This window comes from Rhipicephalus sanguineus, chromosome 2 (assembly GCF_013339695.2).
Source record: "Rhipicephalus sanguineus isolate Rsan-2018 chromosome 2, BIME_Rsan_1.4, whole genome shotgun sequence".
NCBI classification, from domain to species: Eukaryota; Metazoa; Arthropoda; class Arachnida; order Ixodida; family Ixodidae; genus Rhipicephalus; species Rhipicephalus sanguineus.
In genome coordinates this window covers 207,420,765-207,492,853 of record NC_051177.1, presented here as the reverse complement: position 1 = coordinate 207,492,853, position 72,089 = coordinate 207,420,765, and the positions used below count along the sequence as shown (strand labels likewise).

The following is a 72,089-nucleotide window of genomic DNA, read 5'->3' as shown; positions in this document are numbered from 1 at the left end:
ACTCGCCCTCTAAAGTTGCTGTCAGTAGTGATAACGCTTAGAAAGGTTCATGAATAACCACGGATCATATATCGCATATTTGCATTGCCCAATTCCGTTCATAACTTCCTCGGGAAAAGTGCAAGCTCCGCCACGGTGGTCTAGTGGTTATGGCGCTCGACTGCTGACCCGAAGGTCGCGGGATAGAATTCCTTACGCGGCGGCTGCATTTTCGATGGAGGCGAAAATGTTTGAGGCCCGTGTACTTAGGTTTAGGTGCACATTAAAGAACCCCAGGGGGGTCGAAATTGTCGGAGCCTTCCACTACGGCGTCTCTCACAATCGCATCGTGGTTTTTGGACGTTAAACCCCAGATATTACTATTATTAGAAGTGCAAGCCCAAATCATTGCATTCAACCAACCCCCGTTGCTCAACACTTGTTCATGCCTACAGCCCCCGTGCAGCATCGATGATCTGTTTGTGGCATGTTTGAGGGCACTAATGTCGCGACGAGTAAGCGCGTAGACACGACGAGGTACTTTTTTCAAATTTCGCGCAATGCCATTGCAGCCTTCGGAAATAAAAGTACAGTCTATTATCACGGAAAATTATTTGGTCGTTACCTACAGCTTCTCCAACTCTACAAGTGTACAACTTCTCCCTTGATGATTTTCTGTTTGAAATAATACTTTAAAGGTTGACAAATTAACCACTCGTAATTCATTATCCAAATTCAATCACAATAACGCTCTTGGATGGTCAGAAAGACAGCAAGCAATATGAAATTGGTCGCATGCTCGTAACGCGCACGCGCATTCTTTTAAAGCTTGGCCCGAGTTAACTGGAAGACCAGATCTTTATGTATGTAACAAAGCAGGCAAAGATAAAATCCACATCTAATGCGTATGTTAGGACATGTGTTAAGCCATGCTTTCCTGAACCGATTATCAATATTATGCGCAACAAATTCGGTGCGTGCAATTGTCTCTATTGTCGTAGGCGCATATATTGCAATATTCATGCACCGCACCAGTCACAACTTTAATACGACGATGCGTCAATATTTGTACGCTACACCGTCCTCATTACAAGCCCAGGTGGAAACAGCAGTGCACTTATATTCACACTATGAGGCATCGACCAAGTGATGCCACAAAGGTCAAGGTGATCTTGGAATTCGTTATTGCAGCGCAGAAAAAGAGAAAGACACAGGGAAACCAGAACACATTATAGCATTATAGAGGTTTGGTATCTTGAAGCTGTATTCCAGAAGGCTCACAAAATGTTGACTAGGAAGGAAGAGGTGCGCACATCTTTTGCGTGAATGAAAATTTGTATTCCATAAGTACACAGATCATTTCACGACGACTGCGGTTAAGAGCTCGAAACTCAATTTGCCTTGTTCTGCAGGTCTATTCAATTGCGATAACGACCTCATTCTGTCGTCGCCAGGCGACCTTTATGGTGAAGCTTGTGCCTGTCATGGTCAGGCGCCAGCTTCACCATGGCGTGTAGGATAAAGCAAAACGAAAAAAAAAAAGAAAAGAAAACTGCACACAAACTCACCAATGCTTTTCGAACTTATATAAATGCAGGACCGTGTACCAGGAAACGTCGTGTAGTGTCACTCACATAAAGTGTTTTTGGCGGTGTGCTCCAAGAAGTCAACGAGGAGCGAGGCTCTGAGCACAGATGTTGCGGGCTAGAGATGCCAGATTTCGGCAACGTCAGGTAAAAGCACGCGACATGTCGGCTCGGGCGCCGAGATCTGTCATACACCGTATTCACGGTTTCTGCATGTCGCGTTTGTCCGCGCATCACCTGTGAGGCCGAATTACGCAACACCTGCAAACGCTGGTATAGATCTGGGATGTCCAACTCTCGGCGTTTCAGATTAGCGCGCTGTTCTCTGCGTTGACGGCATGTGTCGCAACGCCAGCCGACGCCGGAGAAACCGTGATGTGTGTCGGCCTTTCTTCCGCATCCTGACACCGAAGCGAGGCGTGCATTTGATCAGTATCCCTCGAGTTGACCCTTCGCCGCACTAACCGCTTCCGAACGCCCGGCACGTTGTCCGCGCTGCACACCAGTGCTCGTGTGTACGTTCACCCTCGCTTAGTATTGCGTGCGCCGGAGCCGCTGTCTGTAGTTCTTTCTCTCCCCAGCGCAGCGCTCGCAAGGGAATTGCTCAACATTATCCCAACACTGAAGCTCCGAGGGCGACACGTAGAATGCTACCGCGCATTGAAAACAGGTCAGCAGAAATGGAAAACAGCCAACACTTTTTTTACAGCCAGAAAGCGAATAGATGTACGAAGTACCATACGCAAACTAAGGAAGGATGAATGCCATTAAGCAAAAGGATTTATATATAAGTTGTAATGAATGTTAGGATCAATTTTGTATCTTTGAAACAATTAAGTGTCACGGTTTACTGCGTTTACAGCATCGTCTGGCAAGAAATTCGACAATTAGAAGCAAGGAAGGTTGGTAAGTAACCGAGAGTGTTAGAACACGGCAATGTAGTTTACGCTTTATTACAGACGAATCAAAGGAAAAACATGAAAGAAAAATTTACCTAGGGTTGGCTGCACAGATAATAGCGCGACTTTGTGGGTAACAGTGCTGTTTTTGTGTATCGGCCAATGGAAGGCTAAGCGTTGCTTTGATTTCAGCGATACTGGAACGGGGCCAGATTTTTTTTAATCGGGCGGGTTTTGTATTGTATGAACAACACGCTTTTGCTGTAGTTGTTGTTAAGTACTATTGAGTCGCGGATGAGTACTGCTGACACCATAAAAACTCACAGGGTCCCTTATGCAATCACCTAAAATGACTCTAAGGCAAAAGCTACATTCCTCTTTCACAGCGAATGCTGTCTTGAAATCACAAGAACGGCTGATTTTGGTGGCGTAGTTGCCCGCCGCTGCCGGTGTCCGTAACCGCTATCCCGCAAAATAAGGAAAATATCAAAGATGAAGCGGGATATGAACCCAGGCCCCCTGCGTGGCAGTTAAATATTCTACCACAGAGCCACACCGACGCTTGAAATACTTCCGCAAAAAGACCCTATACAAGCGTCATGTCAGGCAAGGAATCGAGTTAACAGATGTAGAAAAGCGTGGCATAAGAGAAGAATAACAACCAGGCGTCACACATTGCGAATAGCGTAACGAGTGGGTGGTTTGAAGCTTCCCACACATTACAAATGGAAGCCATAATTCTTCATCGTCTTCAGCCACGGCATCAACAAAGTGCACATAATGCCTTACAAATGTGCAGCGGGTAGGTCGCTTCTCTGCAGAATAATGAAAACGGCAGAGTGGGTACTTCCATACTTCGCAAAATTATGATGGTTTATGGCGTAGTGGGTACCTTGCGAGTGTTCTTGTGGTAGTCGCCCCAAGAGAGCTTACAACGGACTCTTGAAAGGCCGCACTTCCGGTTTCCACTGTGCTTATGGTGCATGTGCGGTGCTGGCCTGGCGTTTTTTTTTTTTTTTTCTGAGTCGATGCATTGATCCTCCCCCTCCCGCCTCCTAAAGCTTTCTGAACCTAACGTGGTTTGAACTGCCTCCAGGATCGAAGGCATTATAAGGTTTCTGAACCTGGCATGGTTTTGCAAAGCGTCGGTGATCGACCTGCCTTTGACCAAGCGTCGATGTCCCACGACGACGTCATCACGTGGCGTCATGATGAGGTCAAAGGGTGACGTTATTTATGGCATCATGTTCCACTGAGTTTTTTTATTGAAATAAAAAATAAATGAAGGAGTTGTTGCCACCATCGCTTGGTGACGGCTGCCCCTTTCCACTTGGTTGTTGTGATACGAAAATAGGAAACATATATATACACACACACACACACACACACACATATTATATATATATATATATATATATATATATATATATATATATATATATTATATATATATATATATATATATATATATATATATATATATATATATATATATATATATATATATATATATATATATATATATATATAACAGTGAAACCTCCGTGATTCCCGGCCGCGACCCATTGGCCTCAATGTAATGGAGTACGGTTGTTGCGAACGAATTTTCAACCAGCGACGTTTGATACGAACGTTCGCTACCACCCAGCCCAGGTTTGAAGAGGTGCTGTCCGCGCTGTCGCGGAAGACGCGCCAAGCACGTGCGAGCGCGGGAACGCAAGGGTGGGCATGTGCGCCAAACCGCCAAATCGTCAGAATCACGGTGTAAGAAAAACACTTTTCTTACGGTCAGCATCAACCTTCAGAGACGCGTCACGGCCTCCGAGTGTCGCGGGTCACAACGCACCTGATTCATTATTTAAATGCGCGTGTACTGACCGTATACTTACGAGTGCTGGTATGATTGCCGACATCCAAAAACTTGACTGACAATCATTCAGCATTCGTCCTGACGTTGCCGCAGCAGTGACAAACAATAAATGGAAATGTACGCCAGCTTTCTATATATATATATATATATATGTACACAGTCCTACATTAGGTAGGTTAAAAAAAACGCTCGTTTGAACAGAGCCCACATGCAGTCGTGCTACACTTTCAATATAGACCGCCGAATAATCATCGCAAATATTGGTCATGTGGTTTGGTACGGCGACTGCGACGCATTCACTTGAGTATTCTTTGACTTTTAACCGAGTTTTTTTTTTAAACAGCGGAGCAGTTAAGCTTTTTGTTGAGCCGTGTGGTGTCACCAAAACACGATCATCACCATGAACCGGCACGCGCTCTCTTCGTCCTCTTCATCTTCTGTTTCACTGCCAGAACACGTGCGCCGATTTGTCCGGCGTAGGATGCAATAATACTGATGGGCAAGAGAATGAGTTCAGAGAGAGAGAAAAGAAAGAGATATAAAAAAAGAGAAAGAAGAAAATAGAGAGAAAGAAAGGGAGGAAACAAAGAAAAAGATAAAAAGACAGAGAGAGAAAGAGATAGAAAGAAACAGACACAAAAAAGAGGTAGAGAGAAACAGAGAGCAAGACAGAAAGCGAAAGAAACCGAGTAAGAAAGAGAGAAACAATAGAAATAAAACAGTTATAAATGAGCGAGAAATTAGCGAGAAAGAGAAAGAAAGAAATAGACAGAGAAAGAAAGAAGGAAATAAAAAAATACAGACAGTAAGAGATAGAAAAAAACAGACAGAAATAGGAAAAGAGCGAGAAAGAGTAGAAGAAAGAAAGCGACAAATAAAGAAAAAACAATGCAGGCCGCCCAGCTTCCGCTCTTCTTTCATTCAGGCTTGGCGCCACTTGTGCGAAGCTGCCTTAATTTGAATTTTTTGCTTCATTCGCGGTGGACGCCGACGCCGGTCTCGAGAAGTATCGTCAGGTCTCGTCAAATCTCGATGGCGCCGATTGCCGACGGTCAATTTCGCGTTTTATGAGACATCTAAGGCTTAAACACTAACACCACTTAACAAATTTATGTAAGCTCGCCCAGGCGTTTCCTGTAGCCTGTAGATACGAACTAAGAAGCTCGTGGCACGGGCGAACTCGTTTTTAACACGAAAGTGTTTTATGCCGGGTTCCACCAAGACTTCAGTGACGTATTTCCGTCACGGAAATGACATCGAAAAAATATACACGATCAGATGGCAAAGAAAAACGTTCCGTCAACGGGCATCGACCCACGCCCGCTCGGTCCGCAACAACAGGTGCCGGGCACGCTATCACTGCGCCACGGTCACAGACTCTGGAGGCCTTTACAAACGCGCCTTTTATATCTACCACTCTCCCGGTCGGCGCGGTGGTGTTGCCCTCTGGGCGCGGTAAATTCGTCATTACTGTTGCCTTCGCGATTAGCACCTGCAACGCGGTTACACGTCCCTCCATTCGGCGCGTTTTCAATAGAAGTTAATTTTGTCAATACCTTAACACACCGCAAGGTGGCGACTTAGCCAGCGGCCGTTCCTTAGCCAAGCGTCGTTAAAAGCCTCGTAAAAGCTTCGGCCTCGCTCATAGCTCTGCGACGCGCGCCTGCCTCACCTGGCTGTAACACGGCATTCCCCGCTCACGCCTCGCTCCTAGAATAATCGTGGCCGGCTACCGGGGCGGCACGACACGCTTTGCGTTTCCCTCTAGTCCCGGCCGTGGTGTTCGATCACATTTTAACATGCTGCGGGATGGCGGCCAAAGTTCTGCGTCCAATATCGACGCTCTTCTGGCTATTCCACCACTCGTTCTCTGATTACGCTGTCACCGTTACTACTGCAGCTACTACCCGGGTTTGTTTAATCATTTAGCAGGGACGTTAGTCGTCGCGGATGGAGAATGTACCACCAATTATCAAAATGGGCACATCCACGTTAATGTGCTATAGCTGCCAGACATCATATACCTTGTGCTAACTCTCTTATATCAATGCACAGTAAACTTCAGTTACTTCTGTAAGGGCACGCTTTACTTTCGTGTTATTCCGATTCCTATGACGGAGGGAATCAACCATGTTTTTTTTACGCTCCTGTTTAGAGTAAACTACAGCGCTGTATGCTAAAATTTGTAATGTTCTAGTTATCTTGATCAAAGTGGCAACTGCTTAGTGCGAATGCTTGCATTCAGTATTTGCGATATTGCCGGTATCATATGCATAATAATAATAATAATAATAATAATAATAATATAATAATAATAATAATAATAATAATAATAATAATAATAATATAATAATAATAATAATAATAATAATATCATCAATCAATGATTTATTTAACGTGCCCAGGAACAACCGTAAGGTCTTTTGTGCTGGCGCACCGCAAAAAAAACAATAAAAATAAACAATCCAATACAGACAGTTTTCAGAAATAAAAAGAGCAAAAACACGTAGACAAAGAGAAATGAACACAAAAGGGGAGGAGTAAAATAATACAACACGAGAATATTGACGGGGCATAATAAAAATTAGATTGCAATATATACAACTATGTGGACAGACTGAGAATGGAAGACTTTGTACATTGTGCCACACTATATGTGAAAACAGTGCAAAGCTCGGATAAAAACAATGATCGTGGGCTATGAAAACGTCAAGATCAAGAAAATTAACATTATAGAGACTTTGTATTCTGTGAACGGTAGGAGTGTTGGAAGAAGCAGGCGGGTACATGAAACGGTCTGTTCTCTCTGGTTAACTTACGCGGAATTCGAAAATTTACACAATTGAGAAGTACAGGGCAGGATATGATACCGTGGACTAGCTTGTAAAGAAATAAGAGATCAGAGCGATTTCGTCGGCAGTGAAGTGATGGCAGTGATAATAATTCAGCACGTACTTGAACGAGATCCAGAGTCATTTTTAGCAAGGCGATGGTTATATATGCTGAGGAATTTTTTCTGGACTCGTTCAATGGTGTTACCGCTGGATTGTGCATGCCATTCCATATCACGGACGCATACTCAAGTTGTGGAGACATATTGCCGTGTACAATTTGTGTAGGGCCATGGGAGACCTGAATTCTCGAGATATTCTACAAACACATCCGAGAGAACGAAGGCCCAGCATAGCAGCACGCTTAACGTGAGAAGAAAAGTTTAACGCGCTGTCAACAACAACACCAAGATCACTGATTTCATAAACCTTGCATAACGGCACAGAATTGACAGAGTATTGAAATGACACGCTAGATGTCTTGCGAGTGATAGACATGAATTTTGTCTTTGAGGTATTTAGAGAAAGGTTATTGCCGTTGCACCATTAATAATAATAATAATAATAATAATAATAATAATAATAATAATAATATCAATCATTTATTTAAACGTGCCCAGGAACAACCGTAGGTCTTTGTGCAGGCGCACGCAAAAAAAAACAATAAAAATAAACTATACAATACAAGTCTCAGAAATAAAAAGAGCAAATACACGTAGACAAAGAGAAATGAACACAAAAGGGGAGGAGTAAAAATAAGACAACACGAGAAATATTGAAGGGGAATGAAAAATTAGATTGCATATATACAACTGCATACAGCGGAAAGACGGAGAAGGGGAAGACTTTGTACATTGTGCCATACTATGTCAAAACAGTACAAAGCTCGGTATAAAAACAATGATTGTGGACTATGAAAAATGTCAAGATCAAGAAAATTAACATTATAGAGACTTTGTATTCTGTGAACGGTAGAGTGTTGGAAGATAGCAGGCGGGTACATGAAACGGTCTGTTCTCTCTGGTTAACTTACGCGGAATTCGAAAATTAACACAATTGAGAAGTACAGGGCAGGGATATGATACCGTGGACTAGCTTGTAAAGAAACAAGAGATCAGAACGATTTCGTCGGCAGTGAAGTGATGGCAATGATAATAATTCAGCAGTATTTGAACGAGATTTTTTAGCAAAGCGATGGTTATATATGCTAAGGAATTTTTTCTGGACTCGTTCAATGGTGTTACCGCTGGATTGAGCAATGCCATTCCATATCACGGACGCATACTCCAGTTGAGGAAGACATAGCGCGGTGTACAATTTTCGGAAGGGCATAGGAGAACGGAATTCTCTAGACAATCTGCAAACACAGCCTAGGTGCGAAGACCCCGCAAAGCAAGACGCTTAGCGTGAGCTGAAAGTTTAACGTGCTATCAACAACAACACCAAGAGCACTGATCTCATAAACCTTGCATAAGGACACAGAATTGACAGAGTATTGAAATGACACGCTAGATGTTTTGCGAGTGATAGACATGAATTTTGTCTTCGAGGCATTCAGAGAAAGGTTATTAGCGTTGCACCATTCGGAAAAAGAGCGCAAATCTGACTGCAGCAAGCGACAGTCGTTAACTGAATGAATTTCCTTAAAAATCTTGATGTCATCGGCATACAAGAGGAAAGAAGAATTACGAATGGCAAAAGAAACATCATTAACGTAATTAAAAATAGGAGTGGGCCTAATACTGACCCTTGAGGGACCCCACTAGTCACTTTATACAAAGAAGACGTTTGGCCATTTACCGCTACATAACAATATCTATTGAGCAGATAGCTCTGCAGGAGATTCACAACCGACAAGTCAACATCAAATTGCGCAAGTTTAACCATAAGCAGTGTGTGGCTGACTACGTCAAAAGCCTTGCTCAGGTCACAGTAGAGTACGTCAACCTGTCCTCTCTGAGAAATAGGTGTGGAGATCTGCGTCATGAAACTAGCAAGATTTGTGGTAGTTGAGCGGCCAGAGCGAGAAAACCATGTTGATTAGGAATCAATGAGCTTTTAACACTAAAAGACAATATTTTGTGAAGAGCCAGCTCGAAGATCTTTGATGTGGCACATAGTAGAGAAATCGGGCGATAATTAGAAACATCTGTTTTAGAGCCCGACTTAAATACTGGGAAAACACGAGCAGTTTTCCACATGCTAGGAAATGTGGAAGTGGTCCAGGCAGTTATTAAATATCGTAGTCAGTACTGGGACAAATATACTACTATAAGCTTTTAGTATGGCGGAGGGGATGCCATCTGGGCCACATGATAAGGATGGTTTTAAGCACTTAATGCATTCGCAGATAAGATTTTCATCCAGCGACAAAGCACTGGGTGAGCGAACTGCCTTAGGCTGTCTGATATCAGTGCTAGAGTCTGAGGCCTTATAAACGGATGAGAAATGTGCGGCAAAACAGTCAGCGACGGCATGCACTTCTACCCCATTTGAGTCTAGTAGTCTGAAAGACTCTCCGCTTTTGCTGGACCGTTTACGTACATACTTCCAAAACTCAGCTGGTCCTGTCAGAAGCGCTTTTTTCTAAGAATTCAATATACGAACTATGATCCCGTTTATATAGGCGTTTAGCGAGAGTTCGAAAAAGCTGAACTCTTCCTTCCACTCGCTCGATGGAGAACATTTAGATTTTCCTGTGTGCGCGATCTTTATGCTTCAGTGCACTGATAAGTTCAGATGAGAACCAGTGGGGATATTTACGTTGTTTATGTGTGTATTGGGGAATAAAATTACGCATGCTGCTCAGTACAAGCTCCGCAAACTGATCAACCTGGTCATCAACATTCGGTTTGTCAGTAACCTGTGACCAGTCAACGGTGGACAAGTGATGATAGAGGCCCGTGTAATCACCTCGCTTGAACGCAAATCTTGGAGATTTGTTTACGTAACTGCTGTAGCTCGTCGTTTCGGCTGATGCAGATAATCTTACGTTAAGTGGTGGGTGGAATTTGTCCGGACGTACAAGAGAGATGTTGGAGCGGGAAACTTCAAGGGGTTGATCGTTTGACACACACAGGTCTAAGACGTTGCCACTGGAATTGACGACTGAATTATGTTGCACTAGGGAATTAAACGCCAGAAAGTCCAAGAGCAGGCTGCACTTTTTCTCTGTGAAATGATGTAATGAGAAAAGGTAAGCGTGCTCCAGTCAATTCCAGGTGCATTGAAATCCCCAAGAACAATAATTCTGTGCCCACTATGAGAAGATATCACAAGTTCAATAGAAGACATGACATCGTGAAACGAGGCAGGGGAAATGCTGGGCGGTAAATAGAAGCATCCAATCAACAATTTTTCACGGCGCTCAAGGTTGATTTCTAGCCAGATCGATTCTTCGATAGTTTCTAGGTCTTTCCGTCTAACGGATTTCAGTGAATTGTCAATGGCAATCAGCACGCCACCGCCTTTCTGTTTGGTTTCACTGAAATCTCGGTCACGGCGGAAGGTGGTGTAGGTCGGGGGAAAAAAAGTCCGATGAGGGAATTTCAGTGCCGAGCCAGGTTTCAGAGATAGCAATAATAGGAAAAGCAGACGAAAGAACATTAGAGAAAACTCGAGTGTCTTGGTACGCAGACCCCGAGCATTTTGGTAGAATATGTCTACGTCACACGGCACTTTGGATTCCAGCCACTATCTCAGAGGGATGAAGCATGTCATCGCGCAGCTCCCCACGAAATGGCTTGAAGAGGCATCCGAGGGGCCACATCGAAGGGTCATTCAGGCGTTGTAGTGTTTCCTCGTCAACTTCAATATAGAATGAAGAATATGACTGGAACTTTGTTTGAAGTCGCCGGCAGGAGATGGGAGACAGATCCAATGAAGCAATATGTTTCTTAATGTCAGCAGTAGTGGTGTCCGGGCCTCAGCTTCGTAACAAAAAATGGCCTTTGGCCATTGTGGCCTTTGTGGCCGTTGAGCTACAGATATAGTGGATGTTTTCATAACTCCAAACGAGGCGGGTTTCTTCTTTCTTTCACCCTCAGTCACCGCTGCAGAAGAGGCTGTCACAGGCATCACACTGACACGCTCCGACGTGTCTACGTCAGCTGGCGGCGAAGTCGAAGATGAAAGAATTTTCGAGAGGGGTTGTTCGGAGAACGCAGGTTGCTTGGAGGTCACAGACGGGTCAACGGTCACATGCACTGGGGGTTTGGAGGTCACAGACGGGTCAACGGTCACATGCACTGGGGGTTTCACAGGTGCCTTCACTGCCACGGCGGCCGTGCGGCGCGTCAGCTCCTCACGCAGGAAGCGGACCTCTGCACGAAGGGAGGCGACCACGCGAGCTTGTTGTTCAACACCGCGGGAATGATCCTTACGGAGCCGCTCGTTGTCTTCGCGTAGTTGGGATACCTCATCGCTGAGGAACGAGATTCCCTCCAATGCGTCGAGGAGGAGGCGGCGCAGCCCGGCGAGTTCGTCACCCGGAGGGGTACACGTGGAGAGGGAACCGGTTTGAGAACTGCAATGCTCACCGCTGCACCCCGACGAGCTGCTTTCGCTAGGCTTACCAGAAGCACGGCTCAGATCACATAAATTGCAGCAAAATGAGCGCGATCCAGACTTCAGGAGTTGCAGCTCTTCATCAGGCCAGGTTACACATTTCGCATGAACGCGTTTAGAGCAACTTTCACAGCGGAAAAACTGCTGCTTACCGAAAAACGGGCAGGAGCATAGCAAGCATGCATCCCGACTGGGAGCCATGGTGCGGGACTAATAATAATAATAATAATAATTAGGCAGATCCCACACGTTGTGGAAATCGGTTTCATGCGAAGCAATCAGCGAGTACTTCTAAGCTGTATTTTATGGCTATGAGCCAAGCGTTACGAGATGGTTCGACGTGTTTTTGTTACTGTAGTAGTTGTGTGCACATCGAGGGCTTACCAGGCATGTTGACAACACTGGCGTTTAAAGAGTAACTTATGGCGCGACATAACGTGAGCCCTCACGTTAGAGTACATAGTCAGTATTATCTTAACTAAGTGCACTTTCTGGTGCAGTCATGCGAATATCATGCGTAACTTTCGTTAATGTATTCCTCCGGGGTCGAGCAATGCTTCAATATAGCTTGCTGAATCATAGTAATACAAATGTAATGTTTTTTAGACTGCTAAAATGTAATGTTTATTAGACTGCTTTTATATATAAAAGCGGAGCCAGCACTGAAACCACAGACGTTAACCTGACATGACGCCTGTATCGTAGGACTAGATATGCAGTGTTTATTGCTTTTTCTTATAAAATTAGATAGCCAGAACCACAACCACATTTGACGTTGCACCGACATTACACCTACATAGGCTATTTTTTCCAAGCCAGTTTATAGACATGGCGTGAGACTGTGGTAGAATACCTGGTTGCCACGCAGAATGCTTGGTTCGATTCCTGCTGGGATCCTAATTCTTACTCTATCGATTCGTCGGGTCAACGCTGCCGATGTCGGTTTTTCTTAACGCTCTCGCATTTAAATTGCCAATGTCTGTGTATATCTGTCAATCACCTGTGGCGCATACCCGCACACAGAGCGGCCCGTGGTAAACGGTACGTACCACACGTGTCGGGAGGAAGCGTTGATGATGTACCGAGAGGATTTTGAAGTTTGCGAAGCATTTCGCAGCGAATCTATCGCACTTTGAGCGTTTTTATCTATCTCTATCTATCGATCTATCTATCTATCTATCTATCTATCTATCTAGCTATCTATCTATCTATCTATCTATCTAGCTATCTATCTATCTATCTATCTATCTCTCTATCTATCTATCTATCTATCTATCTATCTATCTATCTATCTATCTATCTATCTATCTATCTATCTATCTATCGAGTTGTACGCTAGAGGATTTTGAAGTTTGCGAAGCATTTCGCAGCGAATCTATCGCACTTTGAGCGTGTTTTCTACTATCACTATCTATCTATCTATCTATCCTATCTATCTATCTAGCTACTACTATCTATCTATCTATCTATCTATCTATCTATCTATCTATCTATCTATCTATCTATCTATCTATCTAGCTATCTATCTATCTATCTTTTTTCCTAGCACGTGTGCGCATACCCGTTTGCCACGGGCCGCGGTGTACGGGTATGCGCCACAGGTGATTGACAGTTTACATCTACCCAGAAATGGCGACAACAGACATTGACAATTTAAACGACGGAGCGTTAAGAAAAACCAACATCATCAGCGTTGCCCCGACGAATGGAAAGAATAAAAATTAGGATCCCAGCAGGAATCGAACACAAGAATTCTGCGTGGCAATCAAAACTATGCAAGCGCAATCAAGCGCTATGCAAGCGCAATCAAACTATGGAAGCGCAATGTCGGTGCACCGTCAATTGAGGATGTGGTGCTGGCTATCTAATTTTACAATAAAGCGACAAACATTACATATGTACTCCTACGATGTAGGCGTCATATCAGATTAAGGTTTGTGTTCCAGTGTTGGCTCCGCTCTTATAGCAGTGTAATAAACATTAATTTGCATTCCTATGATCTAGCAAGCTATATTAGAGCAATGCTCAACCCCAGAGGAGAACATTATCGAAAGTTACATATGATATTCACATCATCGCACCGTAAAGTGGACATGGTCCGCCAGAACGGCGCGATGTCCTCTTCATTTCTTACAAGGCTGGGCAATGGCCTTATGCTGACTGAGGATGATGAAAGATTGATTGACAGCGGCTTTGTAGACTGGGCTATGTAGATCACATACACCCAGGCAGTCTACGAATACGACAAGCGCCATCCACTGATGCTGGTCTACGTAGCACTATCCAAGTCTACCAGCCTCAACGTCCTAAACCTCACCAACGCGAAGGGTGACTTGAGGTTCCGACATGTCGCCGACTGTATAGACAGACAATTTGTCGACGAAATAACCGAGGCATCCACGATTTCTAACTGCTTTACTATACCTCATACTTCACTACACATGCACACCTCGTCACCGCGATCACGAACGGATCCGATAACAAGTCATGACGAGCTGCTGGTGCTCACTGATCACGGTGATGGTGAGCTCGTTTAAGAACTGTCAAGAACTTCTTCCACACATGCACACGCGTTCTTGAAACGTGCGTGCGTTCTCCATCATAACGTACAAGTATAAGCATCTCATATCAGCTTGCCGCTTCTGGTGTTGGTAATACCCACGTTGCCGTTGGCAGCGTTACCCAACTGTAAACAACTGGTTTATAGCACATATGCTGCTCTTCAACATATATGTGTGTGTAGAAAATTTATACAAATGGTTAGCGTCATTTCGTGATCGTTCGCTCAGCAAAAAAACTACGCCACAGTCACCTTCCCGCCGCATGCTTTGCATAACATCGACTCCCACGGAACGTGGGATCTATTTTATTTATTTATTTATTTTTATTTGTAAAGTACTGCTAGCCTAAGAAGGCTGTGCGCAGGAGTGGGCATATAAAGATGAATACATACAAATACATACAAAAAGAATACATACATACTACGCAAAGAACAAGAAAGCGATAGCGGCATTCTACACACTGAGTACCTTTTTACAGCAATAATATCAACACTTAATTCGATAATCACAATACTAAATAACTGCACTGTAACCATTATATTCGAAATACTACTAACCCCTAGTGCACATGGCATGAAACAATATGCGCATTTTGCCGCATGTAAGGTAACCGATACTGAATTTATGTATCGTGAAAAGAAGCAAAAAAACAGAAAAAATAAAATACAGATAGAAATACACAAGCGGACATTGACAGAAGAAATCAGTAGATTCAAATATTTAAACAGTCGACAAATGAGCCTTACGTGTCAGAGTGAAATCTGCCGTGGTCGTGTGTTCCACGACATCGGCTGGGAGCTGATTCCATTCCCTTACCGCTCGTGGGAAAAATGTGTTCTGAAATACCTTTGTTCGGCAGTTATAGTCCCATTAGTTTTTTTTAGTGATGAGAGCGTGTAATTCGCTTATTTACAGGATGAATGAACTGGTCCTTTTCTATTCCTATTTTGTTGTGAAAAATCTTGTATAGGTACACGAGTCTTTCTGTGTGACGCCGGAATTTCAGGGGTTCCAGATCAGCCCTTTCCACTAGCATACTTGCCGATGTGTGCCAGCTGTACAAAATAAAAATAAAGCGTACCGATTTTCTTTGGACGCTTTCGTAAGTGGGCAATGTCTGTCCTCGTGTGTGGGTCCCATACTACTGATGCGTATTCGATGATTGGTCGGAGAAACGTTTTATAAGCTAATAGCTTAATATTTTGAGGAGCTTGGCGCAAAGTTCGCCTTAAGTATCCTAGTTTATTCATTGCTTTTTTCTTTATGTAGAACACGTGCTAGTTCCACCGAAGATCGGATGTGAGTATGACACCTAGATATTTAAAAGATTTTACTTCTGACAACACGTTTCCATTTAAGCAGTAGCTAAGCTGTAGTGGTGAATGCTTTCCAGTTATCCTCATAAGAACTGTCTTTTGGGGGTTAATTTTCATCTGCCAGGTTTCGCACCATTTTTCAACGTGTTGAAGAGCTTCTTTTAGTTGGACGTGGTCGTGAAGGTTGTCAATTCGGTGATAAATTACGCAGTCGTCTGCGAATAGTTTAATTTTGACAGACACTGCATTAACTATATCATTTATAAATATTAGGAAAAATAACGGCCCCAACACCGACCCTTGTGGAACGCCCGACCCGACAGCTGCAGGAGTTGAGCAAACATTATCAATTGATACACATTGCTGCCTGTGGTACAAGTAGGCCTCTATCCATGACACTAATGCAGTATTTTTAGTATTGTCCTAACCTTTAATAACAGTTTTGAATGCGAAACACAGTCAAACGCTTTTTGGAAGTCCAAGAAAATCACGTCTATTTGAGAGTGAGCATCAATAGCAGCAGCAAAATCATGGACCGTTTCGAGGAGTGCCGTCACTGTTGATTTGCCTTTGCGAAAACCATGTTGCCTATTATCAATTAGGTTGTTCTTTTCAAGAAATGACGATATATGCGTGAAAATTATGTGTTCCAGTATCTTCGAACAAGAACACAGTAGGGAGATTGGCCTATAACAAGTTACTTGGCGCGAGTCGCCACCTTTTGGTATCAGAATAATTTTACTGTACTTCCATTCTGCTGGCAATTGAGTTTTGATAGCGATTTGTTAAATATTAAACATAAGTACATGGAGCACCAGTTCAGCATACCTGACTAAAAAAGTGTTGGGTATGCCGTCAATTCCAGGAGGTTTCTTTGTGTCCAGTTTTAACAACAGTGAGAGCACACCTTCATCGCATACAAAAATGTCACTTATAGACGGGGGCATCTGTTACAGGAATGAAATACGGGTCGCTACCATCATCCAGTACAAATACGGAGCAGAAAAAGCGGTTAAATGTCAGTGCTAGCTGTGTTTTATCCGACACGCTATCACCGTTTACAGAGAGATTTAACTGCGGTTTTTGCCTCGAGGAAAAATGCCTCCAAAATTTATCCGGAGCTGTGTGAAGGAAGTTTTTCAATGTCACGTTGAAGTAGTAGTCTTTAGGTTCAGCGATACTGTCCCTAAGTGCCAAACGTATGGCGCACAATTTCGATGCATTCGCAGGAGAGGGGCGTTGTCGTTTTTCTTATCCTTTTCGCTTTGCGTTTGAGGCGAACAACTTCCTCAGTAAGCCACGGTTTGGAAATTTTTACGCGTTTTCTTTTAATAGGTACAAACTCTGTGATACACTTAAGAACGAGATTTTTGAAAAATAGCCATAACTCATCGATACTGCAATCACTTGATCGACAGATAGAAAGAAAATTCGAGAACGAGTCGTCCATTGCATCCAAAATGCCCACGTCTTTCGCACGTGAGAAAACCGGGACCACTCGCACTTCGTTTTGGTTTTTAGGCACATTGCCCAGATTCAGCGTCAATGCTATCATATTTCATCCGATATTCATCTAGGTCCGATATTTCATCTAGAACGTTAACTGCGGGTTCTTTACTAAATAGGCTTCTGCCAACGAGAAAAAGGTCCAGAATAGATTTCGCTGTATTGCTGACACGAGTTGGTACTTTGACTAACTGAGAAAGGTTGTGAAAGAAGACTAGGTCAGTTAGCTGCTCTGCATTAGTGCTAAGAGGTTCCGGAATTTCATTGCTCCAATCAATGGATGGCAAATTGAAATCACCAGCTATGAAGAAATTATTGATGTTGATGACGTTGTCACATAAAAATTGGTTTAGTTTCTCGAAGAATGCACTGTTGTCATTTGGGGGGCGGTAAAATCCGCCAACGACCAAACTGCATTCGTTAAGGCATATTTTAGCGATGACACATTCAACACCAGCTATAGGGGGAAGTTGGCTTATATGTAACGTATCTTGATACAGAATGGCAACTCCTCCCCCTCGGGAGCTTCTATCATTACGAAAGATGCCGTAGCCAGGTGGGACAATTTCAGAGTCGGATATGTCATTGTGCAACCAAGTCTCCGTAATTACGACTATCTGAGGTTTATACGAGAGAGTAACAATTTCCAGCGCATCACTTTTATTAACAATACTTCGAGCATTAAACTGGAGACAAAGGAACGGTTTTTTGACGGCGCTAGTCACTGTACGTTCCTAGGATTCTTGTGCTGAACAATAACTCCCATTTTTTGGCTGTCATCCCATTCAAAAGATTGTTTTCGATTTTAATTTTATCATGAATCATCTTCACTTTTTTGCCAGACTTTCTGATGTCAATTGTGCTCTCCACAGGTTTCTTCTTTTCTGTCTAGTGCTCGCGGAATAATCCTCTGCTATAGAAGTTCGCTGCCCTTTTAACTTATAGCCATTCTTCGAAACACTAATCTTTTCGCGGTAATCGAATAGCTTTAGAATTACAGGCCGAGGTTTGCGACTATGACTATGGCCTATCCTGTGAATCCTTTCGATAGATGTTATTTTTATGCCTAGTACCTCTTCGAAAATACCTTTCACAACACTTTGCTCAAGGTGTGCTTGTGTTTCATTCTGCTTTTCTGGAATGCCGAACACTAGAAGGTTGTTTCTTGACCTGAGGTCCTCAAGGTCGACTACCTTTTTTCCATGTCCTTCACTTTTTTGTCAAGTAGCTGGGTTACTGAGCAGACCTCCTTAATCAGAGACGTTGTCGAGTCAACAATCTTAAATTGCTGTTCAATTTCACCGAGCCTTTTCTGTATCTTATAAGGGTACTTGCTTGGGCCAGTTGGTATATATTCATTGTTACTTATTGCGCACCACTTTCAGGACGAAGACTGAACCACACGAACACAAGCGCAAAAATCGCCTTTTGTCCTGCTAGAACCTCAGTGAGCAATTCCTCGGTGGTAGGACCTGGGTTTGTTTCTATATCACCGCAAAGAATCAGCAAAGCATTTGCGAAATCCTGCACAAACATAGCTACAGCACTGAAACACTCTGGTTATGTCAGCTGGATAAAACAGCGGTTGCTGGATTTACAAGAAGACGCAGTGTTACAGACCTGCATGTAGAACAGGAACGGATTAGGTGCCATGTTGGCCGCTGGCCAGCTGACACACCCACTGAAGGAAGCGGAGCGACGGGGCACATTTAACGCCGGGTCCGATGACGTAGACCACGCCGCACGTGACTTGATCACATGTTCAGTACAGTTTAGCCTGAACCGTACGCTACCGCAGCATGTAGCCGTCGTTTCATCGGTGATGTTCGTTGTTGCCTGAGATGCGCTGCTTTGGTCGCTCCAGCAAAAAGTGGAATCTGCATGTAGAACAGGAACGGATTAGGTGCCATGCTGACCGCTGGCCAGCTGACACACCCACTCCCATCTGCCTAATTTTTCATGTTATGGCCTGACAGTCCTATTCGTCAAATACTTTTGCCCTCCCATGCCAATCTGCCAATCTTGGCTAAGTTAAGGACGCGATCAGAAGAGCACTCAGACATAGGCGGCTAGAGAGATAGATAGATAGATAGATAGATAGATAGATAGATAGATAGATAGATAGATAGATAGATAGATAGATAGTACGTAGATAGAAATGCTCAAAGTGCCTTGGGTTCCTAACAAATGCTTCGCATTTCGTAATAATAATAATAACATATTGGGGTTTAACGTCACAAAACCACGATATGATTATGAGGTACGCTTAGTGGAGGGCTCCGGAAATTTTCACCACATGAGGTGATTTAACGTGTACCTAAATGAAGTACACGGGCCTCAGGCATTTTCGCCTCTATCGAAAATGGGGCTGCCGCGACGTCGATGAGACCATGAAGTTGCGCAAAAGAGCGCGAGGTCGGAGGTTCAGTTGATGCATTAGTGGCTACCTTTACATCGGTGCTTACTATGTGCGCGCTAATTCCCCTGTCACACGAGAAACTTTAATGTTTCTTGTACCTAATAATATTTTTCATTTAATGTGTTTAATCTGCTGCCAACAGGGGCATCTAATGTCATTAAACGAAAATGACTGGTGCAAAGGAACAAGATTGCTGAAGTCATTCGAATGTGTTTCTGTCGCGAATGAGTACTCTCGCCGAAGAGAGGCCACGAACAAATATGTGTGAAATAAATAATTCGTAACAATTTATACGTTTTCAAGTGTATTGTTTTATTTTTGCCTAACAATTCAACTTATTCGTTCTGAAAAGCTTGAGTATCCTCGTTCCCAGCGACAATATCCAAGTGCTGCCTGCCTACTACCGATGGTGTCTACGCCGTCTGACAGACGTTTGCAGTAGACGATTTTTATTAGGATTTGATATAGGTGATATTATATAGCTGATAGTGAGTGGTTATCAGCGAACATTGGCCGAATAGACAGTGAGGACTTATTTTGGGATGAGAATAAAAGTATAGCTTTAGTGAGATTAATAGTACATCTATTAGTTTTGCACCATCCTAATAAACAGAGGGTACCACTAATAATAAGAAGGTACGACTAATAACCGAAGGTACCACTACTAAACAGAAGGTAGAACTTTCGCAGAGCGCGTGGCTTTTTTCATATCTTGGCCTGAGTCAGCTTGGACATCTGACATATATATATATATATATATATATATATATATATATATATATATATATATATATATATATATATATATATATATATATTATATATATATATATATGATCAAGTCAAAGAGAAGGAAATTACGTTTATTCGACATTTCTTTTTATTTTTCATGAGTAGAGTTGTCGGGTACATTCGTTAAATGTATATATGTTCGCTTAGAGAGAGGTGCGCGGAAAGTGTTCCTTTACAATAAAAAGAAAGTGTCCGACAACAACATGCCACTTGCAACAAGAGGTGGGGCAAGTGCTTGTTCAGTAGCAAGAAAAACGGCAAACAGCATGCAGCAAAAAGACAGTACTACTATGCACTAACAAGGCGGGGGGGAGGGAGGGAGGGAGGGAGTGCTTCTAAAGTATCAAGAGAAGCTACAGACAACAGCAGGAAACACACACAAACGCACACACACGCACACACACACATATGCGCACACACACACACATGCGCACACACACACGCACACACATACATAGAGTCACGAGCGTTTCAAAAATCATACGCTAACCTGCAGCAAAGGTGTGGAATTTCACAGATCCTAGGGGGTGTGGAAGCACCTGTGTACAACAAAGTAGCAGATGAACACGTGGGTATAACGAGAGGCCCTTCTTTTTTCTTTCCTTTTCTTCCAAAAATTTCCGTTGAGGAGGCCTCCCTTCGGAGCAAAGGACAGAATAACCTTCCGCGAAAGGCTTGGGTGGATCATGCGTCTGGCACCTGCACTGAGCAGAGTCGTACACTTAGGTGACGTCTTAGCTATGTTGAACACGTCCCGCGCCTAAAGCCCCTTTTCGTAGAGGCATATGTCGCCCGCTTGGTGACGCAAATGAAAAGAAATCATCATGCGGGTCAAAAATACGCGTACACATTGATATTCTGCACGCAAAGCTGCACACCAAAGCAATTATGTTGGTCGAAGAAGATCATAAACGCTGTTCACAGTGCGTCTCACCAAACCATGTTAAGGAAATGCACAAATAACAATACATTAGAGACGCAATAACAAAACAACGTATGTTAAGGGAATGCAGGAATAACAATACTACGAAACCATAAGAAAGAAAAGACAGCAGGAAATTGTGCGTTTATGGTGGCGTACTAGATGGTGACTTCTGCTCGCATTCAAATAAGAATGTAAACTAAAGTTAGTCGTTGAGAGAGAGAGAAAGAACAATTTTATGAAAATGCCTACAGAGATTATGAGGCTGCCTCCACGCAGGTTAGTCGTTAAAGAAAAAAGAATGAAGTTTGGGGGGGGAGGGGGCACACTCAGTCCTGAAATCTGTTTTTTCCCTTTTTTTCTTGCTATTTGCGGGTATGCACGTGAGCCTACCTATGCTCTCACTGATCCCTTTAGAGAGCGTGCCGAACTTGTCTATTGAAAATGATTCACAAGGTTCTCTGTCGTAGTGGATGCAGAAGCCTGATTATGGAATGGTGACCCTGAACTTGTCAGTAGGGTGGCCAATAGTGTTTACGTGATTGGAGAGGGGCAACACTGGCATGGATTTCAAATGTGAATTGTGGTAGTTGAAAGTAGCCTGAAATGCGTTCCTGTTTGTTTGTCCCTTATGTTGTGCATGGCAAATAGTACATTCAAGAAGATAAACAGCGTTTGAAGTGCCGCATTGGCAATTTCCCTGTATTTTTAATGACAATGAAGACCCGGTGCTGTTGGCTGCTTTAGTAGTGCTCGTCATTAGACAAAGCTTGCCTCGGGGCCTTGCCGCAGGGTGACCACTCTTCAAAATTGATCGAGTGAAACTTTGAGGATGTGCCCATATCTCTGAGATTGGTGACTCGCCTATAGATCACACACTAAGGTTCGGGAATAATCAGTCGCATTTTATCGCGCTGGAATATATAGCAGAGTATGATGTTTCCGGTGGATGTGATTTACGTTAGGGGTTGACGCTGAGGATTTCAGGATAAGGTTCGTTGGTGATGAAGCACGAAAAGCACTCGCGAATTATGCTAGTATAAGTGACCTCTTTCGAGTGGTGTAGTAGGGGTCGACCGTCTCGTGCGAGAGCGACTGCATTGAACATTTCCCGAAGACGGATACAAGTCTATAGATACCATGAAATAACATGGACTGACACTGGTTTAATACTGACGCTGTTCGCCCCATAATCCCTTCCCCACCTAATCCTAAACTACGGCCGAGAGCCGTCCTCTTCCTTGAAGGAAAAGTTTCATTCATTCATTCATTCATTCATTCATTCATTCATTCATTCATTCATTCATTCATTCATTCATTCATTCATTCATTCTGGGACTGCTGGTTTCTGGCTGAGCTCACGAAGATTAAGATTGTCTGCTTTTTGAATTGTATCGTTGATTACAGAGGGAGGATAGCGTCGACGTATTAAGTCGTGAACAACTTCGTAACCAGGGCAACTGAATGAGGCGAGCTTCTGTAGGCGCAATTTATATTTTCCTCCGTACCTCTCACGCGTGGTGTCTGCGATACTCGAAGCACGCCTCGTGAGGATTTACCAGTGCCTGCGTCACTCGCGCAAACGACCCGTTAGCCGCCACCGCTATTCTTTTCTTTGTCCTCTTTGTCTATTTCCAACAGGAGGCAAACACTGACGAGTACACCGCCTACAGATACGGACACGCACTCTGCCTGGCACGTACAAGAGGCTGCAGCGCGCCGCTGTCCGCGGTGGACTTCAGCCCCGGCTTCGAGATAGCGGAACACAGCGTGGGTAAGGGTCGCCGCTTCCTTGCCATAAACTCTGCTCGAGACTACGCGTGAGAAGGAAGCCCTCTTTGATGCCGTCTTTCTCTCTCACCTCTCTCCCTATGCTTACGCACGGTACCCTCCTCGCCGGACACCGCATTTCGCTGTCGGCGATAACGGCCTAGTCAGTTCAAACGGAAAGCATTCTGAGCGTTGGGGCTTGCTCACCTGGGGACTGGCGTCGCACGGGCCACCGCCCCTGCGTAATCTACATTCCTCGCCCAACTCCGCTCTCCGTAAAGACAAGCTGGGGTCTCTGCATCTGTACTGTGGTGTGGAATTTGAGCTTCGAGTGAGTGCGTCTGGCGAATTGAGCAGCCATGGATGAAGGAGTGGCGTGTGTCAAGTACATTCTCATCACTTGCAATTTACTCGTCTGGGTAAGTTCGTTGGACGGCTTGAAGTTCAAATACAGTAGATGACCGTTGTTCGACAGGCCATGTTAGGCTTAAGCTATTGTTGACAATCTTGTGTTGCCTTTTCTGTGACGGCGGCATTAGATCGTCTCCCGTTACGCGTATAGTGAAGAACCGAGCCTTCACTATATAAGGGTCAGTGAATAATGGAAATGGCCCCATATTCCGATGTTCCGAAAAACAATGTTATAAAGACGCGCTGTTTACTTACCGCTTTAAGTGAGTCGTTCGATCAAGCAGGTATACTAGATGTAAGAGTTATTCCGCTAACTCAAGGATATTATGCGTATCACAACAACAGAACCCGCTTGCTGCGGCGCACACTAGAGGTTAAGTACGAACCAATAAACATCAATATGCGGACAAATAAACATTACAGTGGAGCACACCGAAGTCGCCTCAGTACCTAGCACTTTGTGATCGTTACATTTAGAAAGGTAAAACGGTGTCTTTAAGTCGGTATCCTTGTTTATGCCTACCTTGTTATATATGTTTGCATCTGTTTCTGATTGCGGGTATACGTTTTCGTTGTTGAATTCCTGAGTGAGCGAAGCTGACCTTGGACGCTTTCGCGTAAACAGTTGCAATTTTCGAGCGAATAATATAGTTTAAAGGGACAAAAATCATTTATGCTGCAAATTTGTCTTTCCTGGACTATGAATTTAAGGATGTCTTTATTCCTACAAGATCTGCGCGCATGTTCAGGACGCAAGCAGAAGCACTCCGTGAGAATTACTGCAAATTTGTTGACAAAACAGTGATGTTTTCTTTTCTGTGAGCGTGGATGATGAGATCTCATTTTTTGTTTACTGTCACTTTGAGAAATGGCTTCACTATCCCTTTCAGTCACGAATTATGATGCACTGTCTGCAAATGCATCAAATTTCCATGGCATGATTTCAAGGCGCTCAGTATTACATTTCAAGAAATAAAATGAAGAAATGTGTTGTTTTGTGTGAGTTACAGTAAATAATGCTAATTAGCGTGTAATTAAATATCTAATTAATCTGCAATCAGTCAGCTTCAATCTCTGCATAAAAGGAATCAACTGTTAGGCCCAAAATGCATGCACAGTTTGTTTTTTGGTTGTATGCTTTTCGAGCGAAGAAAAAAAAATACTCTTGACGTCGGTCGTGGAACGTCGCACGTCGAACGATCGTCGAACATGGTAGTGTCTCTAGCAAAGTGATCATCTGCAGCAATGTACAGCATAATGAAGTTAAAGAAGCGCTAGTTGTCCTCTCAGGAAGCCTGCACGAATGTGCACACTAAGTTTCAGGTCATTTGAAGAAACACGCGGTGCGTGATGCGACTTCGAAGTTGATGTGTACAATTGTACACACCGTGACTGAAAGGGCTATGTGCGACGAAGTTATAAGCCAGCCCATGCAATTCTACAATAATTAGGGCAATATAATATTGCTAAAACCCGGCACACATGTGCAGGTGTTCTAGTTATATTAGTTATCCAGCTAAAATCGTTGTTTTGCTTAGAGATTTAGGCGAGATAGAAATTTGAGGTTTATTAAATTGCTATTCTGGTTCCTGCAGCGAGGGTGCACAGATGCAAATTTCTGACCCTGGAGTAACTGCAGAAGTAACGGGCGTTATCTTTTTTTTCGGCAACGGTAACGGTAACGCCTTACCTTTTTTTGTGGGTAATGTAGGACAGTAACGCGTTTCTTTTTTGTTAGCGTAACGAGTAAGGTATTTAGTTACATTTTCTTGGTAACGCATACAAAACTGGGCGTACTGCAAAGTGCTGAAGTTCTTGATGCAGAATCTTGCTTGCAGCCATTCCTGATGGAATGCATAGCATGAATATATTGTGAATATATTCAGCAATTCTGGCAAGTTTACCAACCGCAGTAGAATATCGCGAAATATCATGAGGCGCTGCTGCTGTGACACTATCTTTTAAAGTACGCGCCTCACCTTCCTAGCCCTCTATTCGAAGTCCAATATGAAGCATTAGTGCCTCTAGCATACTGTTAAGACTCCACAGCCTATCACTTATGAAGTCATCAGACCTCACTTTTGATTTCGGTATTTTGATTGCGTAAATATTTTCTACGTGTAATAAAACAATTTACATAGACAGCGGATACGAATTCTCTGTTTCGTAAGCCATCCTCCAGCCTGTGGAAATCCGCAGAACTGGTTTTGCATATATATTTATGAAATATTTACAGCGAATTATTTCCGGCGTGTTTACAGATCGCTTACATTTACACTACATGCACCATTAGCAACTCACTATCATTGTCTTAGCGCTGTTTTGCCACATCTGCCTTTGCAGCAGTAAGCATCGTTAGTAATAATCATCACATTTTTCTTTTAAAAAGAGCACACTTATGGGTTTAAAGAAATGAAATCAAAACATTGATCCTGATATTCCGGAGATGCAGACATTTCTCGCAGTCCTGTCTCTGTATATCACAGTGCTTATAAAGTTACTACGCACATTGTACATCCCCAAATAGGCACTTTTACAAGTGGGTTTAGATACGAGTATATTTAAAAAGTTCACTGGGGATGCAATACACACATTTATGCATGTATTTATTTACACTTTTATTCATTTACTTATCTCGTGCATACTGATGGCGTTCAGCGAGCCCTTTGGGTGAAGAGTGGGTCCGCACGAATTGGTGCGCTCAACAGCGATACGGTTATCCATACGATGTAATTAACGGAACATTGAATAATGAAGAAAACCACGATATGTGTATGAGGGACGCCGTAGTGGAGGACTCTGCAAATTTTCACCATGTGGTGTTCTTTAACGCACAGCACACGCTCCTCTGGCCTTTCGCCTCTCTCGAAATGCCACCGCCGCGACTTTCAGATCAGCAGGAAAGAGCGAGCAATACGTCTGCAACATTTCTGTATACAGCGTGTTGTCGCTCTTTATGCCAAAGCCCAATACTGCGTAAAACGAAAGCTACGCTTGATATCGCGGCTGGTTCAGCAAAGCGAAAAGGTTAAAAAAAATAAAAAAAAAAAACCACGCGGAAGGAAACGCACGTCAGGTTCAAGAAAAGCGCAGTTTGACGAGCGATGAGCCGCTATCCAATATCAGGCTGTCAGTGTCTGTTAGCACAGTGTAATTCCTATCAGTGGCGAGGCACAGCAGCCGGTCTGTGCAACAACGTTTAACGCTATATGGTGGATACCAAACGGTCGACGAATTGCTACATGCCACATGGTTTTTAGATGCGAAGCATCTTATAGCGGAGCTCAAACATCATTTCTTTAGTCGCGGAGGCGATCGGCTGCCGCGCGCTTCGGTCGTCTGGGCGGGGCCTCTCCTGACTTCTTAAGTTGTATCCGAGTATAGTGCACCACCATTTTTTGTACGCATGGGCCTCTATAGAGGCTTTCATACCTCGTATACATTTACTTTGATGAAGTGCTGGCTCCTGGCAGCGCTTGTAGACAGGACCCGAATGCAATGGAGGGGCGTAACCATATGTTTTTCCGTGTTGTGCCGGACTGTCCTCAATGCCGCTGCACAACTTTACAGCATTACTGAACAGCACTACACTATCTAGCAGCTGAACGAACCTGATCTTAATAAAGCAGCAAGCCCGAAATCTGTGGTATTTACGGTTTTATTTCGCCAGTTTTATCAGAACAGTATCCACGTGTAAAGCCCCGAAAGATGACTTGAAAGCTACGAACGACAGGAAATTGAGCCAGTTAGCAGTGATTCTTTATAAAAAAAAAACAAGGCGTGCAAACACGGACACAAGAGGTTTTGTGATACTTGACTGCAGTAGTATACTGTTTGCTCATGTTATGCGGGAAGATGTATGTACATCGGCCAAACTGGCCCTTGCATAAATACAAGGTTGACGGAGCACAAGAGAGCATTAGCTAATAATGCTTACTCACACATAAGGCGGCATTGTTCGGAGTGTGGCTGCTCTCCGCTGTTCTCTGAGACTGAAATACATTCCAGTCACAGAGATCAGGTGACCAGGGAAGTGATCGAGGCCTTCCACATCGCAAAAAGAAAAAGATTACTGCATTAGCCAAGCATCGATAACTTTGAGCGATTGCGAAGTGTGCTTTTTAGAAAATATGATGTAGCCTGAACGTCATTGTAGCACGTGGTACACCGTCTTGTTGTATATTAACCATGTTTTTCTGCGAAATAAACTAGTTGAGAATGCAGCGGTGTCCCTATCGTTCCTTTTGTGCCTGTCGTCGTGCGCTGCTTCATATGTAATCAGCAACTAGACGAGCGAAAAAATAATTTGGTGCGTTATAGGAACTGCCAAGTGTGTTATAGAAACGCATGCTCGCAGTCGTTCGCAAGCTTGGCGCGATGTATCATGATATAACGTATTTTCTGAGAGGCTCGCATAAATAGTGGTGTTAATACAGCAATTTTCCATACAGGCAGATTTCCCCATGAGTCACGATTGCATGTGATATAAGGCCTACTCATCCAATTGAATTGTTGACAGTAGTATTATTTTTGTTTCGAACAACAAAGTGGTAGATTTTGCACGTTAACAACCTCATCAGCCACGATGGCATAGTGACTGGCGTCCTGCCCATGCCGTTTAACTCTATCGCCAAATTTACAGCGAAATGAAAAAAAAAAACCACGCATCTCCACGAAGTGAATCATGAGGAGTGGGCGAAACTCTGGGTATCGTATGGGTGAGTAACCGTACGTTACCCGAGCGTTGCCCCATACAATGTAAATTGAGTGACATAAAGAGAAGACGACGAAGCTAGGTCCTAAGGTCCATAATGACTACATTGAAGTCGCCGACTAGTATAAAGGGTTTGTGCTTGTAGGGGTTTTATATTGTTGTGTCACAATTATGATTGATGTTTCTCTATTGTAAACCTTTTTTTTTATTCACATACACAGATATATGTTTCGACTATAGCAACGGTTTTCTATATACCGTGACAGCGGGCAGTGAGAGTGAGTCGACGACAAAGCTAGGTCCTAAGGTCCATAATGTGTGCGTTGAAGTCGCCGACTCGTATAAAGGGTTTGTGCTTGTAGGTGTTGCTTTGTCACAATTATGATTGATATTAGTGTATTGTGAAACCTGATGTTTCGATTTTACACGGTGCTGTGCCGTGCGCACGGACGCCATGGGACAAGCCTCGGCCTAAACGTGCTTCGCCCCTAAAAGAAGTGATATTCGTAATAAAGCTTCTGTTGTTCCCGGGTTCGTTCCCGGACAAGGACGAATTTTTCGGCAACTAAGCATTTATTTCTGAGAAATCCATACGGATTTCCTTGTGACTTCGTGCTACAAACGGGTGGTTGTCTATTTTATCTTTCTTAACCCTTCCGCCACCTTGCGGGATTGCGCAGAAGTTATTTGCAAGAAAGCTTTTAATAATGAACACTAAATAATAATATTTTCTATAAGCACAAACATAAATAACAGCACGATATTTTCTCTCATGCTTGGTCTTCAAGCCACAGGTAAGTTGCAAATAAATTATTAACTTCTAATAACTTTAGTGACCCTGCATATATTTTATGTCGCGTAGATAATACCCAATAAATTTATTTTGAAACATTTCAGTCAAATATCCAGCTGGAACATTAAACTTTGAAGCAGTTTTTCCTTGAAGCTGCAGACCGAAATTAATTCGTAGAGTTTCCATAATAACAGTAAAACTTGAAGTAGTGAAATCTGGTTGAAGATGAACAAAGCAGCTTCATCTCGCCGCGGATCTCTGTTTTTGTTAAATTCACAAAAGAGCACGAGCTGTGTGTCAGCATTATAAAAGAATGCCCGTGCGCCTGCCCAGACCTGCCCAGACCGTGCGCCTGCCCAGGCGTAGTATTACAATCACCTATACACTTCCTGTTTTTTTTATCATGCGTTAGTGACTACTTAGAATCTACGATAATATTGGCGTCCGAATATTACCGGACCAGAAGACGTACGGTGTGAATTTCAGCTTGATGAATTGTTCCATCTGAAATCGAGCACCGAGCAAGGTGCTCAAACGTCCCTGATCAAAATGTATCGCGGCATGCTATGAAGTATTGGTCATCCCTTGCATCTGCTCAGAAGTGAAGCAAGGTGTGACGCGGCGAACTGGTCCTCTGAGTCAACGTAATTCAGGTTATGAAAGCGACATGGAGTGCTGCAACACTGCTTCCTACGTGTATACCACACCTTGGAATAGAATACAGTCCCCAGAGCTCTATGCATCGTGCTATTTCGGCGTATTATTTGCCTTATTGCAGGCAATCGCAATGAGCACAGTCGATAAGTTCGTGTCTCTTCTCGCTTTTGATTTAGGTGAAAAAAATTGGGGTTCTTCGGCAGGACGCCGCATTAAGCCCCGAGCGTTCCCCTACTTTTTCACACGGAAGCCGAGTATGAGACATTTAGTGCGTACGACCGCCACGTGCAGGGTTGCCACTGACTTTCGACTAAATGTCGCCAAACGACGAGCAAAAAGTCGCCAAAAGTCGCCATTTTTTCACAGATTTCGCCAAAAAAGTCGCCATTCTATAGATATGTGCGGCATACCTATAGTAATAAAAATTTCCTCTCACGTACAGCCCCATAGAATACAGTACCATCCTAGACCCTTAAATTATATCGACGTTTCTCAATGCCAGTCGTATCGCCCGCTTCACCATGGGAGTACATGGTGCTGCTTCTCGGAGTATCCGCAAGATGTGCGTGGTGGCGCAAAGGTGAATGAATGAAACGCTCTATCCGGCCGTTTCAAAAGTAAAGGTGTGGTAAACCTTGGGCGAAAACTGTGAAATCAATGTTTGTAGACAGCTTTACGTACCCTTCCATGAATTAAAAGGATTAAAAGGTTTATTGAAGGTAACGCGACAGAATTCTTACAGGAACCGATCATTAGTGAGTCTTACACACTTTCAGTGTGAACTAATATGATACCGGACGCCACCCACCCTTTCTTATAGTCACTTATATCTACACGCGTCAATCCGATGCGTTATTAATGAACAGGTAGATAAGGTAAAATGTTATATAACAATTGTTTTCATTGCACACGCTCACCGAGAACAGTGGAAAATGCCTCAATAAATATTTTTTTATTGCACAAATAGCCGCGTACGCGTATCCGCCTCTTTTCGCTCTTCCAAAACAGTCTTTAGGAGCTGAATTGGGGGAACTGAAACAGTGAATAAGTCGCCAACCTATTCAGAACAGTTGGAGCTCTGGCGGAACAAATGGTCGGAAGACGCGGCCAACCCGTCGTCTAGCCCCTTCAGAAGCGAAACTTTAGAGAAGCTTAAGGCACCTAAAGCATTTGAACTTATAGTAAAACACTGCCGCCTCGCGGTATGCAAGGTAGTCCGCTGACTTACACGTTGCTAGAATGTCGCTAGGGGCCGCTGCAGTACCTCCTGTATCTAGATGAATTGAGGAGATACACATGAGTTACAGGACGGACATACCGAATAACGCGTAATGTGCACATTCTACTCGTGGGTCTAAAACCATGAAAAATACAGAGAATGTTGCCGCTCATTCGTTGGGAAGACACTGAGCTTAGGATGCGTAACGTAGTGGAGACCTAAGCCGAAAATCGCCAAAAATTCGCCGTGTCGCCATTCACAATTTTAGGTCGCCACGAGCCTCTCAAATTCGCCAATTTGGCGAAAAGTAGCCACCGTTGGCAACCCTGGCCACGTGCCATTTCCTCACATTCCTTGATACACAGTACTCGCTTGTTTAAAATGCTTTGTAAATAAAAACATTCAGGCTCGGCCAACAATCCGCTCTTCCTTGCTCGTAGAAGCTTACAAGCTACACGAGCCAAGCGTACGTTGTGCTAATTTTCTGATGGCTCCAGTCGAAGAGGCTCTAACATTGCGTTTTCTCGGCGTTGCACAAATAACCATCGCCCTGTATATTATTAATACGACGTATACACATACGTCCCTACTGAAAAAACCTATATGGTTTCATACAGGATCCGTATGGTTTTATACAGGACTTACAGGACTAAATATAGGAATCGTATAGGACCGTGTGGGTATATAGGACCCAAACAGGATCCAAATGGGACCTAAACAGGACCCATATGGCGGTATATAGGACGCAAGTAGGACCTCCAGAGGACCCATATGGCGGTTAAAGGATACAAATAGGGCCGCCCAGGACCTATATGGCGGCATATAGGATCAACACAGGAGTTGTTTTCTTTCATCCGCTCTCATTCAAACCTCTCACAATCTCTTCCTGATCAATAGTTGGCCTTTTTATCTTTATAAGTGGCAGGACAGCACTTAATTCTCAATGTTTATCTTTCAAATTCCCTTTCATCTCAATCTAGCTCTCGAACCAGCTGGCTATTTTTTTATCTTGACAAGTGGCAGTGCAGCACATAATCATCCGCTTTCATCTACACCTCTTACAACATCTTTTTGCACGCGCACCCCTTACAAAAATGCACTTTGCGTGTCAATTGACCCCGAACCGAGGCCTTTTTGACTCAATAGCTGGTCAATTAAACGGCAGCTTCTAATGAGTGCCCTCAATAAACATTGTGTTGACATTAGGTTTGAAATATTCAGTTGACTCTCATTCATTTTATTTTTAATTGACATACATTAAGAAAGTTTTAATTGACCCACGGTCACTACACATTTAATTGACCTAGTATTGAGCGCTCTCAATGAGCGATGTTCACACCTACATTAGCTTCTGGGGTAGAATTCACAAAACTTATTGTGTGTGTGTGTGTGTGCGTGTGTGTGCGTGCGTGCGTGCGTGCGTGCGTGTGTGTGTGTGTGTGTGTGTGTGTGTGTGTGTGTGTGTGTGTGTGTGTTTGTGTCATATGGCCAGCAGCACTATTGGCTGCAGTTTTCTCTTGCGCATATTTTTCCATTTTTCTGTAAGACACGTTCGTTATTAAGAGTCCTGAGTTAGGCATAAACCAAACTTGAGGATACAGTTACAGCACTCAGTGGAGCAGCATTGTATTACACAAAACTGCATGCAAGCATATGCTTTCAGGCACTGACTGTGCGGCGCACGTGTTTCTGAACTGTGTAGACGGATCGTGTCGCGGTCAAGTGCGACACGTGCATTTGCTTCAATGATGCGCTAAAATGCTGCCTTCCAAAATTAGCAAAAATACCCTTGATTCAATGTTTATCGGAATGTGTATTCAATGCTTTGACAGGCAGTGTCTTTATTATTATTATTTTATTACTATTTATTCATGAGAAGTACGATAAAAATGGGGATAAAACACGTCGTGGTAGCCGGCTTACGCGAAAAGAATGCGGATTCGACGAACGCGTCTTTCAACGGTCGTGCATTTTTAAGCTGCTCTCCCCCGTGGGGGGAAAACGCGCGCCCTATTGTTCCGAAACTCGCCTGTCTGGTAAGTCGCGGGCGGTAGTCTTTGCACGTGGCGAGACCATGAGGGGGGAAGAATTCTGGGAACGCATGCCGCAAACTTTCGCTGCACAGGTGCAAGGAGGCCCGTCTACTGTTGCGATCAAGAAAATAACGCGAGAAAAGATCAATTTGTATTTTATAGGGGGCTAATATTGCGCCATGAAAACTTGATAGTTCACAAATTAGCTTCGCAGAATTTATTGGGAGTTACACCGGTGTAAATTTCTGACGGTCATTTTAGTTCGTGTTGTGTATCCCTCCGCGCCGCACTTTCTTCTTCAGAATTGCTCACCAGCGTCACGAGTGCGGATCGTGTTCGTCACTTGCGATCTCTCTTGCTCTGATTTCGTGGACATCGAGTACCGCGATGTGCACAGGCTATCAGCGAAAGAGTGAAGAACATACTTCGCTCATGTGCTGCAATTGTGTCCGTACATGGAAGTTTGTTTCGGCGGAACGGTTATTCACCAGACCCAGCATCGCAACTTCCCTGCGGAAAAATGCAAGACTCCATCGCAGCTTCCCTTCTGCAAAGCTGCAGAGACAGATACCATCACCATGATGTGCCATCAACATTTTCTGTATTTGCTGGATCTTCAAACAACGCGCCTCTGTTGATTATCTTTGAAGGTAAGTTTATCATTTTCACTGCCTTCGTACGTTCTACTCGAAAGTCATGAAAACTGAAAAAAAGTATGGTGCGTTGGATGTTGTATCAGTATGCAACTACGTAACTATTGTGGTTTACATTATTAAACCGTCCTCTTCTAGCTATTTTATTTTTTATGACAAGATTTTCTCTTTTCTGTATTTCTTACAGGCAGGTCTTGCCCTGGTTATTCGGAAACAGGTGCTACGCCAACTAAATGATGGCATTCGTCCCTATTGGAGTTTTCGTAAAAATAAATATAGATGTTAACAGATCTGTGTTTTCCATTTTGACTTGAACACTTTACAGAACACCGAAGGTCCGCTGCAGCTTACACAATGAAGAAATCACAGCATCTGCATCACTGTGCATGTGCGTGTATGGTGCCGTTTTATTGCGGAGATGCTTAAAGATCTAAATAAATAATCAGTTACCAAATATTCTTGCCTTATCGTTTTTCTTCAAGTATATATGTAAGTGCAATAGTGAATTATTACATTCTTATAATTAGACTGCTGCGAGATATCATTACAGCTTGAATTGCTGTACATATTTGCTTTTATTACACGCTTCATAAACTGGCATGTCTTTATCAATATGTTCCTTTGCTGCACGTCATTTGTGACCCAAATAGCTGATTCGGCCCATGTTACCTGTATCACCTGTAACACCCATATAATCAACCTACCTGTATCACCTATACGACCTATATCACCTATACAACCTATATCACCTATAAACCTGTATCACCTATAAACCTGTATCACCTATAAAGCCGTATCCCCTATACGACCTGTATCCAATAACATCATATGTATGGGTCCTGTATTTTCAGTAGGGGTACTACTGTGCTACACTTACTCGCCCTTGACGCCACTGAAATAAACACTCGTCCAGTATGTAGCCCGACTATTGGCATCCAACCAAGTTGCACCCATTTATCTTCGCATGATTAGATATACCATTGCTATCATATTATCGTCTGCACCGTTGCCTTGCAGGTGCCCACACACATGGCCGCATAAAGCAAACAGCCGCTCGCCCAAAAACAGCGAATTCGCTAACATAGTAACACGTTTCTGAAGCCAAACAATGAGGGATACACAGCTAGCCGCAAAATTGATTCTTAATATAACGGACCTAACAGAGCGTGTATTTTGCGTACTTAGTTCTTGGAATGTTTTCATGTAAATATTTTGCGTGTTCCATGAACTAATGTCTCCACCACCTTAAAAATGTACGAAAGCAACCTCTGTATCATTTTACAGTCGCCATAGTTTTGTCTGCGTCAGCTATCGCATGCTTTCTCTGTGAGAGGATGATTCATTTCCTTGGTTGAGAAGGGCAGCGACAGGTCTAGGACGTAGACATATCCTTATCAGCCACACGCTTTGCGAATCACAAATGACTCCCTCGACGTGGACGGTGAGCCGTTTGAATCGCATTCCTGCGTCAAATAATTGTATGACCTAATGTATTTCATATAAAATGCAGTCGTTGCGGCTTGCTATAAATTTGGTTTTCATTATTTGGCATTTTGTTGTTTAATATGCATCTTATTTATACGCACACTGCTCTCTGCATAGTGGTAAGCGTTTTACTGCTTCAATCAAACTTTTTTCAAATCTCATTCAGAGGGCTCGTTCTATTTCTTCCTTCATTGTATGCACCTGTTTCACAAAACACCTTCATCACGGAACGAAGTTTAGCGTGATAGGCGATGAAACGGTGAACAAGTTCTTCAAATTTTATCAAAGAAATAAAGAAGCAAATCCCCATCTGTGTATGCCATGGCATCTACAAAATGTGACGGCGTTGATTCTATCTCCGCATCTTTCAAGCATCAGGTCCAGCAACAAACATAATCAATAAGAAAAATGACAATGTACCTCCGGCTTGAACTCTCTAGAAAAACGCTTTCCGAAACAACATGTAAAAAAATCCACATTTATTTACCATGAAACATTGATTTCACGAGAATCCTTATTCCAAACGTACTTCTTATACATAGTAGACGAATATTATAATTGCTTACGGGCAAAGACACAACACAACGGTACATTCATTGCACGCACAGAAGACGATTACACACCAAGAATTTCTTGTGGAAAGAACCGTTTCATGATATTTTGAAACATTACAAACGCGCGTCTGACAGGGGCTTCAAGTGATATTAAGGGGCATAAAAACAGCTTTGACATTTTTTAAAACCCATCGACGTGGTTGCGTAGGTCATAGGCCCTTCGCATAATTAACGCACCATTTCAGGCACACTGCGCAAAATGCGTCACTCATTGAGAAGATTTAGGCCTTCGTATCGTTACACACCGCCGTGGCGCAAACACACCCACTTTTCAGCCGCCCCTCTTGTGGGACGTTGAATTTTTTGTGATGCCACTCGTGCGACCGATCCTATTAGTTTCTTGAAGTTTGTAAAAAACCGGAGCGGTAACGACTTGTGGCGCCAACTGGGAATGCGGAAATCAAACAGAGCAACACGGGGCGTGGTTTCCGTGATCCACAGCGCGCTTATGCTGTATGGCAGAATGCAAAGGTTAGCCGTAACCACTCAGCGTGGAAGTTAAGGATAAAAAAAGAGTTCTCCGGCGGAAACAACAGAATTCCACCCCTTAGCTTCCTTGAGAAAAGGTTCTTCGTTGCAACTATGGTGCTAATTATTTGCTAATATGGTGCTAATTATTTGCACCCGTTGTAAGCTAGTCGCTTAAATCAGATGAAGGAACCGCATGCGGACCCTGTCGTAAAGCTACCCGATGTTTATGCTTGTTAACCATTATAGGCACATTTTTTTTATCGAAGGTACACATTGCAATATTAGTAGCCAAAACACGCCCGTGCCTGAATAATTGCGCTGCTACTTCATTTTGGCGAGTGAAGAATCTTCGCCCTTACACAAGCTTTTGTGAAGATAAAGGCGAAGTTGCCACAGCAGAGCAACAGCATACACGGCGCTCGGCCAAGCAGTGTGGCAGAATTTGACCGCGAATTTTTAATTTTAAGCTTGAGTATCTGCGAAACTCTAGTTACATGTGCATACAAGCCACAAAAGTTTCATGAGCGAGCATATTGCCTGCGCAACGCACTCAGGTGACAGTCATGTGTGAACCTTGCTGCTGTTGCTTTGCTTTAGGCTCCTGCTTAGCTAGGTGGCGTGTTGGATTCCCGGCCACGGCGGCCGCATTTTGATGGAGGCCGAACGCAAGAATATCCGTGTACGTAGATTCATCTGCGTATTAAATTACCCCAGGTGCTCGAAATTACTTCAGTTTGCCACTAAGGCGCCCCTCATGATCATATAGTTGTTTTGGCACGTAAATCCGCGGTAATATTATTATTATTATTTGCATTAAGTGATATAAAAACTGACAATGTGCGAGACCGAGCTAGTTGGCGATCTGTCACCCGTTGTGAGAGCTACTTGACACTGGACGAAACTAAAATGCCAGGTTGTAAGAGCACAATTTACAGAAGGACACGAGGTACAGAAGGGCATGGAGGGATTCCTTGCCTTGCGTTGTAATATTTGTGGCTGTGTGCCGATATTCCACCAGATGGTAGTCCTGGGAAACCTGCTAATGTCAACGTGTCTGCGCAGATCCTAGGACTGGGTGTTCTAGCTGTGGGAATCTGGATCCGGTCCGACCCAGACTTCTGGGTGTACCAGGACAATCTCCCGCTGTCGAACTATTACAATGCCTGTTACGTGGTCATGGCCGTGGGCGTCCTGCTGCTTGTCCTTGGCTTCATGGGTTGCTGCGCCGCTGCCATCGACAGCCCCTGCATGCTTCTTACGGTGAGATAGAGAATACGTGCCGTCGTCTACAAAATAAGATCAAAGCTTTGTGTTGCATTCACGTACGATGTTGGCTAACAAGGATGTGTGGCACCTCACGTCATTTAAACCAACTGAGAGGAACCGCTCACTGCGGCTTTTAAAATTGGTCTAAAATATAACCGCTATCTTATTGAACACTCGAAATAGCTGTCTACTAGACTTAAAACAGCTCGACGTGGAGATATGCACTTGAATGTCTCGAAGCTGGCTATTAAGATCCTAATAATATTTTCACGGTTGTTTTTGGTCATTTGTGACCGTTATTTCACTTCTAAAGGGCAGGGCCAAGAAATGTGGGGCTTCATGCGTAGAGAGAAAGAAGAATCCACTTTACGTTTTTCTGACAAGAACTTCTCTCTGTGAATTGCATTGCGCTACTTGGAGCCCAATATTCGCCCTGTTCCTCTTAAGCGTTGTAACAACCATCCTCTGCCACCATATCTGTAAAAAACGAGTTAAATTTCTGTGGTCATCACAGTCAGCTCGCTTTACGCACTCAAGCACGTATTGCGCTTAAACTTAATGAAATGTCACTCTCACGTTGTGTAATGACAGTGCATGGCAAAGTCATTTGCTTCGATCTATAGTGCAACGTTGCAAAGCGGTTGTAGTCGATAAGCATGCAGCGATTTTATGAAAAAAGAAAGGCTTACAGAACGAGAGACAAGCTGCCTGCGAAGGCGTTGACAGACAACTACAAGCGCGTGTTGTCGTTCATTGTGTGGTTGCGTACTGTTTTCCTACTACTGGTTCCCCACAAGTCGACTGTGCAGCAGGGCCGGGCAAAGATACTTTGAAATTGTATTGCGATATGATACAAGATACTCAGGCGAGCAGTGCTTGGGATACAAGTAAAAGATACGATACTCTCAAAATGTCTCTTAAGACACTTTGATACACTTGCAAACTTTGTTATTAGAGATCTATATACTATATCAGCAAATGCTCAAAAATATTTGCTTGAAAATTTCCTAATTGCGACAAGCTTCATTTAACCTGAATTCAAGATAGGTTAGTATATCAAAAGGTCTGTCTTTCTTGTTCAAAGTATATTAGTTGAATTATGAAAGAATTTATCGGGGTTGCTTTGGCTGGTTTACAGAACAGATCCTTATATGGTGGCTGTCAGTGGTTTTTGCTGTGTACTGAAGGCACGCACAGGTTATTATATAGTTTTCCTCAACATCACCTTGACATAAAATTAAACTCAAGTAGAATATAGGTGTGTAAAAAGTAGGAATAAATAAGAATAAATCAGATAACTAATTTTGGAAGCACGTTACAAAAAGCATATTACAGACGGGAAGAAAATGCAAATACCTCGGTAATTACGAGCTTCCAAAGAAGGACAGGCAATAAAATACTTGTGTTAACGAATAACTTACCATTCTGAAAATGTTTCAGTAAAGATAGTGGGAAGAACAAAGACAGAGTACGTGAATATCTACTGTTAGGTAAATCGATGTTTCATTAGCTCTAGCATCGGTGCAGATGGTGCGATAGGCGTTAAAATTTTCCATCGCGCGGAAGTCAAACTTACATGCATGAGATATTTCATATCGGTAATTTATGAAATCAAAGAGGGAAAGCAACCCGATCCTTGCATTATTTCAGACTTCGTAACGAAGCACCACGAAATAGAAGCTTCGATAACGACTTTATAGCAGCATGACAATTTGTGCGAAAGGTACCGCACGCATTGGAGGACGCAGCACAATACAGGGGTTACATGTCCGACACAACTAAAAGAAAATGAAAAAGATCAGAGAAACACAAAGTCGGCTGCGCGTAGGCGTTCACACACTTGTTTTTGTCGAGACGGCGCGAGTACCACGACGTCACTGCTCCACCAATACGGACACGCAGACATGATCGCCTGCCCTTGCTGGAGGATATTGGTGAAAAGATAAAAGAATCGCCGCCTTTAGTTTTATTCAGGTGGCTTAGTGGCAGGAGTATCAGCTTGAGAAGCGGAATTCAGCCATTGCTTATTGCTAGGCACGGTGCTGTTGTGATAGCAATATCTCGTATCTTAAGATACACGACACATTCATTCATGTATTGAAAATACGGGTACCCATACACGTCTCGCGAGACGTATCACGATACAGATACAAAATATGTAAAAAGTATCGAAGATAGTATTGAAGATACGCGTATCTTGAATACTGCCCAACATTGCTGTGCAGCTCTCTCTATCGCCAGTATTTTGCACATGTTCATGGTAATGGGTAGCAAGTTCACTTATGACTTTTAGCCGTAAAGTGGTGTTAACGTGCATAGCAGGAGTGAACTGCGGATATTAAAGTTGTGTAATTTATTTCAAATATCCTAAGCGTCAATTTAACAATATTACTTCTGGTGTAAAGGATCATTCCGCTTCTCATTCTGTATTACGTGCTGTGGTGAACCTTCTTAAACAACAAAATGATATTCATCTTCGAATAGGGGCATTGATTGAATGGTGAATTTCTCTCTAAACAGTTCAAAGCGCACGCCGAAGTTTAAGAAGTGAACGAATGAATTTAAGAATATATATTCGTAGGAAGAACTTTGAGACCAGCATAGGATTTGCGATATGCTTACCAAAATTGGTCGAGAAACTGAAAGTGACATTGCAGTATATACTTGTAAAATACACATTCGTTTGCACCTATGAATACACAGGAATATGGTACAATAGATTTTGCGCATATTTAGTGGTACTCATTACAACCTGTAGTCATTTCTGACAGTTTTCTGAAATAAGGCTATAGAACTCACGTGCTTGATTTTTCAAGCAGACCACGTAACCAAAGGTGGAAGACAATAGCTCGGCAATCAAATATGGTAAGTATCTAGATGTTTGCTTTGATTCCCGATAAAGTTCGCTGTCACCGTGTTCTTTTCGCATGTTTTCGAAACAAATGTCATGTTTTCTTTATTAGAAACAAATAAATAGCGTGCAGCGGCTGTATCAAAATTATGTGTACCCAGGATTTGGAAGTAAAGCCGGACTTCGCAACAAATACCAAGGACTTCATGCTCAGTAGCGCAGCACTGAGACATTTTCAGGGCCGAAATCCATTAGGCGCTCTTCAGTTTCTGGTTAGATGAAATGCACACACGGAATACCATTTGTTTTTGGGAGCACAAACATGTAAACACCATTGCACATTATCCCCTTCCTTATTGGTAGACGCATGCTTAATCTCTGGAAAGCATATTGTTTAGTGATTCGTGTCACGCCAGATGATGAGCGACGCGAAGAGCGGAGAGAATAAGAGTGTCCGCCGTATTTGTACACCATTTCCATTTGCATACGCATTATTGCCCCTTCTTATGCCATATTTCCGATTTTCAGTACTTCATCGCCATGTTCGTGCTTCTGATCATGGAGTGCGCCGTCGCTGGATTGGTCTGGAAGGTAGCCGATGGAGACCAGGTAAACGATTGAGTCTTATTTTAAAAAGACGCTCACGTAATGCGATTGTGCGAGCGAAGCTAAACCGAAACTACTTTGTGGGTTTGTAGGTATCCAAAAACTCGCGAGAACAAAGACCTATTCCTATGGAACCCTTAACTTGCATGTTGATGTAACTTACATACGTACGTACCACTTCGTAAGAATTGCCTCCACGCCACAAAATGCATCATACACAGCTACTCGCTCACTGTTTGACATGAAATCGATTCCCAAAGTTTGTGGGATCTGCTGGAAGTTGAGATTGCAATTTTCTCCCCTCTGTTTATGCATACCTGAGCACAATTATGCAGGTGCAGGTAATCTAATTTAGCACGCGGGAATGCTGTGTCTATCAATCATAAAATGCATTACGTTGAATGAAGTCCGGCAACCATGAGTAAACGGTGCCCATCTTGCTGGTCTATTCGAAATGAAGTGTATTATACTAATTATACGCTATATACTAATGAAGCAAGAGGCAGTGGACATACACGAGACAATTACGTGCTGTTGGCAGAAGAGATGGACTTCCTGACTTTGGTGCTAATACCTACAATATTACTTGGCTATGTCGGCCACTTTCGTAAAAAGTGAGTCTAGTGGTGCTCGCGGTGACGTCGTGGGGAGCACTCAGGGCTCCCCTATCAAACGGCGCATTCTAAAATAGTCTCTAGCAAGGTATGATTTGTGTTTGTGACACAATATGATCAACGAATCTTGTCAAGTACCTGCGACCCATTCCGCACACAGATTAGTCCCATTTTGTTTGAGAGATAAAAATGGCCATACTTCAGTGCTTGTAGCGGGCAACCAGTTTGATATATGCGTTTGCACCGCCCAAAAATCGACACGGCAAAACAGCTTAGGACCCATCATAAAAAACACAGCGCTAATTTAAACATGGACAGGGAAACAGCATACGAATCCTTGTATGCTGTTTCCCTGTCCGTGTTTAAATCAGCGCGGTGTTTTTTTAATGATAGATCCGTAGCGACGAGCTCGCATCCAAACACTTCTTGGTCAACTTATCAACATATTCATTGCCTTTATGAAATCGGGTGGAAGGTTCATTAGGTGGAACTGACAGGTGGCACGTGGAAGGTGTCATTAGGAGGAGGTGGAATTGAGGTGAAAATCGTCAGGTCTTTTAATGGAGTGAAAAGCAGAAAAACATAAAAAAATGGGGCGGCTACGCATTAGTGGTGCAATAACTGGAAGCAGCGAACCTGGTGCCCTTCCCCTCTTCCTCGCCCTCACACCATTCCTCCTTACCCCCATTTCCCTTTCTTACCACCTGGCTATACTGTAGTGTACATGGCTATGTTATGCATACTACAGTATACGTAGCATAGCTTCTTCTTCGTCCCCCATTCTTTCTCTCTATCTCTTGTCGTTGTCTCGCCCATAGCAACGCAGTCATATGGTTTCCATAAATACTTGTTCTGCTAGTGTAATAGTGGCCCACATTGGACGTCCGCGATAACCACCATCCGTCTAAAGGTGGCAGCTTGGCACAGATGTTTCAATTTTTTGAGACCTAAAGCATGCAACATATTTCCTGCATCAAAACTTATCTATGTTCTACAGGTATTTCACTGCTCTTGTGGGTACGTTCAAGCATTTCGGAGGATAGGATATTTGCTTGCTTCGTTTAATGGTTTTCATGGTGACCCATGAGAAGAGACAACCATTATCTTGCACTTCAGAGGGGTGGCCTCAGTCTAGGGCATTTGTTTGTGCGAGAGTTGGTGTTGCAATTTTTTTACCTTAGAGGGACACTAACGAGAAAAACAATTTTGTCGAATTAGTAAATTGCTCTTTCAGGATATCAAAATAACCACGCTTGCAGCGAGAAGACGCTTGGCAAGCGAGAAAATGCGCAAAAAGAAAAGGCGGGCGGCGGCGCCACCTGAAGTTTGCGCACCAATCGCCGTGGCGTCGTAGATTTTGACGGCGCCTACTGGGGCCTACGTAGTTCGTAGTTCCTAATCAGTAAATATGAAGTACACTGACCCCTGAGGGGCCCGTAGACTTATCATACTAAGTGTGAGGAATTTCGTTGAGCCAATGTCGTCAAAATACGACAAATACACAAATCTGAGACGCCACGCGCGGAGATTTCAGCATTAAATTTGTAAATAGCACTTTGACCTCGATTTTCTCTTTTAATAATAAACTTATGTTGGTGAAAATAGCGACATTTCAATTCTCAGAGTACACCTTATCAATCTGAACCTTATCAATCTAAATGTTTCACTTTATTGTAACTTTAAGGAAGTATTTCACCCCTACCTTCTGACGGATCTTCGAAACCGTGTGAGTTACCACGTTCATCTTTTTCTGTCACGACAAGCGTTGCGAAGGAATCGCAGCTATGGGGATTCTCAAAAGAAATTGTTGGTGCTGTGAAGTTTCTTGAAAGCTAGATTTACATTAGAGTATTTATATAATATTGACAGAACAACTCTAACTGCTGCACTTGTGAATGACCTTTTCCGTGAACCCGTTTTAACGAATGCCATATTTGCTCCTCCTTGGTCATGATGTATTATTCCGCGTACGTAGAATGGGTATTTAGTCAGGAGCGAAAACCTTTTTATTTAAGTTGCACACTTACACTCTACCAGTAAAGACATGGCTAAATGAAAAAGGAAATATATGTGCCCTGTTCTCTAAAGTGTACACTTTGCAGTCAACCTGAAACGACATTTCATCGTTTTATCCATTGTCATGACGCATTTGTTTTCTGTGACATCCTAAAGAGAACAATTAGAAAATCCTTTCCTATCACAGCTCATGGTATAAGATTCCTCCCTTTCAAACAGAGCACCACCAATAATACACCATATGATTTCTTTATGTTATCAGGGAAATGTTATGTTATGTTCGCTATGGAAAAATCGCATGATTGACAGACGCACCTAGTCACCACGATCGAAAAGGTCTCTCTTCCGAGACCAAGCTGCTCTGGTGAGCAGTGTTGTTGAGACTTTTCACCCCTTTCCAGTGTGGCTTACACACGTGGACGCATGTGTGTTTGCCTCACTTTTGAAATGCCTCCTACTACAGGGAACAATGCGGGTGTTGTGTATGTTAGGGCAATTTTAATGTGATGTCTTATGTTGTGTGCTTATGACTATAATTGCAGACTTATTTCCATGCATTAAATAAACAAAGTGGCTGGATAGGCGAATGTTTACGACGCTGATCTTCGGACGGTGGGTACTCGGGTTCGAATCCTGCCTAGCCAAGGCATTTTGTTTTATTTCTTCGCCTCCTCTCGACTTCTCTCCTCGGCCTTTCCTTCCCCCGACGAGGTGCTTGGCGATGCATGGTGACATTATCGTTCGTAGATGTTTTTCTGCGCACATCTAACAGCCCAACATCCGGTTTAAACTTCTTTGCTGTTAAGAGCCTCAGATCATGAAATTATTTTGTTGTACCACACTACGGTATTGCAGCTGTAAGGTCGTTATTCTAACACATAAAATCGCATACTTTGATCACTACATGCCCTTCACGGACAGAATAAAACAGTCAACAAACAGAATTGTTTCACAATAAAAGCTCAAAAATATTTTTGCAGGTCCTTACTTTATTATCACGCATAAAGACACCGCCTGCAAGGCCGTATCTTCATAGACACATTGCTTACGATGTTTCGACGACGTTTCCACTTTCGATTCCATTTTTTTCGGATATAGTTGTTGGTTCAGTTTCATTGCGATAGCAATTATATCGACAGTCTCGGCTGGTTTTTGCCGTCGCCGTCGCCGCTGTCATGCTGCGTATATGTATAAGTATTGTGAGACAACGTTTAGGACGCTCAAGACACTTCTTTATTGTGTCGAGTATGAGCCCCACAACCCAAACCCAAGCTGTGATGATGAGTATGTACATATGAGAAGATGAAGCGCATAAACAATGCTCACACTAAGTTACCCCGCGCGCGCGTGCGGCCGGCCCGGCCGCGATTCAGACGGGAACGGTACGGTGAACGAAGGGCTTGAGGCGCGAAACGTGAACTATCTCAGATGCACGGTAACGATGGTCCGAAGAAACCTCGATGGGAGTGACAAGGTAGTTGACTGGGGATGTTTGTTCACGGACAACGTATGGTCCAAGAAAGTGCGATTGAAACTTGGCACACAATCCGGGAGTACGAACAGGCGTCCAAAGTAGTACTTCATCTCCAGGACGGAAGGTGACGTCGCTATGAAAGCTGTCATAGCGCTGCTTGCGGTCTTGTTGACTGGCCTGTGTGTTGAGGCGAGCACGCTGTCTACATTCATCCAGCCTAAAGACGAAATGTTCTGGTGTAGTTGAAGGGGTTTTCGTTGTTACATTGAAGAAAGAGGCGTCGATGGTGAATGTCGGCGCGCGACCATAGACGAGGTAGAAAGGTGAATATCCGGTAGTCCGTTGGAGAGAGGTGTTATGCGCAAACGTCACGAAGGGTAAGATTGTGTCCCAGTTATTGTGGTTTGGTCCGATGTACATTGATATCATGTTAGAGTCCGATGGAAGCGCTCTGTTAAAGCATTTGTTTGAGGATGGTAGGCTGATGTCGTCTTATGAACTGTCCCACAAGTTTTAAGCACTTCCTCAAGAATTGTGGACAAAAAGATCTTCGCGCGATCACTAAGCAGCACGCGCGGTGCACCATGACGCAACACAATGGCTTCCAAAAAGAAGGCGGCCACGTCTTACGCAGAACTAGTGCGTAGAGGGGCGGTCTCTGCGTACCGTGTGAGGTGGTCGACCGCTGTCACAATCCGCCGATGACCTGCTGGCGTTACGGGAAGTGGCCCGACTAGGTCTATTCTGATGATGACAAATGGTGTTTCGGGACATGGGATAGATTGTAACAGGCCAGCAGGAGGTGAAGTTTGTCGTTTCCGGCGTTGAAAAAGTGCGCAAGAAGCGACATAGTTGGCCACAAAGGTAGAAAGGCCATGCCAGAAGAAACGGCTCCTAACGCGGTCGTATGCCTTCTGAAACCCCAAGTGGCCAGCAGATGGGTCATCGTGCAGTGCTTCGAGAACTTGTGTACGCAGTGAACGGGGAAGTACTGGCACCCACCGATGTCCATCGGTATTGTAAGTATAGCGATGCAGCACGTTGTCTTGCAACTTGAACCGCCTTAGCTGACGACGTAGTCTGGCATTAGGTGGAGAAGACGTGCCACTTAGGTATCCGGTGACGCGGTTACAATAGGGGTCGTCACGTTGACACAAGGCCAACTGAGCGCAGCGGTTAGAAGATAACGAGTCAGCAACTGCCAGCGGCGATAACGTGGGGGAAGATGAAGCCTCATGAGCACCCGGAGGGTGCGTGGCCGGAGATAAAAGTGGCAGAGGGCAGCGAGAGAGAGCGTCGGCATCCTGATGCTGTTTGCCCGACTTGTACACAACGTCAAAAGTGTACTCTTGCAAGCGAAGTATCCAGCGACCGAGGCGCCGAGACAAATTTTTGAGTGAGGAAAACCAGCATATAACGTGATTGTCGGTAATCACAGTGAAGTGGCGTCCATAAAGGTACGGTCGGAATTTTTGTATGGCCCAAACTACAGCGAGACATTCCTGCTCTTTTATCGAGTAGTTCTGCTCCGCAGGTGTTAGTGCACGACTGGCATAAGCGACAACTCGCTCTTGTGAAGTGCCGTCGCGCTGTAGAAGGACAGTACCGATTCCATGGCCGCTTGCGTCTGTGTGCAGAAAAGTAGGCGCACTGTCGTCGAAATGACGAAGGACGGGGTCTGATGTTAATGCACGTTTGAGGGCTTGGAACGCACACTCGCAGTCATCAGTCCAAGCGAAGGCTGTTCCTGACGTCAGAAGTTTGTGTAATGGCCCCGCAATGGCAGCAAAGTGACTGATGACACGGCGGAAGTAAGACGCCAGGCCAAGGAAACTTCGCAAATGTTTCTGATTTTCTGGACGAGGGAAACGAATCACGACAGCAATCTTGTCCGGGTCCGGTCGAACGCCATCTTTACTGACAAGGTGGCCCAGTACTTTAATTCTTTTGCTGGCGAAGTGGCACTTCTTTGTATTGAGCTGAAGTCCAGCGTTCGAAATACATGTCAAAACTTCGTCCAAACGCTCAAGGTGCTGAGGAAAACTGGAGCAAAAAATAACGATGTCGTCTAGATAACACAAACAGGTTCTCCACTTTAGGCCTCGTAAAACGGTGTCTATCATGCGCTCGAATGTTCCAGGAGCGTTGCATAATCCGAAGGGCATTACGTTGAACTCATAAAGCCCATCCGGCGTTGCAAAGGCTGTTTTGTCTTTGTCCGCTTCGTGCATATGTATCTGCAAATACTCGGACCGGAGGTGGAGACTGGAGAAATACTCTGCGCCTTGAAGGGAGTCGAGGGCATCGTCGATTCGTGGCAACCGATAGACGTCTTTTTTTCGTGATCTTATGAAGGGCTCTGTAATCGACACAAAATCGTACAAAGCCATCTATTTTCCGGAGCAACACCACAGGAGATGATCAAGTGCTGGACGAAGGGCGGATGACGTCGCGTTTGAGCATGTCGGCGACATTGTCCTCGATGATTTGCCGTTCCGCCGAAGACACACGGTATGGGCGGCGGCGTACAATGAAGCTGCCGTCCGTTTCAATGCGGTGCTCTGCGACGGAAGTGCGGCCGAGGACCTTGTAATGTACGTCAAACGAAACGCTGTGCTTCTGAAGAATGGCTAAAAGGTCTCTCTTTCGCTCAGCAGTGAAGTGGGGATTGATGGTGGCATTTAAAGCAGCGCTCGCAGCCTTAGAATCAGTTGAGGCAGACAAAGGTGGTGGTTCTGTGCGAAGGGAAACCAGCGAAAAATGCTCGGTGTCAGCGAAGCAACTCGCAGCAGTGCCTTGGGGCAGCATTACTGGCGAGGAAGTTGGGTTAAGTGCGGCGACGAACGCTTTACCGTCGCTAAACCGCAGAAGACCAGGTGCGATGGTAAGCCCCGTAGGTTTGCAGCGACCAGATGGTGCAATGAACACGTCACCATTAACAAAGGTACCAAAAGCCAGCGTAATAATATTCTCGTCGCCCGGCGAAATACAACAATCAGCGGCTGTGACGAAACGCAAGCTGTGAGGAACGTCATCGGAGGATAACTCTGTGTCTGTCATATTGTGATGAGGTTTATTGGTGTAATGAGGTCGCGACGAAAAGGGACCGTACGCTAACACAGTGCAAGGCTGGCACAACGCGGCACAGGCTCTCGCGCAATCAGAACGCGGGTCGTTTCTCGTCCTCCTTCACAGTGGCATACTCGGTCGTGCATCTGCTCCACTACAATACCCCCGGGGTGAAGCGTAGCCATCCTGGCGACTCAGGGAGTACGTAGAATGAGGGGGTCGTAGTAGCGCTTGAGACGGTCGACGTGTACCGTCTCGCGTCCTCGACAGCGCAAATCTGGCGATTGTGTGAGGGGCTCGACGATGTAGTTCACCGACGAGGTGGCACGAATGATACGGTAGGGACCATGGTACCGCGCCAGAAGTTTAGAGGAAAGGCCAGGGACGTGGGGGTTACCCAAAGCCAAACAATGGAGCCAGGAGGAAACGTCGGGACTGGGTGATGAACGTCGTCATGTCGCGTCTTTTGTCGACCTTGTGCTTCACCTGTCAGGGAACGAGCCACCTGACGGCAGTCTTCGGCGTATCTGGCGACTTCAGAAACTGGAGTGCACTCAGAGGCATCAGGTCTGTACGGGAGTATGGTGTCCAGTGGGTGGGAAGGTTCGCGGCCGTACAAGAGAAAGAACGGGGAAAAGAAGGTAGTCGCTTGCGTCGCGGTGTTGTAAGCGAACGTAACAAAAGGTAGTACAGTGTCCCAGTTGGTGTGGTCTGAGGAGGTATACATCCTCAACATGTTGCCGAGTGTGCGGTTGAACCATTCGGTGAGACCATTTGTCTGTGGATGGTAGGCGGTGGATTTCCGGTGAATGATGTTGCATTCAGCGAGGAGGGCTTGGATGACCTCCGACAGGAACACGCGAACTCTATCACTGAGTAGTTCCCGCGGAGCACCATGGCGTAAAATGAAGCTGCGAAGATTGAAGTGCAACTTCGCGGGCGGTCGCTGCCGGGAGAGCTGCAGTCTCAGCGTAGCGCATGAGATAATCGACGCCGACAATAATCCATCGGTTTCCAGAGCCACTGTACGGGAGGGGGCCGCAGAGGTCGATACCCACGCGGTCAAAGGGGCGAGCCGGGCACGGGAGCGGCTGCAACGTACCAGTAAGGTGTCGCGGAGGTGTCTTGCTTTGTTGGCATGCAGTGCAAGACTGAACGTATTTCTGCACAAAGCGATACATTCCTCTCCAGTAATGTCGCTGACGCAGCCTTTCGTTGGTTTTCAGGACGCCGGTATGAGCACTTTGGGGATCCGCGTGGAAATTCGAGCAGATGTCAGAGCGCATATGACTAGGGACAGCAAGGAGCCACTTCCGACCATCTGGCATGTAGTTGTGGCGTACAGAATGTTGCCTCGTGCGGAAAAGTGGACTGCTTGACGGCGTAGCGCTCTCGTCGAAGGGACAGCAGACGGATCGGTAAGGTAGTCGAGCAACAAGGCAAGGTGTGGGTCTTTACGCTGCTCCGAAAGCATGTCATTGGTGCTGAGTGGTGATAATGTGGTAACGTGGGGTGACAGAGAAGCCACATCTGGTATTATTGGCGAGCGGGAGAGTGCATCAGCATCCGCATGCTTGCGACCGGAGCGATATACGACACGAATATCGTATTCCTGCAATCGAAGTGCCCAACGGCCCAGGAGTCCCGACGGGTCTTTCAAGATGGAAAGCCAACATAGAGCGTGGTGGTCTGTAACCACGTCGAAAGGACGGCCGTAAAGATACGGGCGAAACTTCGTCAATGCCCAGATGATCGCCAAGCACTCCTTCTCTGTCGCGGCATAGTTTAATTCAGCCTTCTTTAGAGCGCGACTTGCATAAGCGACAACGTATTCAACTTGGGTGCCTTTGCGTTGTGCCAAAACAGCGCCAAGACCGACGCCACTTGCATCGGCGTGAATTTCTGTGGGAGCAGTGGGGTCGTAATGACGGAGGATAGGTGGTGAGGTCAACAGGCGGCGCAACTGGCGAAATGCGTCATCACATGCAGGTGACCATGCAGATATACCTTTGCTGGTAGCAAGCAGACTCGTCAAAGGTGCGATGATGGACGCGAAGTTACGCGCGAAGCGGCGAATATAGGAGCAGAGGCCGACAAAACTTCTGAGGGCTTTCATCGGTGTGGGCTTTGGGAATTCGGCGACAGCTCGAAGCTTATCGGGATCCGTAAGAACGCCGTCTTTGGAGATGACGTGTCCCAAGATGGTTAGCTTCCGTGCTGCAAAGTGGCACTTCTTGGTGTTAAGTTGTAGGCCCGCAGAAGTTAGGCACGTGAGAATTTCGTGCAGATGAGCAAGGTGTGTCGAAAAAATTCGGCAGATCCCACGTACCGTGGGAGTCGATGTAATGCGAAGCATGCGGCGGGCAGGTGACTGTGGCGTAACTTTTTTTACTGAGCGACACGTTACAAGATGACGCTAAAGATTTGTATAAATTTTATACGCACACTTATATATGTTGAAGAGCCGTATTTGTGTTATATAACCAGTTGTTTATGGTTGGGTAACGCTGCCAATGGTAATGTGGGTATAACCAACACCAGAAGCGGTAAGCTGTTATGTAGTGCTTATACGTGTCCCGAGAACGCACGCACGTTTCACAAACCCGTGTGCATATGTGAAAAAGTTCTTGACAGTCCTTGAACAAGGGCATGACCGTGATCAGTGAGCACCAGCAGCTGGTCATGACTTGTTACAGGATCCGGTCGTGATCGTGGGGACGAGGGGTCCATGTGTAGTGAAGTATATGGTATAGTAGAGCTGTTGGAATTCGTGGATGCCTCGGTCATTTCATCGACAAATTGTCCGTCGACAGAGCCGGTGAAATGTCGGAACATGAAGCCACTCTTCGCGTTGGTGACGTATAGGCCGCCGAGGATGGTAGGCCTGGATAGTGCAACGTAGACCAACATCAGTGGATGGCGCTTGTCATATTCGTAGACTACCTGGGCGTATGTGGCCTACGTAGCCTAGTCTACAAAGCGGCTGTCAATCAATCTGGCATCATCCTCGGTCAGCATGAGGCCATTGCCCAGCCTCGTAACAAATGAAGATGACACTGCGTCGTTCTGGTGGACGAAGTGCGCTTTACGGTGCGGTGATGTGGATATCATATGTAACTTTCGTTAATGTATTACTCCGGGGTCGAACAATGCTTCAATATATCTTGCTGAATCATAGGAATACAAAGGTAATGCATATTAGACTGCTATAAAAGCGGAGCCAACACTGGAACTACAAACGTTAATCTGATATGACGCCTGTATCGTAGCAGTACACATTGTAGGAGTATCATGTAGTGTTTAATGCTTTCTTGTAAAATTAGTTAGCCAGCACCACAACCCCAATTGACGTTGCACCGATATTACGCCTCGTAGGCTGTTTTTCCAAACCATTTTATAGACCTGGCGTGGCTCAGTGGTAGAATACCTGATTGCCACGCAGAATCCTTGGGTTCGATTCCTGCTGGGATCCTAATTTTCATTCTTTCCATTCGTTGAGTCAACGCTGCCGATGTTGGTTTTCCTTAACGCTCTAGCATTTGAGTTACCAGTGTCTGTTCTCGCCGTTCCTGGGTAGACATAAACTGTCAATCACCTGTGGCGCATACCCGTACACCGCGGCCCATGTTAACCGGGTATGTGCCACACGTGTCTAGTGGAAAGTGTTTGACGACGTACGTGACAGGATTTTAACGTTATTCGTGTCATGACCCGGCAATCATATTCGTCAAATCCTCTTACCCACCCATACAAATTTTGGTCTACACCAAGTTAAGGAGGCGATCATGAGAGCACCCAGACGTAGGCGGCTAGATAGATAGATAGATAGATAGATAGATAGATACGTAGATAGAAACGCTCAAAGTGCCAGAGGTTCGCTAAGAAATGCTTCGCATTTAAAATATGCTGAGAAGACTACTATGTCGTCCAGGTCACACACGCAAGTCTTCCACTTGTGGCCTCGAAGGATGGTATCGATCATGCGCTCAAATGTTGCAGGCGCGTTGCAGAGCCCAAATGGCATGACGTTGAACTCATACAGGCCATCGGGCGTTACAAAGGCTGTTTTAGGGCGATCACACTCAGCCATTGGCACCTGCCAATACCTAGAACGCAGATCCAAGGATGTAAAGTACTCGGCGCCTTGCAAACAGTCAAGAGCATCGTCTATTCGCGGTAGCGGGTAGACGTCCTCTTTCGTAATCTTGTTTAAGCGGCGATAGTCGACGCAAAATTGAATGGTGCCATCTTTTTTCTTGACCAATACCACAGGTGATGACCAAGGACTTTGGGAAGGCTGTATGACTCCACGTTGAACCATGTCATCCACTTGCTCCGTAATGACGCGGCGCTTTTCGGCGGAAACGCGGTAAGGCCGCTGTCGCAGGGGCGAGTGGGAGCCGGTGTCGATAGTATGACTGATAGTCGTGGTGCGGCCTAACGAAGGTTGTTGAAAGTCGACAGTAGAGATGAACTTTTCGAGGAGAGCAACAAGTTGGCGGCGATGAGAGGGGGAGAGGTTTTCGTCAATGGCGTTGTCGAACGCTGACGAACTTGATGGCTGAGATGCAGGAGTGATTGTGGCGATGTTACAACATGTGGTGTACTCGGGAAGATCAAGATCATCGATGTGGTCGACAGGTTGTACAGATCCTAAAGTTTCACCACGGAGTAAGGCAATGGGGTAGGTGCGGTGGTTTGTAACCAGTATTATTGTTGACCCAGACGCAATTGTGAGAACGGCAAATGGGAGAACGATGCCCTTGCGTTCAGTAAAGACTTGTTGCTAGCGCTCACGCGTTCGTATAAGGAGAGCCAGGCTTCGACGTCGTGCTCACCACTTCCGCTGAAGATGGGCGGGTGTCGCTGACGGGTAGAGCCGGGGCAGGGGGTCGGGACAGCCGGTGGTGCTGGCTGGGCAGTGACTGCGTCAGTCATGTTGTCCGGTGGTCGCTCGGCAAACTTGCGAGAGCGGAGCTCCAGGTCTGGTTGGGAATCTCAGCAACCTCCACCAAATGTGATGAGGTTTATTGGTGTAATGAGGTCGCGACGAAAAGGGACCGTACGCTAACACAGTGCAAGGCTGGCAAAAGGCGGCACAGGCTCTCGCGCAATCAGAACGCGGGTCGTTTCTCGTCCTCCTTCACAGGCGAATACTCGGTCGTGCATCTGCTCCATTACAATATGAATGACTCGCTGACGACAAGATATGAAAGCTGATGCCGAAGAAAGGAAGTCCCAACCCAAGATGAGTGCGTGAGTGCACGAGGGCAGCACAAGAAACTGAATATGATGAAGGATGCCATCAATGGAAACCCGCACAGTACAAACACAGGAAGGCCGAATAAGAACTCCGTCAGCGCAGCGAAGGGAGGGCCATTGTACGGCGTCTTCACTTTCCTCAAGCGGGAACACAAGTCTGCACTAATGACGGAAAGCGATGCGTCTGTGTCCACCAGTGCCTCAGTACGTACGCCTTTCACATACACCAACAATATATTTGACGGGCGGTGCGGAGGAGTTTCATGTTGTGCGAACGATGCAGCTTTCCCTCCCGAAGCTGCACTATTTCGTTTTCCAGGCGATGATCAGGAGTCGAAGTAGCAGGTAGAAGTGGGGAAGAGGAGCGCCGCATCGGTGAAGGTGAGCGACGACGCGGGAATCGGGAACAACCAACTGAGCCGAAGTTCTGCGGAGACTGTGATCGACGTGGGCTGTTCTGGTACGGACGACGATATTGCGGTCCAGTGGTGTAAAACTCATCCCGTTCAAAGTCCTCGTTGCCTCGTCGTTCGTCTTGCTGACGGCGTCGGCAAAACCTTGCAATATGGCCACGGATGCCGCAATAGAAGCAGATCAGCCGAGGAGTGCGCCAGGCTTTGTAAGGCTGGACCGGCGCTCGGCGTGTGAGGGAGTTGAGCGAACCATGCACTCCAGGCGCCTCTAAAGGTGTCTGCTGGGGCGGTGGTGTCATAGCAGCAATCTGAGCATATGTTGGCGTTGGCACGGGATGCGGGCTCGGGACTTGCGTGCCGGTCATGGAAGCCAGTTCCTCCCTCACGACTTCACGTAGATTGGCACCAGGTGGCGTCGTGCGAACCTCAAGATGGCACGGCGAAGCTTGTGCATGAATTCCTCTCGGATGATCGAGCGGATCAATGCACGCAGCTCTATGTCATTGCTTGGCCTCAGGTGAGACATGTCAGGTTGCAAGCGTGCTGTCTGAAGCTCATCGAGGCGCTGACAGGTAGCGACAATATCGGCTACGGTCGTGGGGTTCTGCACTACGAGCGCATTGAAAGCTACAGTCCCTATACCTTTGAGCAGGTGACGCACACGGTCGTTCTCCGCCACTGAGCTGTCGACGCGACGGCAGAGGGCGAATACGTCTTCTATGTAAGAAGTGTAGGACTCTCCCGTGTGTTGAACACGCCCAGCAAGCCTCTTCGCGATATCTGAGCGCACAGACGGGTTGGCAAATATCTGGCGTAGCTGGAGCGTAAAAGAGGTCCAATTCGGAAAATCTGTCGCATGGTTGAAGAACCATGTCTTTGCGACGCAGGTTAGGTAAAACGCAACGTGGGTGAGTTTCCCAGGCTCATCCCAGTGGTTCATGGCACTCACGCGGTCATACTCCTCCAGCCAGTCTTCAGCGTCTTCACCACGAAGCCCAGCGAACATTGGTGGATCTTTTTGAGGGCTCGTGACCATCCAAGAAGGGGTTGCCGCCGGGGCGTGCGTTGGGGTCGCTGCCGTTCTGGGCTGCTCATGTTGCGACATCGTCGAACTCAGGTGGTGTAAGCGGCGTCCCGAACGGAGCTCCAGGGATGTGTTCTAGGTAAAGCTGGAGATGGTCGGTTAGCGTGAGAGGATCCAGGGACCGGACAGCACTCTCCACCACTTGTGAGACAACGCTTAGGACGACGACGACGACGACGACGATGATGATCATGATGATGTGCCTCTACACATGGCTCATACCCACACTGGGAGATTGGCCAAGAATTGTAGATATGAAGATTTAAAACTACTAAGTTAACACAAAAGACAAGCAAACATAAAAAGAACTAGTGCAATAATTATTTCTTTATTGTGTCGAGTATGAGCCCCACAACCCAAACCCAAGCTGTGATGATGAGTATGTACATATGAGAAGATGAAGCGCATAAACAATGCTCACAATATGTATATATATAGAAAAGTCCCAAAGAAAAATAATTGCGAAAAAATCGCACCAGCGACCTCGATCCGCAGCGCGTGGCTCCAACCACTATGCCACAAAGCGCAGATCGTCCAGGTGGCTAACGGCGAGTGTTATATGCACACCCTTTACCGCAGTACTGAGAGACGGCAGGCGCTTATAAGCGTTTTTTAATTACCAGCGAGATGGCGCTAAAAGCGCAACGAGCGCACTTAAAGGCGTCGGCCAGCTCGCCCCGCTCCTGCGAACGCCGTTTCTCTTCGCCCTACAGGGCGTGGTCGCATTCGTGCGCCGCATATCCGAGGAAAGAAGGGGGCGGGCGAAGTGTGGGTGGAGCGGGGGGTTGTCTTTCATGTGCTTTCCCCGCGATGTCCGCGCTGAAGTCACAGAGCGTACGAAGGTCCCTTCGCTCGCTGCAGCGGCCGCGTTTGCGAAAGGAGCGCGCTGTTCAAACAGAAATAAGTAACAACTGTGACAGTTAGTTCGCACTCGTCCTGTGTGTACCTGTTCGTTCGTTTCGTGCGTCCTGCTTTATGTTTCAGCAGTGCCCTTCAAGTGTTGAACTGTGACGCATGATAGTTCGCGCTCGTCCTGTGTGTGTTCTTTTCGTGCGTCCTTTGCGCTTGAGCGACGCGCTGGAGATTTCGAGCTGGTTTCCGTTCTTCGCGTTACATTCCAATTTGTTGCTATCGCATTCATTGCTTCGCCGTTGCGGCGAGAACTGTGACTACTTTATTTACGTTTCAAAAGTGAGGTCAATCAATAAATGCATACAATTTCCATCAGTAAAAATTGTTGTCATGTGTTATGCTAGATCTCGTTCCGTGCTATCTGGTAGAGTTGTTTTGATCTAGTAACAAACTTCCACCAATGTAAATTCTTCATAATTATGTAGTTGGTAAAACAGAGAGTCTGATTTATAGGCTCTATATAGAAGTGAAGTTCTGTCAAAGGGCATCAAATGGAAACTCTGTGTTTGTGTACATTCATCATTAAGTTCTTTACGCACTAGAAACGACCCTGACACTGAAGTAACACAGAACGCCAAAAAAAAGTTGGAGGCTTGAAGTTATAAAAGGTTCTTGAATGGGAACTGGTGCTAGAGCCAACGTTTTAAACGGTAGCTAATGTTCCACGAATGGGTAAACGTTGACTCGAGTGGCATGGCCTGTTGCAAAAATTTTCGTTACATGCGCTAATAAAGTACTTACGAATTATCTTCGGCTATGTCCTACGTTTTCTGATTGAACCACGTGTTTGCAAATATTCTCCGCTCATTCCTTAGTTTTGTTCGCTGCACCCGCCTATTAAACTTGCAGAAAATTCCGATATTTCCCGTCTGTTTTATAAGCTATTCTGTCTAACTGACATCTCGTGCCACGGGCAGACTGCGATTCTATTCCTTACATAGCTTTGTTCATGGCTTCCTCTGAAAGAGTTTTCATCCATCTTTTTTATTCGTCATCCATCCTGTTATTTTACTTGTCGGTTCTTGCGTATAATGCGTGACTCAAAATAACTGGTGGAATATGGTATCTAGTTAAGGTACGTAATGTATGACTTCGTCAGCCATTTGTTGACGGACCGTAAAAATCACCAATACATAAGCTACACGGCTCATCTTCCTCTCTCACGCACACTGTTCGTTCGTGCGTGCCAGCTTTCAATGGTGACGACAGCCTGAATCAACGGAAGACAAATCCTCTGTAATGATGGTCCTGCAGCAAATTTGGGGTGTGTGAAAATATTTATAGGAGCTCCTGAAACCCACAGCACACATTTTCTGCTTGACATACTGCATGTAGCTCACATAAAAATACCGTCCACTGAAATGTTCTCAGAATTATTCATGCGTAATCCCACGGTGCATTCTGTCTTAAAGTGCACCATGCTGCATGTAAGCTACTATCGCACATCGCAATATTACTGAGAGTAAAACGCCCGTTTAACTAGAGCAAACAGTTTTTTTTGTACCTCACATGGACGGTGGTACCAGAGTAGTGGGCATGTGTTTCGAAAGCTTTCTGGCCTTGGTATGCCCGACCTAACGTTGTCCCGCCTTTGACAACTTTCTACTCACTGTGTTTAGTTGAACGAAGCAGAACGATTTAAAATTTTTAGGACTGCGTTAAGTGTGCCTTGTTGACTAGAGGAATTTCTATGTGGCCTAACCCCATTACTTTTTGCCTCCTACAGCTGCAGCGCCACCTCGCAGTGAGCATAGAAGAAAAACTAGATACAGTCGTTGATGATCCAAAGGCCAGACGATTCATGGATCTCATGCAAGTTCATGTATGTATTAACAACACTTCTGTAACTTACACCAATGTTTATAAGTTGTGGAGTAATCAACCTGGCCACTTAAACCTCATTTGGTAAAAAAAAAAACTGTTTCACATTTCTATATCTCTCCTTTCATTCCTCGTAGCGATTTTTCATTGAATCGATGCCAGGCTATTCCTGCGACAAGTATAAGCACACTAAATGGCATTCATATTACAGACCATTTAACTCGATTTAACAAAGAGGCGACCACGATCGAAGTATTCTGTTAAATCTGGAAATTTGTAAATAGAGAAAGGGTGTTTTCAGTCATTGAAAACCTAAAACTATATGGTAGCGACACCCAAAAGCTACCATGGCATTGTATATCCCTCTAAGCCATGCCTGCGCGTGTGACAAGCCCGCGAGGGTGGCTCGAGGGCAGTCCGGACACGGGAGGCTCCATGTCCGGGTGATGTAAACCAGGTAGACGGCCACGTGAAGCCACGACAAGGAGCGGATGTGCAAAGTCGGGGAGAACGGATGCAGTGACTGTGCGAGCAGGCCGAGCAAGAAAGTAACGAGGAGGTGATCAGTACTATCTGTCGCATCAACCATGAAATAACAACAGCAACCACCGTAGTATTGCAGCATCATATACAAAGACACTAAACCACCGATATCCCCAGCGCGATTTGTTAAATCAGAGTTCTACCAACTGATCATCTCATTGGTGCATGCATGGGCGCCGGGTGCAGCCTCGTCAAAATAAAGCTAGGGTCATGACTAGGGCGGCGGGACGTTTCAACGCGATTGCGCTAGAGCGCACGTTCGGAGAAAACCCGTCTGTGCCAAAATTAGAAAGAAATCGCTGCTCTCTTTCCCTTTCAGTTCTCACGAAAAATTTCATTGAATTGGATTTGGTGCCTAGTTCGTTTCGTTGATTTGGGCTGACGATAGCATTAATGATGATGATATCTGGGGTTTAACGTCCCAAAACCACGGTCTGATCATGAGAGACGCCGTAGTGGAGGGCTCCGGAAATTTCGACCACCTGGGGTTCTTTAACGTGCACCTAAATCTAAGTACGCGGGCCTCAAACATTTTCGCCCCCATCGAAAATGCAGCCGCCACGACCGGGATTCGATCCGGCGACCTTCGGGTCAGCTCTAGAGAGCCATAACCACTAGACCACCGTGGCGGGGCGACGATAGCATTAAGCCGTACACTCTAAGAAAAACAAGAGTATGTGTGACTCGTTTCGGGGAGTCTTGACTTGATACACAATATTGTGTATAACAAAGAAAAACGAGCCCTTAACAGTCCCCTCTCTTTAAAGAGGCACATTAACTCTCTTGTTTGTCACAGGACTCTCCGAAGAGAGTATAATGATCTCCGAAGAGAGTTAGCGTGTCTCTTTAAAGAGAGTCATATACGTGCCAAGACTACCCGAAAGAAGTCATACATATACCTTTTCCTTTTCTTAAAAAAATCTCCGACAGCGCGGTACAGGATATTGTAAGCATATAGCCAGTGCTATGAAAGCAGTTTATTGGGTGTTGGTAGAGCGACTGCGAAAAAGCGATAATTACCCTGTGAATTGCATTCCGGTAACATATTTGTAGAGAAGTGCCCACTTTCCTCTGTCAGATCGGACTTCTTCAAGAGCACCGGTTTTTGGACACATGGTGCCACATGGTGAATGCCGCGCAGAGTGCTGGTGCCTGTGACAAAAAGCATGTCGCGCGTTTCGTTGAATGATCCGTTGCAGTGGTTTATTTGATTGGTCAAACGGGTCGTTGTTTGAACAACCGCTTGCGGGAACACCGGGAATCTGTCAGTGCTGTCGCGGCCGCTGGCGATGTCGTTGAACATTGCCGAGGGTGCACGTGCACAGCGCAGTCTCACTGCACACGTCTGCTCAGGCGGTTACGGGGGCAATCAGACCGGAAATGTTTTAAGGCATTTTGTATAGGACTAGCGGGTGATGGCTGTGTAAGTGCTGCATCGCTGGCTCTCAGCAACAAACAATGCGCATATCTTGAAAAAAAAAATCTGCGCATGGAGCTGTTTGGTTGGATACGGCACGAGTAGGTTGCGTAGCCAAGTAAAGAGTTGAAAAGATTAGTGGCATTTAAACGGGGACTTTTTTTAGTTGCCTTTTCCGTGTTGCGCAGCTTCTTGCACAGCTTGTGAATTTATTGTTTCTGTGAGTAAATGTTCAGTTGATGTTTAGCGCCAATGTTGTCTTCACCTTGACCGTTGTTTTTTTCTTTCGCTAATTAGTTATGTCTGTAGTCACTGCGTACCAATTAGCCCAACTCGCTTCTCTAATATGTTAACGACCTCCCACTTTTAATCTGGCCATGTATTTCTGACACCTCCATATATTTTCATGCCATCTTGCGTCTTCTTTTTAACGTTTAATTTACACTGTTTTTATTCCTGGAATGCCTTCACTATATTGACAAAGGCTTTCTAAGGCTTGGAGGTTTTAAGCCTGAACCACATGCCTAATCTCAAAGCTCCAATGTGCAAAGTGAAATGTGCCGAAATAACGGATTGTCGCACTCATTTCATTTTGTTTTGTTGCAGCTTGAATGTTGCGGCGCGATTTCGAAGCACGACTATGAGGTCCGAGACATGACTATACCGCAGTCCTGCAGCAGTTCCCGAACCAACAACATTTTCATATACGTAAGCACACCATCTATAGTTTTATTGCTGCTCAACTTGAAGCATTCGCAGCTTACTAAAGCAGCTTTTGTCCTATTCGGAGGGATTTTATTCACTGTACGACAGTTTTGCTTATATAATGACGCATGCTTTGTCAGTGATATATATTGATATTATAGCCGATAATGTTTTCTGTCTATTTGTACGTAGCAAACAAACGCAAATGAAAAGTAATTACAAACCTAGAATGTTGTCGATAAAGAAAACAATACTAAGAAATAATAAAATATAATACTTTGTGCATATTTCCGTTTTAAAATTCTGTTGCACGTTGCAATTAAAAATTGCCCTTTTCTATTTACGCGGCTTCTTTCGAAACATACTCAGTACACTCATAATCCGCCTTTTTCACGACGCCACGGCGCATGCGCCCTCCCCTAGCGGAAAAGTCGCGAAACATCTTCTTATCTCGGAGGCTTTGCTTCCGGCAATACCGGTTCTCCCGGCCCCTACCAAACCCCTACCAAAACGGCAGAGAGCAGCACAGGAAAATGAGAGAGGCTGATTTTTGGTGTCTTACGTCGCAAAACCATGACCTGATTGTGAGACACGCCGTAGTGCCAGGCACAGGAAATTTCGACCGCCTCGGGTTTCTTTAACGTGCTCAGAAACCAATATATTGTGGCCAATAAGAAGATAGGTTATCACAAAGAAGGACGGTCCTCTGTTGTCATTTATCCGTTTTGTAGAGAACACTTACTGGTAACGCCAGTGTCCTGAGGCTTATGTTTGACTTGATGCTCCACCTGTAACATGTAGTGTTAGAGATAAAGATGAATAACTTCCAACGTGGTACAATGCCAGTATTTTGTGCCCAGTCCATTAGTTGTCTTGTTGTCTTTCCAATTATTTTATGTGCTCCTATAATTTCTCCCTTTTGCCCATTGTCTGACCTGTACGGGATATAATCGTTTCTTTGACTAGCAATGATGTATATTTTGCTCCCTTCTGCCATAGAGATGATTACTTTAGTGCTTTAGAATCTAAATTTAGCTTAACATATGGTAGCCTCGGTAGTATGATGGAAAATCTATCCGGATTACTAGTGCTCCAAAGCTTAATAACGTTAAAGAATGCTGGACGTAGGACCTAGGAGATATGTAACGTTTAATTGTGACCACGCATAGTTATTGTAGAAAAAGCTAGAGAAGCTTGCACTAAGCCGCGCAAGGCTTGAAACAGCGAAAATGTACGATTCTGAAGACTAATCCGGATGCTTCTAGCTTGTTTCAAGGTTTTAGCTAGGTGATGACGTTATTTCTAGGTCGTTGCTAGGCTTTAGCTAGGTGATGCTAGGTTGTTTCTACGCTGATTCTCAGCGCAGAGAGAGTCGAGTGCAACCACAGACTGTCACAGACACGACAATGTCCAAACTGCAGAGACAGAACATCGCGCTGAAACCAAGCGTTCGCACCTCTCATATATCTACGGGGACGTCGTCGTTGGCGTAAGCCTTTTATCTCTTCGGCGTCTTCTCGCAGCCGCCGTTGCCTTCCCCGTTGCCTTCCCTATATAGTATTCTCTCGTTGTACGTAGTCGGGGTCTCCGCGGCTCTCCTCCGTCGCTTCGCAGCCATTTGTTGGGCTAACAGTTGATTTCTTCATTTTTAGTGAACCATTGGTGAGTAGTGCGATTTACCCAATTTCTGTGGCACATACCGTTTATGATGATGATATTTCTTGGTCATTTGTTGGGCTAACTGCTGCCTTCTTCATTTTTAGTGAACCAGTGGTGAGTGTGCGATTTAGTTAATTTCTGTGGCGCATACCCGTTTATGATGGTGATAGTTTTTCTCATTTGCCGGGCAAGGGACGATTGCTAAACAGTTTCGCTGTTAAAAAGCAGTTCTCAGAAGAGAAGTATATCAATAGTCTGACAACTTATCATGACTTGATCAGAACTGAATAGGGTGCTGAAAATATCATTGATTTAGGAATCCTAGAATTCATCAATGTGGATTGTCAAGGGCTGGTGAATATCTCTGCTGACATAATCAACAACACTAATTCAGTGGTGGCAGATGCAAATATCGTTACACATTTTCAAAATTTTGCAGGGGTGCAGTGAGAACTTACGTGTCCTTCTTGAGAGGACTGGAGCCGTTGTTGGCGGATTGGGCCTCGCGCTTGGATTTGTGCAGGTGATGCTGTATTTTATTGTTATTCACTTCAACTATTTGTCTATTATGTTGTACGTGGTGGCATTTGTTTTGTCCACCTCTGAGAGAACAATACAATGGGAAGGGCAAATAATGAGCCATAATGAAAGCGCACGAGTCGCTTTGGCATCCATACTTTGGGTAAACTAATAAAGCCGCTGAAATAACACACGAAGCCGTACTAGGTTTAAGGTTTATACAAGGGGTGTTCAAATGAAAAGGTACGAAAGGACATTGTGGGTATAAATAAAGAATTTATTCAATGTATACACTATGTGTCTGGTGAAAAAGATCCCATTGATGAACGAGCCGAAAGATTCCTTGTTCGCAGAATTCCTGTGGCCGTGACAAGACACAGTCCTTCACAGCGTGCTTGAGTTCGTCGTCGGAGTTGAAGCGCTTCGTTTTCAGTTGTTTTTTCATGGGATCAAACATATGGAAATCCCAAGCGATGAATGGTGGCCGGTTTAACACCTTCCGCTGTCATAAATCACTGAATGCCCCGCTACTCCTCAATCGTAGAATTTTGCAATGTGAACGCCTGTCCTCACACCCACTGCTGTGTCAATAGGACGGGGCTCTCTATAAGAGCCTCTGCTCTCTACTGCGAATGCGGGCGCCCCCGCATGCTGCGATCCACGGCAGAGACTCCAATCGCATTCTAGATATCTCGCTGCATTCTACCATAGCGCCATATAGCGCCATAGGCATCTATGGAAACTGTCATATAGTTACGACGTTTTGTACCTTTTCATTTGAACGCCCCTTGTAGCAATCGTAGATAATCTTGTCTGTCTTAGTAGTTCTAACTGAAGCTCTTAGTCGCTCTGCCTGTGAATGGTGCTACACAAGGTAATAGCTCATTTGTGGCGTTTCGTTTCCAAAATAAAAACAGCAAAGTCCTCTTTACCAGAAACTGAAAAAAAAAACGTTGTGTTTTGCTACTGGCAATATGGTCGGGCCTGCTCCAAGATTTTCTTGCCAGTGTACTCATGTCACCAAAATACCTCAGGTCTAATTGCTGCTAAAATCTATATAGACCACTATCGTCGGCATTCATGAGTAAACTTTGGATTTGACTCCTATAAACTGGAACATTTCAGTGGGGCTTGAATTAGGTCGCAAAAGAATTCTAAAGCACCGCGAATAAATAATATAGCAATGTTTTACGACAAAGTTAACACTGTCCTTGTGCTTCCGCCGGTGCCGTCCTTTGTTGCACGGGCGTAATCTTGATAACTAGACCTGTAGAGCGAATGCTCCTTCCAGGGAAAGGCGCACCATTCTGAACTGTCGGAAGCGTTTTCTCGTTTTTGCATCTATTAAAGGCCTTCAAAAATGCTTCAGCTCTCCTTCTTCATCTTAGCTTGTTATATGAAGCGCCTTTTCAGATCCTTTCATCTTCTTCAAGGAATTGATCGGTGCCAAATACCTTCATTTCAATTGTCTTCTATATCAAATATACCATCTGGAAGCGAAAGAATGACATGATACTGTAGCGCAAAACTCGAAAAGAAACACTAAAAGGCAAAAAGAAGTAGAAAAGTTGGCCTTTTACTTTTTATATTCGAGCCTGGCCCTACAACATTATGTCATTCAGCAAGTACCAACTCCCCCAAGAAAAACTAATGGTGGACGGAAAATAACTAGGACAGAAATGTGAAACAGATTGGATGTGGCCATGTTGGTTGTTTTAGTCACGATTGCTGACGCAGCGCTTATTTAATGGATGTGGCTCAGTTCGATTCGAACAGATGCAGGATTTGGTTCATGTTCTATTCGAAACTGCCTTTTTGAGTTTGCGTTATAGTAAGGAATGACCCCATTTTGATTACAATTGCTTTAAAACTGAAGGATACTTAGGCGCGTTTTACTCTCCCGTGAAATTTAGCCCAGTTTGGGTTTCCGGATTTGGCACTTTTAGAAAAAAAAACGCCACGTATGGTTAATAGTTATTGTAGAGTACAAGTCATAGGAGGCATTATAACTGCTTGATTCAAACAGCGTAAACAAGTACCTTGCAGATATGTGCAAGGTAATATGTGTCAGCTCTTAAAAAAGAATTTAAGATGAGGTCATTACACTGCGCATATTTCGATAAATGTAGTTATGTGCCTCAATTGTGGCACCTTTTAAAAAGCTACGTAGTAACCGCGGATTTGAATCATACTCTCCTGTGAAATAAAATTATGAGACACAACGAATACCCGAGTAACTTAAATATCTTAAAAAAGTGGGCCGTGCCAAGGGCAAGGGAAGAGATATAAATGCGGTACACAGCCTGTATGAGAGCTTTCTTCATCTCAGCAAATGTATTTAAACAAAGAAAGTGATCACGTGATATGTTAAAGTTCAAATAAGCAGCCGTCATTCAGAGTTCCTGTCATCTTCATACCTCTTGAACTTCGGCTATGGCGCAGTGCCCATTTTTTCAAGGAGTTACCACCAGATTATGATTTGTGGCTCTATAGGCCCCACCATAGAGCATTGTTGATGTATTTAGCGGAAACCGGCCTCTACCTGTATGTTTAGCTCTGTATGCCGTTGGGCAAACTCTCGAAATTAAAAAAAAAAGAAAATTACCAGCTTACGTGCAGATCGAGTTTGCGAAAAGGACACTCGTAGTGGCCTTTTAAATAATGCAAATGTTCTCAACACTCTGAATATATTTTTGTTTGCTTGCTACACGCATCCTAAGGTAGCGTTTACCGCACCTCCGTTTAGGGATGTGGTTCTAATATTTAATATTAGCTTTTGGCGACACAATCAGCGTGAGTTCAATAAAATTATTTTCTTCTTGTTCTGAAACAATTTCAAGTAATAGCCGTATGCTTTGCAATGCACAAGATGAAGAATACATTCGCGTATGTGTGGGAAAAACATGTTTCGACTCTCATTCGAGTGCATCTTAACGAGTATATTGTCACGTGGTCGTGACGTCGACGAAGGCAGAAGTCAGCAAGCCCGGGATGAAACTCTTTATTTGGCCGAACTTGTGGCCGGGAAACTGAAAGTCAACTACAGCAGTACACTGATAGCGTCGAACAGAACGTCGACCGTCGATCAACTGACAAGCGGTGAAGCGCGTCGGCATTTATGCATGTGTCGTAGCGTAGAATATTCCAGCGTTATCGCTGGTTGTCGCGCAAACTCTAGAACACGCTCGAGTGTTCGCGTCTTGCGTGCAATCTTAACAAAATGATCTACAATCATCGCGAAGCTTCTCAAACAATGAGGCGCGGTTTGCGCTGAGCGTTGCTGACAGTTTTTTTGTGGGCGAAAACCGAATACAGCAAAAGTAATGATAAGAAACGCACGTGGCAATGTGCTCTGTTTCAAACTATGTCGTGTAAAAAGATTACGACACAGTGCTCGTGTGCTTAGTATTTATTTGTACATTCATTGGCGTCATATGTAGAGATGACACAAAAAAACTGCGATTGGCTCCCTCTTTTACGCAATTAATTAGGGCAGTCCTCCCAAGAGTGTAGTCCATCATAAAGAAGGAAGAAAGAAAATTTGACGTCATGACGTTTTAACAGCAATCAGTATCTTGAGATTCAGAAGCATGAAGTTTTCACATTATAATTTCTGTGTATTAACATCCTGACGGCCCCGCCGCGACTTTCGGGTCGACTGCTGACCCGAAAGTCGCGGGATCGAATCCCGGCCGCTGCGGCTGCATTTTCGATGGAGGCGAAAATGTTTGAAGCCCGTGTACTTTGATTAAAGTGCACGTTAAAAAAACCCCAGGTGGTCGAAATTTCCGGAACCCTCCAGTACGGCGTCTCTGATAATCACATCGTGGTTTTGGGACGTTAAGACCCAGTTACTATTATTATCAGCATTTTGACGGTACTCCCATATTACGTCATGTTTATGCAACTGGTGTACAGCACACGCCACAGCGCTTTCATTTCTAGTATCCTGAAGGAAGAGTTTCGCTTAGGTAATTGTTTAGTTGCCGCCATAATTACTCTAATACACAACAATTGCAAAAAGCGTCGCTATAAGCAATGCAGGAGCCTGTTTCTTACTAGAGTACTACACCTCGTTTTTTTGCTTGTTTTACACTGTTCGTCATGTTTTGTAACGCAACGTGTTAACATAAAGACGGGCAAAAGATAAGGCACATAAGCTGTGCACTCAGTGCAATGCTTTCTTGAAGGATGAGATAACGCGTACGTATGCATGAACAGAGACAGCCTAAGTCACCTAAAGAGACTGCTAAGTTCATTTCCAGCACTGTATAATGCACAATCAAATAACTGTAAGGACACGAGGCTCTAAGCGGGCCGTGAACAGGCAAACTGTCGCAAGGCGTCCTAGTTTTTGCAGAGCAGTCAGACTTTTTGTGCATTCTTTATTTTATCCTATTTTGTTGCATCCAATCTCTAGCGCTTATCAATCGCAACCCACTGAAAATGAACAAGGGTAATCTTCGTGCGATAAGAAAATTGACTTGTGCAAATATATTATTAGGGGCGAAGCACTTTAGGGTCTCGGCGTGTCGTCTGCTGTCGCGTGTGCATCGTCGTGAGAGGGCACCACCGCCTCAGCGCTCGCCGTGTGGCGAGAGAGATTGAACGGCGCGCTCTGACTATGTAAACGCTCTTTCTGCGATGAATGCTGAGCTACCACCTCGCGAGGAACACATCCCTCGCCGGCGCAGGCAGCGTCTGCTAGCGAGTTTCTTGAAAAATTACACCATTTCCCGCTAAAGGGGACCATGAGGCGATGCGAAGCCGGAGCACTTGCACGATCTCGTTCCGTTGGCTTTCGCTGGGCATGCTACCGACCTCGCGTCGTGGAACGCGAAGAGGAACGTTACGCGCGTCTTGTCTTCCCTCTAGCCTGGCCGTTAATTCCCACAGGGCGAGCGAGGAACGCGGTCGACAGGCGTGCGAGAGGGGGGCAGCGTAGGAGAGGAGAGAGAGGGGGAGGGGACGCGCATACGCTGGTGCTCATCGCGGCGTTGCGGAGAGAGAATTTCGGCATGTCTAGCCCGCGTTGCAGAGGAAGAGTGGAAAGGGGGAGGGGAGAGGAATATGGAGAGGGGAAGTGGAGTAGGAAAGTGGAGAGGGGGAGGCGAGATGGTGAGTGGAGAGGGTATGTGCATGCGCAGTAAGGGTGGTCACGCCGCACACCACCACCACCACCACCACCACCACCAGATTGAACTCCGCCATAAGATACTTCGCATGTAAAACCGGCTGCTGGCGCTGCACAACCATTCACCGGTCACCACGTATATATAGGCACTGGACCTTGACTTGTAATGTAGTGCCGCTGGGAGATTTCTCTTGTGCGTAGTTGAACAATAAAAATTCGCGGCGTGCACGTTAACTAAGAGCGGACTGCGGGCCTCTATGTCTAATATTTCTTTTGCCTCTCATTGCCCATTAGCAGTGATTTTGCTGTGGGAAACACCGGCGCACACTGCATGCTTCACCCCTCCACAGGTTTCACGTTAGTGGAGCTGAAACACCCTTCCCTACATGCTTTTTTGACATGTGTCTCTGTTTACAAATGCATTGATATCTTTTTGAAATGCCAGTTGCACTCATGAAAGGACCTCATGGTGATATGTCTTGGTTCTTCACAAAGGACATAATGACAAAATATTTCACTGAGCAATTCCTATATCTCAACAAATAGTAGAAGTCAATAGTGCACTATGAAAACGCTAAGAAAAAAAATCTGTGGTACTTATAGAAGCAGAAGGAATAGACAGTTATAAACTTTTGGTTCCTCTTTCTTGACTGCGATGTACGCACAATAAAGCACTTGCGAGAGATAAAAAAAAACTGTCAAACTGATATTTCTAGAAAGCATGAATAGCTTGAATGTTATGCTTAAATGCCTGTTTAAAAAAGAAGTTAACATTGTTTCGTTTTTCTTTTACTTCGCAGATCATCGTCATGATCATCTCCATCTGCCTGTTTTGCACGATTCGCCAGGATTCGAAGTAGCCCGTTGGCGTGACATGCCTGTGTGTCTTGATCGTTCATTTTTTTCAAGTCGCAGGGAACGCATCAAAGAAGCAATCAGAACATCGACCATTAAAAAAATACAGCTGGCTGGGTAATGTCGCTAGAGAAGGAACAGCGAATATCCTGCGATCTACGAAGCATTTTTTCCTGACAACGGAAATTCCCTTTGCGACCATCAACAGAACATGGATTTATCGCAAACACTTTATGCCACATATGCAGGCCCCGAAATAGTCATAAACTTCATCAAGTATCTAAGTGTTTTTCTTTGTACGCTCCGAAAAGATTTTGTTACTTTCTCACAGAAGTCCACACTATATAGCATATGGAAGCACTGTTTTTCGCAGGTAAAGTTATTCGCTTGCATTTCGCATGTACGTGTTCATTCGTAGAGCTTTACATATTCACGGGGGCTTCTCATTATTGTAAAACATTTTATTTCATTCACAAATTCATTGAATGCATTGAGCCATGTGTACATTGAATAAAATCGTTTTTTTAAGGAAGCATTGCTTGACTAAGAAAATCTAAGCGACCCACGTGAAAGCTATCCGAAGTGGGGAGCACTGATTCTCCTTTGTTTCCCTTGTGTTTATTTGGTATTTATGTGCTCTTTTCTGCTCTTTTGTGTTGTTTCCTAGTGCTTATTTGCTATTTTCTGTTCTTTTCGTGTAATTATGTGATATTTTCTATGCTTTTCTGTTCGTTTCTTGTTATTATATGATTTGTCTTGCCATTATTCTATTTTCTCTTCTGTGGTCTTCTTTCTACTGTTTTCTTACTGTTCGCTGCACCGAGCGCAGTGCGTCCGACTCCCGGCGCTGCCGTTTCGCCTCCGCTTCTCTATTCCGTGAATCTATCTCTAACTCCCGACGCTGGCGTTTCGCTGTCGCATCGCTGGCTCCGACAGATGAATTAACCCTTCGGCGACACTGGCGTTCACGGGAAAGCGTGCGCTGGCTTTCCAAATGTGCAACCGGCTCGGTTTATGTGTATGAAGCGTGGCACCTGCGTGGCACCAACGCGGTACAGGGCAGTCCACGAAACTGCTTCGCAGTTAAAAGATAATCGAACGCTTTAGTCTGTCTGGTACTCCGTTACACGCAGAGGCGCAGAGAATAATCGGATAGCGTGTGCCGGATAGCGTAGCAACCCTCGTAAATGAGGTTTAGTTAGAGTGTACTTAGAAGGGTTTTAGCGCACTCAAGTTTAGTGTTCGCAAGCCCAAAATGCGCCAGGAACGCTCGCGTAGCCGTTAGTTACCGCGTCGGCGTATGCACGATGTAGAAAATAATAGGCTCGCCACCACAGCCGCAAACTAGAGCATTGCAGGTAGTGGGAAGGCATGTTTGTTTGGCTAGCGTAACTCTTTCCTTGCTTTATTCCCCTTGCTTTATCTCTTGAAATAAGTAATAAAGAAACCACGGATATCAAGTGGCGCCAGCTATAGTAGGTAAAAGAACTAGCGAAAGCGTTATCTATATCCTCCGAGATTCCGGAAGCACCCAACGACCCTCCCGAAGCCTACAGCACCGGTTACTTCAATAAGATACTCAAATCTGTTTCATTCGTGCTGTACCCAAGCAAACATCGATTTCCACTTTATTTTTTACTCTACAGCTTGAAACTAGGCGGTAGCCACTGCGGCGCTTCATCTCGCAAACAAACGAACGAGGTATATGCACTTCTTTCGAGTTTAACTAAGAAACATAATAGCACTACACACCAAGCGCAAATAATAAGCGGTTCAATGGGGTATTTCAAACGGGCTGCCGTTTTTCCTTACCTATTCTGCTACGATGCGCCTTTTTTCAAAGTTCGTCACATGAGGTTCCTGCCTGACGTAACAGGGCTGACAGATTACCTGCGCGCCTGATGCGCTCAGGTTCGGTATCGCCTGAATGGGGGCCTTGAAGTTCGGTGATCATTACCTCAAATTATGTGCGTTTTTCTGGGATTTTTAAAAAAAATGGGCATGTCATAAAATCTCACGTCCTACAACTCTTCCATATAACAACGGCAGTAAAGTTAATAATTTAAAAATCAATAATCGAGTTTTTGTTAATTACTCAATTGAAATTAATTTAGGTGCGGCAAAGTGTGTCCGCTTCGGCGCAGAGTTGGTTTGCGAAGACGACAGAGGCCTGACTGCCACAGCATTTTTATAAAAAAGTTTATTGTCAAGAAGAAACACCCTGTATCAGGCGCGTACCCAGAAATTTTTTTCGGCGGGGGGGTTCAACCATACTTTATGTATGTTCGTGCGTGCGTTTGTATGTGTGCATGTATATATGAGCAAGCAAAATTGAAAAAAATATCGGGGGGGGGGGGAGATTTTGAACCTCCCCACCCCCCCCCTGGCTACGCCCCTGCCCTCTATCTACATAAGAAACCACACAGAACCAGGCGAGCCGGCTGTTGCTTGTTCGCTTGTTCCTCGCCTTTTGATCTAGCCTCCGAGTCATGGTTCTGCTCTTCAATACACGATGCCCCGTCACGTTTGTCGACTGACGCAGTTCTTAATGCGTGACACATGCAGCGGAAGGTTATTTTTGTTGCCTGTGCTCGAATGAGCTTTCTGTTGTCTGTGCACCATGTTCCCTACAAACATATAATATATTGCGGTGCCGGACGGTGGCTTCAGTCGTAGTACCGTTTTAAATGCGAAGCATTTCTTAGCGAACTTCTGCGACTTTGAGCGTATCTATCTATCTATCTATCTATCTATCTATCTATCTATCTATCTATCTATCTATCTATCTATCTATCTATCTATCTATCTATCTATCTATCTATCTATCTATCTATCTATCTATCTATCTATCTATCTATCTATCTATCTATCTATCTATCTAGCCGCCTATGACTTTGTGCTCTCCGGGTCGCTTGGTTAATCAAATGTACACCAAAGTTGGTATGGCGTAACATGACTGTATGACGAACATAAATGACAAGTCATAACATGAAAATCATGACACGCATGTCATGTACAGCATGATTTACATGCCACGCTCATGGTGCGCTGGCGGCCGTTTCACTAGCTTGATATACACCAAAATTGGTATCTTGCGACGTGACTGTGTGACGACCATAAATAACACGAGTTAACAGGAAAATCATGACACGCATGTCATGTACAGCATGACTTACGTGCACGCTCATGGTGCGCTGGCGGCCGTTTCGCTGGCTTGATCTACCCCGAAATTGGTATTGCGTGACGTGACTGTGTGACGAACATAAATAACACGAGATAACATGAAAATTATGACACGCATGTCATGTACAGCATGATTTACATGCCACGCTCATGGTGCGCTGGTGGCCGTTTCGCTAGCTTGATATACACCAAAATTGGTGTCTTGCGACGTGACTGTGTGACGACCATAATTAACACGAGTTAACAGGAAAATCATGACACGCATGTCATGCACAGCATGACTTACGTACCACTCTCATGGTGCGCTGGCGGCCGTTTCCCTGGCTTGATCTACCCCGAAATTGGTATTGCGTGACGTGACTGTGTGACGAACATAAATAACACACGAGATAACATGAAAATCATGACACGCATGTCATGTAGAGCATGACTTACGTGTCACGCTCATGGGGCGCTGGCGGCCGTTCCGCTAGCTTGATCTACCCCGAAATTGGTATTGCGCGACGTGACTGTGTGACGAACATAAATAACAAGAGTTAACACGAAAATCATGACACGCATGTCATGTACAGCATGACTTACGTGTCACGCTCATGGGGCGCTGGCGGCCGTTTCGCTA

At 44.8% G+C, this 72,089-nt stretch overlaps 1 protein-coding gene across 1 annotated transcript; it reads left to right on the top strand.

Annotated features, from left to right (window-relative positions):
- The first annotated feature begins 23,112 nt into the window (after window positions 1-23,112).
- LOC119384027 (CD9 antigen) lies at window positions 23,113-68,813 on the top strand. Its single transcript, XM_037652315.2, has 7 exons — window positions 23,113-23,436; window positions 37,130-37,327; window positions 40,713-40,793; window positions 57,361-57,456; window positions 60,022-60,123; window positions 62,219-62,302; window positions 68,233-68,813. Exons 1-7 carry the CDS (start codon window positions 23,377-23,379, stop codon window positions 68,290-68,292), a joined length of 681 nt encoding a protein of 226 aa, XP_037508243.1. The 5' UTR covers window positions 23,113-23,376; the 3' UTR covers window positions 68,293-68,813.
- The last annotated feature ends 3,276 nt before the right edge of the window (window positions 68,814-72,089 follow it).

Excerpts from the sequence above, each read along its gene's own strand:
- LOC119384027 (XM_037652315.2), top strand. The coding sequence starts at position 23,377 with ATGGATGAAGGAGTGGCGTGTGTCAAGTACATTCTCATCACTTGCAAT. Across the intron at positions 57,457-60,021 it reads TGGATCTCATGCAAGTTCAT|CTTGAATGTTGCGGCGCGAT; the intron begins GTATGTATTAAC and ends GTTTTGTTGCAG. Across the intron at positions 60,124-62,218 it reads CCAACAACATTTTCATATAC|GGGTGCAGTGAGAACTTACG; the intron begins GTAAGCACACCA and ends AAAATTTTGCAG.